Here is a 72,089-nt window from a genome sequence, read left to right on the forward strand (position 1 = left end):
TCCTGCACTTCACGTTCAGCTTTACAAGCAAGATGGAATAAACGAGTGATATTAGTATACTCCGTATAGTCTAAAATGGTCGGAATCTCTCTATTTAATCCACCCAGAAAACATGCAAGCATAGCTTCATTCTCCTCAACAATACCACATCTAATCATGCCAGTTTGTAATTCCTGATAATATTCTTCTACAGAATTTTTCCCTTGTCTTAAACGCTGCAATTTTTGAAGCAATTCACGTTGATAATATGGTGGAACCCAACGCGTACGCATAGCAGTTTTCAAAGCAGCCCAAGTAGTTGGAATAGGATATAATCTACAATGTTCAGACCACCATACACATGCAAAACTAGTGAAAGCACAAATAGCAGCAGCATGGACTTTGTTTTAGGTTTACCTCGAACAAAGAAGGGGAGGGATAGCATATTTGTTGTCGTGGATAGATTCTCGAAAATGGCACACTTTATACCATGTCATAAAAGCGATGATGCTGTTAATGTTGCTGATTTGTTCTTTCGTGAAATTATTCGCTTGCATGGTGTGCCAAATACTATTGTTTCAGATCGTGATACTAAATTTCTTAGCCACTTTTGGAGATGTTTATGGGCTAAGTTGGGGACTAAACTGCTTTTTAGTACTACTTGTCACCCCCAAACTGATGGACAAACTGAAGTAGTCAATAGAACGTTGTCTACTATGCTTAGGGCTGTTTTGAAGAATAATAAGAAAATGTGGGAGGAATGCTTGCCTCATATTGAATTTGCTTATAATCGTTCATTGCATTCTACTACTAAGATGTGCCCTTTTGAAGTTGTGTATGGTTTCCTACCTCGTGCACCTATTGATTTGTTGCCTCTTCCATCTTCGGAGAAGGTTAATTTTGATGCTAAACAACGTGCTGAATTGATTTAAAAAATGCATGAGTTAACTAAGGAAAACATTGAGCGTATGAATGCTAAATATAAACTTGCTGGAGATAAGGGTAGAAAACATGTTGTGTTTGCACCTGGAGATCTTGTTTGGTTACATTTGCGTAAGGATAGATTTCCTGATTTGCGCAAATCAAAGCTAAAGCCACGTGCTGATGGTCCCTTTAAGGTGTTAGAGAAAATAAATGATAATGCATATAAACTTGAGCTACCTGCAGATTTTGGGGTTAGTCCCACTTTTAACATTGCAGATTTGAAGCCTTATTTGGGTGAGGAAGATGAACTTCCGTCGAGGACGACTTCATTTCAAGAAGGGGAGGATGATGAGGACATCAATCCAATTGTTACACCCACAGCCCCTGCTGCTATACATACTGGACCAATTACTAGAGCTCGTGCACGCCAACTAAATTACCAGGTACTTTCGTTTCTTGGTAATGATTCTAATGTTCATGAGAATATGATGCTGCCTAAATTGGATACATTTGTTTTGCTTACAAATGAAGGGCCTAGCTTGGAGAAGGATGAACATTGGAGCAAGAACAAGCATGGAGATGATGGCATGCGCAAGGGGAACAAGAACGGAGTTACAAGTGATGATTTCAGGACTTTGAAGCCACCATAATGGGTGCATGAAGCCTTGGACGAAATATACAAGATGCCACTTCATAAATTTCGTCCCGAGGCTATTTTAGGTGCTGCGTCACCTTATTATTGGGCCAGGCCCATGTAATTTCGAAATACATAAGTATAGGCTATTTTTAGAGTCCATATGTGTGGGGAAACAAGAGATAGGGTTGATTTCGGACTGCTCCACCAAGGGCCACGAAATTCCCCCCTCTTCCTCCATATATACAGCCCTTAGGGCATCGTTTAGACTTTGGGTTTTGTTTAGATTAAAAGTTCGCCATAGCTGCAACTTCGCGTACTTCGTTTGTGTTCAACGACCAGACAAAGGCGTCACAGAACCCCACCTTGATCAATAAAGCTTTCATCTTATATTCGCAATATCCAGATTGCAATCTTAGTTTCTTGCTTGTTCTTCGTTTGCTCGCAGGAAACAGACCCTCGTGGTCAGGTTGATCGTGCTCCGGCGTGGTCAATAACCTCTCGGAGTTGGTTTAGCGATTGCTAAGGCGCGACGTCCTCGCACGTTCGTAGTCGGATCGTCAAAGTCGACTTCCACCAAAGCGATATCCATCATCTCATCGAAAGATCGGGACCCTCGCCTCTATCAATTATCATTTATTTTCTCTAACACCTTAAAGGGACCATCAGCACGTGGCATTAACTTTGATTTGCGCAAATCAGGAAATCTATCCTTACGCAAATGTAACCAAACAAGATCTCCAGGTGCAAACACAACATGTTTTCTACCCTTATCTCCAGCAAGTTTATATTTAGCATTCATACGCTCAATGTTTTCCTTAGTTAACTCATGCATTTTTAAAATCAATTCAGCACGTTGTTTAGCATCAAAATTAACCTTCTCCGAAGATGGAAGAGGCAACAAATCAATAGGTGCACGAGGTAGGAAACCATACACAACTTCAAAAGGGCACATCTTAGTAGTAGAATGCAATGAACGATTATAAGCAAATTCAATATGAGGCAAGCATTCCTCCCACATTTTCTTATTATTCTTCAAAACAGCCCTACGCATAGTAGACAACGTTCTATTGACTACTTCAGTTTGTCCATCAGTTTGGGGGTGACAAGTAGTACTAAAAAGCAGTTTAGTCCCCAACTTAGCCCATAAACATCTCCAAAAGTGGCTAAGAAATTTAGTATCACGATCTGAAACAATAGTATTTGGCACACCATGCAAGCGAATAATTTCACGAAAGAACAAATCAGCAACATTAACAGCATCATCGCTTTTATGACATGGTATAAAGTGTGCCATTTTCGAGAATCTATCCACGACAACAAATATGCTATCCCTCCCCTTCTTTGTTCGAGGTAAACCTAAAACAAAGTGATAGAGGCAAAGGTGTCCCGTCTTTCGATGAGATGATGGATATCGCTTTGGTGGAAGTCGACTTTGACGATCCGACTACGAACGTGCGAGGACGTCGCGCCTTAGCAATCGCTAAACCAACTCCGAGAGGTTATTGACCACGCCGGAGCACGATCAACCTGACCACGAGGGTCTGTTTCCTGCGAGCAAACGAAGAACAAGCAAGAAAGTAAGATTGCAATCTGGATATTGCGAATATAAGATGAAAGCTTTATTGATCAAGGTGGGGTTCTGTGACGCCTTTGTCTGGTCGTTGAACACAAACGAAGTACGCGAAGTTGCAGCTATGGCGAACTTTTAATCTAAACAAAACCCAAAGTCTAAACGATGCCCTAAGGGCTGTATATATGGAGGAAGAGGGGCGAATTTCGTGGCCCTTGGTGGAGGGGTCCGAAATCAACCCTATCTCTTGTTTCCCCACACATACGGACTCTAAAAATAGCCTATACTTATGTATTTCGAAATTACATGGGCCTGGCCCAATAATAAGGTGACGCAGCACCTAAAATAGCCTCGGGACGAAATTTATGAAGTGGCATCTTGTATATTTCGTCCAAGGCTTCATGCACACATTATGGTGGCTTCAAAGTCCTGAAATCATCACTTGTAACTCCGTTCTTGTTCTTGCTCCAATGTTCATCCTTCTCCAAGCTAGGCCCTTCATTTGTAAGCAAAACAAATGTATCCAATTTAGGCAGCATCATATTCTCATGAACATTAGAATCATTACCAAGAAACGAAAGTACCTGGTAATTTAGTTGGCGTGCACGAGCTCTAGTAATTGGTCCAGTATGTATAGCAGCAGGGGCTGTGGGTGTAACAATTGTATTGATGTCCTCATCATCAATCCTCATGGTTTATATATGCCTTTGCCTGTACCTAGTGTTCCTTGGGAGGATATATCTATGGACTTTGTTTTAGGTTTACCTCGAACAAAGAAGGGGAGGGATAGCATATTTGTTGTCGTGGATAGATTCTCGAAAATGGCACACTTTATACCATGTCATAAAAGCGATGATGCTGTTAATGTTGCTGATTTGTTCTTTCGTGAAATTATTCGCTTGCATGGTGTGCCAAATACTATTGTTTCAGATCGTGATACTAAATTTCTTAGCCACTTTTGGAGATGTTTATGGGCTAAGTTGGGGACTAAACTGCTTTTTAGTACTACTTGTCACCCCCAAACTGATGGACAAACTGAAGTAGTCAATAGAACGTTGTCTACTATGCGTAGGGCTGTTTTGAAGAATAATAAGAAAATGTGGGAGGAATGCTTGCCTCATATTGAATTTGCTTATAATCGTTCATTGCATTCTACTACTAAGATGTGCCCTTTTGAAGTTGTGTATGGTTTCCTACCTCGTGCACCTATTGATTTGTTGCCTCTTCCATCTTCGGAGAAGGTTAATTTTGATGCTAAACAACGTGCTGAATTGATTTTAAAAATGCATGAGTTAACTAAGGAAAACATTGAGCGTATGAATGCTAAATATAAACTTGCTGGAGATAAGGGTAGAAAACATGTTGTGTTTGCACCTGGAGATCTTGTTTGGTTACATTTGCGTAAGGATAGATTTCCTGATTTGCGCAAATCAAAGCTAATGCCACGTGCTGATGGTCCCTTTAAGGTGTTAGAGAAAATAAATGATAATGCATATAAACTTGAGCTGCCTGCAGATTTTGGGGTTAGTCCCAGTTTTAACATTGCAGATTTGAAGCCTTATTTGGGTGAGCAAGATGAACTTCCGTCGAGGACGACTTCATTTCAAGAAGGGGAGGATGATGAGGACATCAATACAATTGTTACACCCACAGCCCCTGCTGCTATACATACTGGACCAATTACTAGAGCTCGTGCACGCCAACTAAATTACCAGGTACTTTCGTTTCTTGGTAATGATTCTAATGTTCATGAGAATATGATGCTGCCTAAATTGGATACATTTGTTTTGCTTACAAATGAAGGGCCTAGCTTGGAGAAGGATGAACATTGGAGCAAGAACAAGCATGGAGATGATGGCATGCGCAAGGGGAACAAGAACGGAGTTACAAGTGATGATTTCAGGACTTTGAAGCCACCATAATGGGTGCATGAAGCCTTGGACGAAATATACAAGATGCCACTTCATAAATTTCGTCCGGAGGCTATTTTAGGTGCTGCGTCACCTTATTATTGGGCCAGGCCCATGTAATTTCGAAATACATAAGTATAGGCTATTTTTAGAGTCCGTATGTGTGGGGAAACAAGAGATAAGGGTTGATTTCGGACCCCTCCACCAAGGGCCACGAAATTCCCCCCTCTTCCTCCATATATACAGCCCTTAGGGCATCGTTTAGACTTTGGGTTTTGTTTAGATTAAAAGTTCGCCATAGCTGCAACTTCGCGTACTTCGTTTGTGTTCAACGACCAGACAAAGGCGTCACAGAACCCCACCTTGATCAATAAAGCTTTCATCTTATATTCGCAATATCCAGATTGCAATCTTAGTTTCTTGCTTGTTCTTCGTTTGCTCGCAGGAAACAGACCCTCGTGGTCAGGTTGATCGTGCTCCGGCGTGGTCAATAACCTCTCGGAGTTGGTCTAGCGATTGCTAAGGCGCGACGTCCTCGCACGTTCGTAGTCGGATCGTCAAAGTCGACTTCCACCAAAGCGAAATCCACCATCTCATCGAAAGACGGGACACCTTTGCCTCTATCATCTCTCCTCAGGATATTGTAAACATGTAAATCGTTGTTCAGTTTCTAACTCCCAAGTAAGATATATATCAGGAACATATCTACCCTCAAATGGTGGAATATTCAATTTCAGTTTAGGAATATGGAAATCATCGCGTACCTGAGGTGGTGGTGCAGGCCTACCATGACGAATATATACCTGAGGTCGACCTGCTGGTGGTGGTGCTGGTGGCTGCTCGTAGATCTGATTTTGATCAACCTCATCCTCATAATCACCCGCATACTCATCATCCTCCTGGGTACCAGCAGGAGCAGTAGCAGGAGCCAAAGAAGCACCAACAGCAATAGCAGCGGCACCAGAAGTTTGTCCTGGCTCAATAGGAACACGCTGTGCTCGTCCATACTGATTCGGAAGGGGGCGTAGTTGTCGTTGTTGCAGAGGTGCGACAGGTGCAGCCGGTGGTGGAAGACGCGCAAGCAGTTCATTAAATCTGTTATCGAGCTTTGTTTCGAACGTCTTCTCAAGGCCAGTGATCTTCTCCATGGCCTCTTCAAAATTGTTCAGCACATCTTGTACCTGTTCAGTCATCAGTTGCTGAAACTTATCATGAAGCTCCTTGTTCGATAAGTTCTCCCAGTCAATCTCGTCGGCTTGTGATCCTGGCATGGTTAGCAGCAATAGAAACACACAAGAATATGATCCTACAGACTACTAAGAAGTGGTGGTGGTGTATCACAAATCCGTCAAGCAAATCTCAAATTCTTACCAGTTCTTACCCAGCAGCAGGCGGTGATCGGCAACCGTTGTAGTCAAAAACTCTCAAAGCTTGGATAGAGCGATTACCAGGGAGAGTCGAACACACGACGTAGATGTATGTGGAGCTGGGAAGGCTTATAGTATGGTAGCAAAAAGGGTCAGCAATAATCAATTCAGAGATGCAAAGTTGAATAAATGCTCAACGACGGTACTGTGCTGGTCCTAGGCTAGACTGTGCTAGAGACGCGAGCCTAGAACACCAACAAAATCACGGCGCGACACGTAAACAAGGGAACAACACACTCTGAATTTTTTTTTTCGCTCTCTTTTTTTTTTGCAAAAAATCACTATAATGGCGAGTGTCTCAAAACTCTTCCTAGCTCAAACTGAGAGGATGGGCACGAAATTTTTTCGACCAATTTTTTTTTTTCCGACTGCCCGGACCCAAAAACTGGAAACGGGTCAAAAAAAACTTCCTATAATGGCACCTGTCTCAAAACACTCAGAAACACCTAAAAATAGGATAGCCAGAAATTTTTTCGAAAAATGCGTTTTCGAAAATTTTTGGGCCTAAACGGAGCGTGGCTACCCGACTCTTTTTTTTTTCCGAAACCTACTCCGGCAAGGAAACACGAATCAGAATCTAGATGGATCCCGAAAACAAACCTAATAAGCAAAGAACTCGGATTGGTGGTGGATATATGGTGGTGGTATATGGCAGCGGTGGTGGTAGCGGTGGTAGTATATGGATATGGATCGGTGGTGGTATATGGACACGGATTGGTGGTGGTATATGGATACGGATTCGGAGCGGTGGTGGTAGATGGCAGGGGCGATGATGATGGTGCGGCGGCGGCGTGACAACTTATGACCAGAACTCGAAACTCTAAAAGACTAGACTCTAAGACCAGCAACTAGAAACGACGATGCAACCGCAAATTCAACAAAGCAAAACCCTAAAAAGATTATGCAAAGGCTCAGATTGGTTCGGATATGATGAACTAACCCTAATTTTTTTTGTGGCTTTTTCGTGGACTATAGGTATGAAGACAGACTCGATCTAAACTACGAAAAACTGTAAAATCTCACCGAGCAACCTGGAAATCTGATACCACTTGATAGAGGCAAAGGTGTCCCGTCTTTCGATGAGATGATGGATATCGCTTTGGTGGAAGTCAACTTTGATGATTCGACTACGAACGTGCGAGGACGTCGCGCCTTAGCAATCGCTAAACCAACTCCGAGAGGTTATTGACCACGCCGGAGCACGATCAACCTGACCACGAGGGTCTGTTTCCTGCGAGCAAACGAAGAACAAGCAAGAAACTGAGATTGCAATCTGGATATTGCGAATATAAGATGAGAGCTTTATTGATCAAGGTGGGGTTCTGTGACGCCTTTGTCTGGTCGTTGAACACAAACGAAGTACGCGAAGTTGCAGCTATGGCGAACTTTTAATCTAAACAAAACCCAAAGTCTAAACGATGCCCTAAGGGCTGTATATATGGAGGAAGAGGGGGGAATTTCGTGGCCCTTGGTGGAGGGGTCCGAAATCAACCCTATCTCTTGTTTCCCCACACATACGGACTCTAAAAATAGCCTATACTTATGTATTTCGAAATTACATGGGCCTGGCCCAATAATAAGGTGACGCAGCACCTAAAATAGCCTCGGGACGAAATTTATGAAGTGGCATCTTGTATATTTCGTCCAAGGCTTCATGCACCCATTATGGTGGCTTCAAAGTCCTGAAATCATCACTTGTAACTCCGTTCTTGTTCCCCTTGCGCATGCCATCATCTCCATGCTTGTTCTTGCTCCAATGTTCATCCTTCTCCAAGCTAGGCCCTTCATTTGTAAGCAAAACAAATGTATCCAATTTAGGCAGCATCATATTCTCATGAACATTAAAATCATTACCAAGAAACGAAAGTACCTGGTAATTTAGTTGGCGTGCACGAGCTCTAGTAATTGGTCCAGTATGTATAGCAGCAGGGGTTGTGGGTGTAACAATTGTATTGATGTCCTCATCACGCGGTAGCAATCATCACACGCGGAGATTTGCATTCCCTCGCATAATGACCTCCTCCCTTACAACGACGACAAATAATATTACTTGTGTGCCCTGTTGATGCCATGGAAGAAGACGAACGCTGTGCAGGCCCCGCAGGTGCGCTCTTGGCAGATAATGGTGGTTGTGCCTGTTTTCTTGTATCACGGCTAGAGGTGGCACCGGATGGAGGGGCTAGTGTAGTTGAAGTAGAAGATGCACGTGGTGTCCATGATGAAGGTCGGCCTGCAGAAAAGTTAGTTCGCCCCAATGCTTGTCGATCCTGCACTTCACGTTCAGCTTTACAAGCAAGATGGAATAAACGAGTGATATTAGTATACTCCTTATAGTCTAGAATGGTCTGAATCTCTCTATTTAATCGACCCAGAAAACGTGCAAGCATAGCTTCATTCTCCTCAACAATACCACATCTAATCATGCCATTTTGTAATTCCTGATAATATTCTTCTACAGAATTTTTCCCTTGTCTTAAACGCTGCAATTTTTGAAGCAACTCACGTTGATAATATGGTGGAACCCAACGCGTAGGCATAGCAGTTTTCAAAGCAGCCCAAGTAGTTGGAATAGGATATAATCTACAATGTTCAGACCACCATACACATGCAAAACTAGTGAAAGCACAAACAGCAGCAGCAACTCGTCTCTCCTCAGGATATTGTAAACATGTAAATCGTTGTTCAGTTTCTAACTCCCAAGTAAGATATATATCAGGAACATATCTACCCTCAAATGGTGGAATATTCAATTTCAGTTTAGGAATATGGACATCACCTCGTACCTGAGGTGGTGGTGCAGGCCTACCATTACGAATATATACCTGAGGTCGACCTGCTGGTGGTGGTGCTGGTGGCTGCTCGTAGATCTGATTTTGATCAACCTCATCCTCATAATCACCCGCATACTCATCATCCTCCTGGGTACCAGCAGCAGCAGTAGCAGGAGCCAAAGAAACACCAACAGCAGTAGTAGCGGCACCAGAATTTTGTCCTGGCTCAATAGGAACACGTTGTGCTCGTCCATACTGATTCGGAAGGGGGCGTAGTTGTTGTTGTTGCAGAGGTGCGACAGGTGCAGCCGGTGGTGGAAGACGCGCAAGCAGTTCATTAAATCTGTTATCGAGCTTTGTTTCGAACGTCTTCTCAAGGCCAGTGATCTTCTCCATGGCCTCTTCAAAATTGTTCAGCACATCTTGTACCTGTTCAGTCATCATTTGCTGAAACTTATCATGAAGCTCCTTGTTCGATAAGTTGTCCCAGTCAATCTCGTCGGCTTGTGATCCTGGCATGGTTAGCAGCAATGGAAACACACAAGAATATGATCCTACAGACTACTAAGAAGTGGTGGTGGTGTATCACAAATCCGTCAAGCAAATCTCAAATTCTTACCAGTTCTTACCCAGCAGCAGGCGGTGATCGGCAACCGTTGTAGTCAAAAACTCTCAAAGCTTGGATAGAGCGATTACCAGGGAGAGTCAAACACACGACGTAGATGTATGTGGAGCTGGGAAGGCTTATAGTATGGTAGCAAAAAGGGTCAGCAATAATCAATTCAGAGATGCAAAGTTGAATAAACGCTCAACGACGGTACTGTGCTGGTCCTAGGCTAGACTGTGCTAGAGACGCGAGCCTAGAACACCAACAAAATCACGGCGCGGCACGTAAACAAGGGAAAAGCACACTCTGAATTTTTATTTCGCTCTTTTTTTTTGCGCTCTTTTTTTTGTGCTGCTTTTTTTTTGCGAAAAATCACTATAATGGCGAGTGTCTCAAAACTCTTCCTAACTCAAACGGACAGGATGGGTACGAAATTTTTTCGACCAATTTTTTTTTTCGACTGCCCGGACCCAAAAACTGGAAACGGGTCAAAAAAAACTTCCTATAATGGCACCTGTCTCAAAACACTCAGAAACACCTAAAAATAGGATAGCCAGAAATTTTTTCGAAAAATGCGTTTTCGAAAAATTTTGGGCCTAAACGGAGCGTGGCCACCCGGCAAGGAAACACGAATCGGAATCTAGATGGATCTCGAAAACAAACCTAATATGCAATGAACTCGGATTGGTGGTGGATATATGGTGGTGGTATATGGCAGCGGTGGTGGTAGCGGTGGTAGTATATGGATATGGATCGGTGGTGGTATATGGACACGGATTGGTGGTGGTATATGGATACGGATTCGGAGCGGTGGCGAATAAGCGGTGGTGGTAGATGGCAGGGGCGATGATGATGGTGCGGCGGCGGCGTGACAACTTATGACCAGAACTCGAAACTCTAAAAGACTAGACTCTAAGACCAGCAACTAGACACGACGATGCAACCGCAAATTCAACAAAGCAAAACACTAAAAAGATTATGCAAAGGCTCAGATTGGTTCGGATATGATGAACTAACCCTAATTTTTTTTGTGGCTTTTTGGTGGACTGTAGGTATGAAGAACAGACTCGATCTAAACTACGAAAAACTGTAAAATCTCACCGAGCAACATGGAAATATGATACCACTTGATAGAGGCGGAGGTGTCCCGTCTTTCGATGAGATGGTGGATTTCGCTTTGGTGGAAGTCGACTTTGACGATCCGACTACGAACGTGCGAGGACGTCGCGCCTTAGCAATCGCTAAACCAACTCCGAGAGGTTATTGACCACGCCGGAGCACGATCAACCTGACCACGAGGGTCTGTTTCCTGCGAGCAAACGAAGAACAAGCAAGAAACTAAGATTGCAATCTGGATATTGCGAATATAAGATGAAAGCTTTATTGATCAAGGTGGGGTTCTGTGACGCCTTTGTCTGGTCGTTGAACACAAACGAAGTACGCGAAGTTGCAGCTATGGCGAACTTTTAATCTAAACAAAACCCAAAGTCTAAACGATGCCCTAAGGGCTGTATATATGGAGGAAGAGGGGGGAATTTCGTGGCCCTTGGTGGAGGGGTCCGAAATCAACCCTATCTCTTGTTTCCCCACACATACGGACTCTAAAAATAGCCTATACTTATGTATTTCGAAATTACATGGGCCTGGCCCAATAATAAGGTGACGGAGCACCTAAAATAGCCTCGGGACAAAATTTATGAAGTGGCATCTTGTATATTTCGTCCAAGGCTTCATGCACCCATTATGGTGGCTTCAAAGTCCTGAAATCATCACTTGTAACTCCGTTCTTGTTCCCCTTGCGCATGCCATCATCTCCATGCTTGTTCTTGCTCCAATGTTCATCCTTCTCCAAGCTAGGCCCTTCATTTGTAAGCAAAACAAATGTATCCAATTTAGGCAGCATCATATTCTCATGAACATTAGAATCATTACCAAGAAATGAAAGTACCTGGTAATTTAGTTGGCATGCACGAGCTCTAGTAATTGGTCCAGTATGTATAGAAGCAGGGGCTGTGGGTGTAACAATTGTATTGATGTCCTCATCACGTACCTAGTGTTCCTTGGGAGGATATATCTATGGACTTTGTTTTAGGTTTACCTCGAACAAAGAAGGGGAGGGATAGCATATTTGTTGTCGTGGATAGATTCTCGAAAATGGCACACTTTATACCATGTCATAAAAGCGATGATGCTGTTAATGTTGCTGATTTGTTCTTTCGTGAAATTATTCGCTTGCATGGTGTGCCAAATACTATTGTTTCAGATCGTGATACTAAATTTCTTAGCCACTTTTGAAGATGTTTATGGGCTAAGTTGGGGACTAAACTGCTTTTTAGTACTACTTGTCACCCCCAAACTGATGGACAAACTGAAGTAGTCAATAGAACGTTGTCTACTATGCTTAGGGCTGTTTTGAAGAATAATAAGAAAATGTGGGAGGAATGCTTGCCTCATATTGAATTTGCTTATAATCGTTCATTGCATTCTACTACTAAGATGTGCCCTTTTGAAGTTGTGTATGGTTTCCTACCTCATGCACCTATTGATTTGTTGCCTCTTCCATCTTCGGAGAAGGTTAATTTTGATGCTAAAAAACGTGCTGAATTGATTTTAAAAATGCATGAGTTAACTAAGGAAAACATTGAGCGCATGAATGCTAAATATAAACTTGCTGGAGATAAGGGTAGAAAACATGTTGTGTTTGCACCTGGAGATCTTGTTTGGTTACATTTGCGTAAGGATAGATTTCCTGATTTGCGCAAATCAAAGTTAATGCCACGTGCTGATGGTCCCTTTAAGGTGTTAGAGAAAATAAATGATAATGCATATAAACTTGAGCTGCCTGCAGATTTTGGGGTTAGTCCCACTTTTAACATTGCAGATTTGAAGCCTTATTTGGGTGAGGAAGATGAACTTCCGTCGAGGACGACTTCATTTCAAGAAGGGGAGGATGATGAGGACATCAATACAATTGTTACACCCACAGCCCCTGCTGCTATACATACTGGACCAATTACTAGAGCTCGTGCACGCCAACTAAATTACCAGGGCCTAGCTTGGAGAAGGATGAACATTGGAGCAAGAACAAGCATGGAGATGATGGCATGCGCAAGGGGAACAATAACGGAGTTACAAGTGATGATTTCAGGACTTTGAAGCCACCATAATGGGTGCATGAAGCCTTGGACGAAATATACAAGATGCCACTTCATAAATTTCGTCCCGAGGCTATTTTAGGTGCTGCGTCACCTTATTATTGGGCCAGGCCCATGTAATTTCGAAATACATAAGTATAGGCTATTTTTAGAGTCCGTATGTGTGGGGAAACAAGAGATAGGGTTGATTTCGGACCCCTCCACCAAGGGCCACGAAATTCCCCCCTCTTCCTCCATATATACAGCCCTTAGGGCATCGTTTAGACTTTGGGTTTTGTTTAGATTAAAAGTTCGCCATAGCTGCAACTTCGCGTACTTCGTTTGTGTTCAACGACCAGACAAAGGCGTCACAGAACGCCACCTTGATCAATAAAGCTTTCATCTTATATTCGCAATATCCAGATTGCAATCTTAGTTTCTTGCTTGTTCTTCGTTTGCTCGCAGGAAACAGACCCTCGTGGTCAGGTTGATCGTGCTCCGGCGTGGTCAATAACCTCTCGGAGTTGGTTTAGCGATTGCTAAGGCGCGACGTCCTCGCACGTTCGTAGTCGGATCGTCAAAGTCGACTTCCACCAAAGCGAAATCCACCATCTCATCGAAAGACGGGACACCTTTTCCCCTATCATTATACCATGTCATAAAAGCGATGATGCTGTTAATGTTGCTGATTTGTTCTTTCGTGAAATTATTCGCTTGCATGGTGTGCCAAATACTATTGTTTCAGATCGTGGTACTAAATTTCTTAGCCACTTTTGGAGATGTTTATGGGCTAAGTTGGGGACTAAACTGCTTTTTAGTACTACTTGTCACCCCCAAACTGATGGACAAACTGAAGTAGTCAATAGAACGTTGTCTACTATGCTTAGGGCTGTTTTGAAGAATAATAAGAAAATGTGGGAGGAATGCTTGCCTCATATTGAATTTGCTTATAATCGTTCATTGCATTCTACTACTAAGATGTGCCCTTTTGAAGTTGTGTATGGTTTCCTACCTCGTGCACCTATTGATTTGTTGCCTCTTCCATCTTCGGAGAAGGTTAATTTTGATGCTAAACAACGTGCTGAATTGATTTTAAAAATGCATGAGTTAACTAAGGAAAACATTGAGCGTATGAATGCTAAATATAAACTTGCTGGAGATAAGGGTAGAAAACATGTTGTGTTTGCACCTGGAGATCTTGTTTGGTTACATTTGCGTAAGGATAGATTTCCTGATTTTTGCAAATCAAAGCTAATGCCACGTGCTGATGGTCCCTTTAAGGTGTTAGAGAAAATAAATGATAATGCATATAAACTTGAGCTGCCTGCAGATTTTGGGGTTAGTCCCACTTTTAACATTGCAGATTTGAAGCCTTATTTGGGTGAGGAAGTTGAGTTTCCGTCAAGGACGACTTCATTTCAAGAAGGGGAGGATGATGAGGACATCAATACCATCGTTACACCCACAGCCCCTACTGCTACACATACGGGACCAATTACTAGAGCTCGCGCACGCCAATTAAATTATCCGGTACTTTCGTTTCTTGGTAATGATTCTAATGTTCATGAGAATATGATGCTGCCTAAATTGGATACATTTGTTTTGCTTACAAATGAAGGGCCTAGCTTGGAGAAGGATGAACATTGGAGCAAGAACAAGCATGGAGATGATGCCATGCGCAAGGGGAACAAGAACGGAGTTACAAGTGATGATTTCAAGACTTTGAAGCCACCATAATGGGTGCATGAAGCCATGGACGAAATATACAAGATGCCACTTCATAAATTTCGTCCCGAGGCTATTATAGGTGCTGCGTCACCTTTTTATTGGGCCAGGCCCATGTAATTTCGAAATACATAAGTATAGGCTATTTTTAGAGTCCGTATGTGTGGGGAAACAAGAGATAGGGTTGATTTCGGACCCCTCCACCAAGGGCCACGAAATTCCCCCTCTCTTCCTCCATATATACACCTTGTGATGAGGACATGACTACCTTGGATATGACCAAAAATATTGCATATATGCATATTTGTCAGGTGATTTCTAGTGCAAACTATTCAATAATTTATTTATGTTATCCAGAACAAAAATACTTCACACACTTTTGTGTTTTGTCTAATTGCAGGTGTATGGGACATTTGTACAATCCACATATGAAGATAAGGAAGAAAGAGATGTTTATTTGCTGTCCAAAAAGTTCTCTCACGTCACTTTTGGCCCAAGAGAAGATAGAGTCCAAGTCTCTCAGGTTCTGGATTCAGATTCGGACTGCACAGACACACCTGACTCAAAACGCACACAAGTTTTTCATACGGACTCCGAATTGGGTGATTCTTTTTTTGTTGGAAACTAGATTTCGTGCACTTTCCAACCCAATTGGAATCACCTTCAAATTCCTCCGGAGCGTTGAGTTGTGGACGAAACAATCTGATGCTGCAGCAGAATCCGAGTCAAACTACAAGTCCAATGGTGTTACATCAACTCCACTTGGGCCCATTGGCCTTGTACGACCTAGATTTAGTTTTAGGCTGCCTTGGGACGTCCTCCCACCTCCTTGGCCGCCACCCCTTGCTCCTAAATAAGTAGATCCATCTAGTAGCTTTTCCTTGGGATTTGTTTAGTTAAAAGTTAGCCATTGCAACTTCGTGTACTTCGTTTGTGTCCAACGACCAGACCAAGACCGCTTCCGGATCCCCACCATTATCAATACCTCATATATATTTGCAATATTCAGATTGCTTTATCATATTCTTGCTCGTTCTTCGATTGCTTGCAGGAATAGACCTTCGTGGTCAGGCTGACCGTGCTTCCGGCCTCGTCAGTAACCTCAGGAGATTGGTTTAGCGATTGCTAAGGCGCAACGTCGTGCACGTTTGTAGTCGGATCGTCAAAGTCATCTCCACCAAATCGATAGTTATCATCTCATCGAAAGATCGGGACACCCCCGCCTCTATCAAGTGGTATCAGTTTTCAGGTTGCTCGGTGAGAATTTCCAGTTTTTCCTAGATTAGATTTATTTTCTTACCTATTGTCCAAGAAAAAGCCACAAAACAAAAGTTAGATCTATTCATCCTTTGTCCTAGCCAGACTGAGCCTTTGCAATTTTCTTTTCATTGTTTGCATTATTGAATTATCGGTTGCATCGCCGTGTCGAGTTGCTGGTCTTAGTGTCTAGTTCCTTTAGAGTTTCGAGTTCTGTTCACATTAGTCACGCAGCCGCTGCATCATTATCCCATCCGCTGTCCACCATCCCGTCCACCAATTTCCACCATGTGCTACACACTATTTATTGTCATAATCATAGTTGAGGTCACTCACATCTTCGCCTGATCGAATCTGCATCTTATCTAGTTTGTCTTGGGAAGAGGGAGAAAAAGAAGATAAAAAAAAGAGAGAAAAAAGGAAAGAAAAAAAAAGAAAAAGAGAGAGAAGAAAAAGAAAAAAAAGCGTGAGGAAAAAAAGAGAGAAGAAAAAAAAATTGGATCTATCTAGAATCAATCTCGTACCTGAATTCGGATTGGAATCTGTTTTGCGCACTGTTCAGTAAAACAGGTGTATCTTCCTCATACGAAGTCAGTTTTGGCTCCATGAGTACTCAAATTGAAGATAGCGACGAGCCGCATCTAAATAGTTAAAGAAGCTAGTTCAATATTTGACACCTCACAATCGGCTCCTAAATAGGTCTTTTTGCCCTCCGAAGTTCGTGAACACAACTTGTTCCAATTTTTCAGGCCAGTTTTAGAATTCTTCGACTCCTCATATCAACTCGGAATTGAGTGATTCTTCTTGCATTGGAAAGCTTGAGTTAGTAGCATTCTTTGAAAGAATTTATCAGAAAATTGTCTCAAACTTTTCAAGAGGAAAGTTGGAGAGAGAGTTGTTGTATATCCTGCTTGGCAGTTGTTTTTCATCATTATCTTCACTGCCGTTGTGATCTTCACTTATATCTTGCTGTCAAGAGCTACTTAGTATCCTTCATTGATGCTAGTTGTGCAACGCCGTGACCTCATTAGTGTTATAGGCTCGCGTCTCTAGTCCGGTCTAGCCTAGGACCAGCACAGTACCGTCGTTGAGCGTTTATTCAACATTGCATCTTTGAATTGATTATTGCTAATCTTTTGCTACCATATATATCCAACCCAGCTCCACATATTTCTACACCGTGTATACGTACGCTCCCCTGGCAATCGCTTTACTCAATATTCGGAGTTACTTGACACCGCTGGTTGCCGATCACCGCCTGCTGCATGGTAAGAACTTGTAAGACATTGATATTTGCTTTACTGTGAGCGTTTTACCACCACATCCTAGTAGTTATAGGAACATTATTTTTGGGTTTTGTTTCTTGTTCTACTAATCATGACAGGATCCAGAGTCAATTCATGGGCTTTGTCGATTGCGGGAGACGTGCCACCACCTTTGCAAATACCACAACCGTCACGAGAGGTGCACAAACATCCAAATGCACATGATCAGGTTAATGTATCTATACCACCATTTAATGGCCGTTTTAAACCTGCTTTATATATTGAATGGGAGTTCGACATAAAAAATATATTTGCTTCCCATAATTTCGATGAACATAAAAAGGTTAAGGTTGCGGTTGGTTCTTTCACTGGTTATGCTTTGGTTTGGTGGAGTGAATATTGTCGGTTACACCCTGATTATATACCTACTACTTGGGATGATTTGAAACTTGCCATGCGACATACTTTCGTCCCTGCTTATTATACTCGTGACATGATTAAGTAGTTGCAACACTTAAAACAAGGTAGTGAAACTGTAACAAAATATTATGATGATTTACAAACTACCTTGTTGCATTCCTCTTTAGAAGAAAGTGAAGATGATTTTATGGATAGATTTTGGGGAGGATTAAACCGTGATATTCAAGAGATACTAATTCATGAAGAGTGTTATCCTATGGACCATTTGTTTCATCTTGCTTGCAAAGCTGAACAGGAAATAAAACAACGTGTTGGCCACGAGAAGAACAAGCGCACGGTGCACATTCCAAGAGTTGATATGATTGTTCCTTCAACTACTAGGCATACTATGACAACCACATCCACCATGTGACACATCGCCCCCGAGAGTGGCTACATCATCTGAGTTGATCATAAGAGGTAATGACAAAGGTACTGATCTTCCATCTCTACATGAGAATGATGAATGCCTTGTCAATTTGAATGCACCATCTGATGAGCTACCCACTACTTTGATCACACCACCTATTTTAGAGGACTACGTTGATAATTTGACTTTGCCATGTGATCAAACAACTGAAATACCAACAATTTTGAGTGCACCCATTGAATTAACTATTGATGCAAAAGAACCAATGTTTAATCATTTTGATATGACCTCTAATCTTGGTGATGATTTTGTGTTGAATGACTTATTGCATGTTTGCTTATTTAAGCATGTTGTAGCATGTAAATTTGATGCAAGTAAGGTTTATTCACCAATGTTGGGATGGTTTAATGATGAACATTGTCAATCTTTTGAAATGAATAAGAGCTTCACTTATATGTGCAAACTGAGTTGCAATATTTTCATGCCTTCTACTTCTTGTGCTAATTTTTTGGCTTTAGATTTTATGAACTATGCAAGTTACTCATCTATTCATGTGTCATATATGCAAAAATCAAGTGAAGTAAAAATGGATGACATATACATATACAACATGTACACCTTGTCTCTTTTGTTAGCCACATTTCAGATTAAGCAACGCCGAGGACGGCTTTATTTTCAAGAAGGGGAGGATGATGAGGACATGACTACCTTGGATATGACCAAAAATATTGCATATATGCATATTTGTCAGGTGATTTCTAGTGCAAACTATTCAATAATCTATTTATGTTATCCAGAACAAAAATACTTCACACACTTTTGTGTTTTGTCTAATTGCAGGTGTATGGGACATTTGTACAATTCACATATGAAGATAAGGAAGAAAGAGATGTTTATTTGCTGTCCAAAAAGTTCTCTCACGTCACTTTTGGCCCAAGAGAAGATAGAGTCCAAGTCTCTCACGTTCTGGATTCAGATTCGGACTGCACAGACACACCTGACTCAAAACGCACACAAGTTTTTCATACGGACTCCGAATTGGGTGATTCTTTTTTTGTTGGAAACTAGATTTCGTGCACTTTCCAACCCAATTGGAATCACCTTCAAATTCCTCCGGAGCGTTGAGTTGTGGACGAAACAATCTGATGCTGCAGCAGAATCCGAGTCAAACTACAAGTCCAAAGGTGTTACATCAACTCCACTTGGGCCCATTGGCCTTGTACGACCTAGATTTAGTTTTAGGCTGCCTTGGGACGTCCTCCCACCTCCTTGGCCGCCACCCCTTGCTCCTAAATAAGTAGATCCATCTAGTAGCTTTTCCTTGGGATTTGTTTAGTTAAAAGTTAGCCATTGCAATTTTGTGTACTTCGTTTGTGTCCAACGACCAGACCAAGACCGCTTCCGGATCCCCACCATTATCAATACCTCATATATATTTGCAATATTCAGATTGCTTTATCATATTCTTGCTCGTTCTTCGATTGCTTGCAGGAATAGACCTTCGTGGTCAGGCTGACCGTGCTTCCGGCCTCGTCAGTAACATCAGGAGATTGGTTTAGCGATTGCTAAGGCGCAACGTCGTGCACGTTTGTAGTCGGATCGTCAAAGTCGTCTCCACCAAATCGATAGTTATCATCTCATCGAAAGATCGGGACACCCCCGCCTCTATCACCTTGATCAATAAAGCTTTCATCTTATATTCGCAATATCCAGATTGCAATCTTAGTTTCTTGGTTGTTCTTCGTTTGCTCGCAGGAAACAGACCCTCGTGGTCAGGTTGATCGTTCTCCGGCGTGGTCAATAACCTCTCGGAGTTGGTTTAGCGATTGCTAAGGCGCGACGTCCTCGCACGTTCGTAGTCGGCTCGTCAAAGTCGACTTCCACCAAAACGATATCCATCATCTCATCGAAAGACGGGACACCTTTGCCTCTATCACCATGGTAGAAACAATCACTATACTCTTGTTCATAAGGATAAAAATATTACTTTGCTTCCTATGACTCCTGATTCCATTTTGAAAGATGATATTAATAGAGCTAATAAAGCAAAACAGGAGAAGAATAAGAGTGAAAATCAGATTGTGGCAAAAGAATTTGAGCAACAAATGAAGCCTAATAATAAACCATCTAGTTTTGCTTCTGAAATTAAATTGAAAAGTGCATGTTTATTTGCCACCAAATCTGATATTGATGAGCTAGATTTCAGCAAATCTGTTTGCTATGCTTTTGTGTGCAAAGAGGCATTATTTTCATTCGAGGACGTGCCTTCCTCTTTGCCTCCTGCTGTCACTAACACTTTGCAGGAGTTCGCTGACGTTTTTCCATAAGACGTGCCACCGGGATTACCGCCTATTCGAGGGATTGAGCATCAGATTGACTTAATTCCCGGTGCTTCACTGCCAAACCGTGCACCATACCGTACCAATCCAGAGGAGACGAAGGAGATTATGCGTCAAGTACAAGAGCTTCTCGACAAAGGTTATATACGCGAATCCCTTAGTCCTTGTGCTGTTCCTATTATTCTAGTGCCGAAAAAGGATGGTACATCACGTATGTGTGTTGATTGTAGAGGCATTAATAATATTACTATTCGTTATCGTCATCCTATTCCTAGGCTAGATGATATGCTTGATGAATTGAGTGGCTCTATAATATTCTCCAAAGTTGATTTGCGTAGTGGATACCATCAAATTCGTATGAAATTGGGAGATGAATGGAAAACAGCATTTAAAACTAAGTTTGGATTATATGAGTGGTTAGTCATGCCTTTTGGGTTAACTAATGCGCCTAGTACTTTCATGAGACTAATGAACGAAGTTTTACGTGCTTTCATTGGACGATTTGTGGTAGTCTATTTTGATGATATACTGATTTATAGCAGATCTTTGGAAGAACATTTGGAACATTTACGTGCTGTTTTTATTGCTCTACGTGATGCACGTTTGTTTGGTAACCTTGGGAAGTGCACCTTTTGCACCGACCGAGTATCTTTTCTTGGCTATGTTGTTACTCCACAGGGAATTGAAGTTGACAAAGCCAAGATTGAAGCTATTGAGAGTTGGCCGCAGCCCAAAACGGTCACACAAGTGAGGAGTTTTCTTGGCCTCGCTGGATTCTATAGGCGTTTTGTTAGAGATTTCAGCACCATTGCTGCACCTCTCAACGAGCTTACAAAGAAGTATGTGCCTTTTGTTTGGGGTACCGCACAGGAAGAAGCCTTCACGGTATTGAAAGATAAGTTGACACATGCTCCTTTACTCCAACTTCCTGATTTTAATAAGACTTTTGAGCTTGAATGTGATGCTAGTGGAATTGGATTAGGCGGTGTGTTATTACAAGATGGCAAACCTGTTGCATACTTTTCTGAAAAATTGAGTGGGCCTAGTCTGAATTATTCTACTTATGATAAAGAATTATATGCTCTTGTTCGGACTTTAGAAACATGGCAATATTATTTATGGCCCAAAGAATTTGTTATACATTCTGATCATGAATCTTTGAAACATATTAAAAGTCAAGCTAAACTGAATCGTAGACATGCTAAATGGGTTGAATTCATTGAGACTTTTCCTTATGTCATTAAACACAAGAAGGGAAAAGAAAATGTTATTGCTGATGCATTGTCTCGCCGCTATACTATGCTTTCACAACTTGACTTCAAAATATTGGGTTTGGAGACCATCAAAGATCAATATGTGCATGATGCTGATTTTAAAGATGTAATGCAGAATTGTAAAGAAGGAAGAATGTGGAACAAGTTCGTCGTTAACGATGGATTTGTGTTTCGTGCTAACAAGCTATGCATTCCAGCTAGCTCCGTTCGTCTTTTGTTGTTGCGGGAGGCGCATGGAGGAGGATTAATGGGACACTTTGGCGTGAAGAAGACGGAGGACGTACTTGCTACACATTTCTTTTGGCCAAAGATGAGACGGGATGTTGAGCGTTTTATTGCTCGATGCACTACATGTCAAAAAGCTAAGTCACGACTCAATCCTCATGGTTTATATATGCCTTTGCCTGTACCTAGTGTTCCTTGGGAGGATATATCTATGGACTTTGTTTTAGCTTTACCTCGAACAAAGAAGGGGAGGGATAGCATATTTGTTGTCGTGGATAGATTCTCGAAAATGGCACACTTTATACCATGTCATAAAAGCGATGATGCTGTTAATGTTGCTGATTTGTTCTTTCGTGAAATTATTCGCTTGCATGGTGTGCCAAATACTATTGTTTCAGATCGTGATACTAAATTTCTTAGCCACTTTTGGAGATGTTTATGGGCTAAGTTGGGGACTAAACTGCTTTTTAGTACTACTTGTCACCCCCAAACTGATGGACAAACTGAAGTAGTCAATAGAACGTTATCTACTATGCTTAGGGCTGTTTTGAAGAATAATAAGAAAATGTGGGAGGAATGCTTGCCTCATATTGAATTTGCTTATAATCGTTCATTGCATTCTACTACTAAGATGTGCCCTTTTGAAGTTGTGTATGGTTTCCTACCTCGTGCACCTATTGATTTGTTGCCTCTTCCATCTTCGGAGAAGGTTAATTTTGATGCTAAACAACGTGCTGAATTGATTTTAAAAATGCATGAGTTAACTAAGGAAAACATTGAGCGTAAGGATAGATTTCCTGATTTGCGCAAATCAAAGTTAATGCCACGTGCTGATGGTCCCTTTAAGGTGTTAGAGAAAATAAATGATAATGCATATAAACTTGAGCTGCCTGCAAATTTTGGGGTTAGTCCCACTTTTAACATTGCAGATTTGAAGCCTTATTTGGGTGAGGAAGATGAACTTCCGTCGAGGACGACTTCATTTCAAGAAGGGGAGGATGATGAGGACATCAATACAATTGTTACACCCACAGCCCCTGCTGCTATACATACTGGACCAATTACTAGAGCTCGTGCACGCCAACTAAATTACCAGGTACTTTCGTTTCTTGGTAATGATTCTAATGTTCATGAGAATATGATGCTGCCTAAATTGGATACATTTGTTTTGCTTACAAATGAAGGGCCTAGCTTGGAGAAGGATGAACATTGGAGCAAGAACAAGCATGGAGATAATGGCATGCGCAAGGGGAACAAGAACGGAGTTACAAGTGATGATTTCAGGACTTTGAAGCCACCATAATGGGTGCATGAAGCCTTGGACGAAATATACAAGATGCCACTTCATAAATTTCGTCCCGAGGCTATTTTAGGTGCTGCGTCACCTTATTATTGGGCCAGGCCCATGTAATTTTGAAATACATAAGTATAGGCTATTTTTAGAGTCCGTATGTGTGGGGAAACAAGAGATAGGGTTGATTTCGGACCCCTCCACCAAGGGCCACGAAATTCCCCCCTCTTCCTCCATATATACAGCCCTTAGGGCATCGTTTAGACTTTGGGTTTTGTTTAGATTAAAAGTTCGCCATAGCTGCAACTTCGCGTACTTCGTTTGTGTTCAACGACCAGACAAAGGCGTCACAGAACCCCACCTTGATCAATAAAGCTTTCATCTTATATTCGCAATATCCAGATTGCAATCTTAGTTTCTTGGTTGTTCTTCGTTTGCTCGCAGGAAACAGACCCTCGTGGTCAGGTTGATCGTGCTCCGGCGTGGTCAATAACCTCTCGGAGTTGGTTTAGCGATTGCTAAGGCGCGACGTCCTCGCACGTTCGTAGTCGGATCGTCAAAGTCGACTTCCACCAAAGCGAAATCCACCATCTCATCGAAAGACGGGACACCTTTGCCTCTATCACTCTTTGCCTCCTGCTGTCACTAACATTTTGCAGGAGTTCGCTGACGTTTTTCCACAAGACGTGCCACCGGGATTACCGCCTATTCGAGGGATTGAGCATCAGATTGACTTAATTCCCGGTGCTTCACTGCCAAACCGTGCACCATACCATACCAATCCAGAGGAGACGAAGGAGATTATGCGTCAAGTACAAGAGCTTCTCGACAAAGGTTATATACGCGAATCCCTTAGTCCTTGTGCTGTTCCTATTATTCTAGTGCCGAAAAAGGATGGTACATCACGTATGTGTGTTGATTGTAGAGGCATTAATAATATTACTATTCGTTATCGTCATCCTATTCCTAGGCTAGATGATATGCTTGATGAATTGAGTGGCTCTACAATATTCTCCAAAGTTGATTTGCGTAGTGGCTACCATCAAATTCGTATGAAATTGGGAGATGAATGGAAAACAGCATTTAAAACTAAGTTTGGATTATATGAGTGGTTAGTCATGCCTTTTGGGTTAACTAATGCACCTAGTACTTTCATGAGATTAATGAACGAAGTTTTACGTGCTTTCATTAGACGATTTGTGGTAGTTTACTTTGATGACATATTGATTTATAGCAGATCTTTGGAAGAACATTTGGAACATTTACGTGTTGTTTTTATTGCTCTACGTGATGCACGTTTGTTTGGTAACCTTGGGAAGTGCACCTTTTGCACCGACCGAGTATCTTTTCTTGGCTATGTTGTTACTCCACAGGGAATTGAAGTTGATAAAGCCAAGATTGAAGCTATTGAGAGTTGGCCGCAGCCCAAAACGGTCACAAAAGTGAGGAGTTTTCTTGGCCTCGCTGGATTCTATAGGCGTTTCGTGAGAGATTTCAGCACCATTGCTGCACCTCTCAATGAGCTTACAAAGAAAGATGTGCCTTTTCTTTGGGGTACCGCACAGGAAGAAGCCTTCACGGTATTGAAAGAGAAGTTGACACATGCTCCTTTAGTCCAACTTCCTGATTTTAATAAGACTTTTGAGCTTGAATGTGATGCTAGTGGAATTGGATTAGGAGGTGTGTTATTACAAGATGGCAAACCTGTTGCATACTTTTCTGAAAAATTGAGTGGGCCTAGTCTGAATTATTCTACTTATGATAAAGAATTATATGCTCTTGTTCGGACTTTAGAAACATGGCAACATTATTTATGGCCCAAAGAATTTGTTATACATTCTGATCATGAATCTTTGAAACATACTAAGAGTCAAGCTAAACTGAATCGTAGACATGCTAAATGGGTTGAATTCATTGAGACTTTCCCTTATGTCATTAAACACAAGAAGGGAAAAGAAAATGTTATTGCTGATGCATTGACTCGTCGCTATACTATGCTTTCACAACTTGACTTCAAAATATTTGGTTTGGAGACCATCAAAGATCAATATGTGCATGATGCTGATTTTAAAGATGTAATGCAGAATTGTAAAGAAGGAAGAATGTGGAACCAGTTTGTTGTTAACGATGGATTTGTGTTTCGTGCTAACAAGCTATGCATTCTAGCTAACTCCGTTCATCTTTTGTTGTTGCAGGAGGCGCATGGAGGAGGATTAATGGGACACTTTGGCGTGAAGAAGACGGAGGACGTACTTGCTACACATTTCTTTTGGCCAAAGATGAGACGGGATGTTGAGCATTTTATTGCTCGCTGCACTACATGTCAAAAAGCTAAGTCACGACTCAATCCTCATGGTTTATATATGCCTTTGCCTGTACCTAGTGTTCCTTGGGAGGATATATCTATGGACTTTGTTTTAGGTTTACCTCGAACAAAGAAGGGGAGGGATAGCATATTTGTTGTCGTGGATAGATTCTCGAAAATGGCACACTTTATACCATGTCATAAAAGCGATGATGCTGTTAATGTTCTTTCGTGAAATTATTCGCTTGCATGGTGTGCCAAATACTATTTTCAGAAAAGTATGCAACAGGTTTGCCATCTTGTAATAACACACCTCCTAATCCAATTCCACTAGCATCACATTCAAGCTCAAAAGTCTTATTAAAATCAGGAAGTTGGAGTAAAGGAGCATGTGTCAACTTCTCTTTCAATACCGTGAAGGCTTCTTCCTGTGCGGTACCCCAAAGAAAAGGCACATCTTTCTTTGTAAGCTCATTGAGAGGTGCAGCAATGGTGCTGAAATCTCTCACAAAACGCCTATAGAATCCAGCGAGGCCAAGAAAACTCCTCACTTGTGTGACTGTTTTGGGCTGCGGCCAACTCTCAATAGCTTCAATCTTGGCTTTATCAACTTCAATTCCCTGTGGAGTAACAACATAGCCAAGAAAAGATACTCGGTCGGTGCAAAAGGTGCACTTCCCAAGGTTACCAAACAAACATGCATCACGTAGGGCAATAAAAACATCACGTAAATGTTCCAAATGTTCTTCCAAAGATCTGCTATAAATCAATATGTCATCAAAGTAAACTACCACAAATCGTCCAATGAAAGCACGTAAAACTTCGTTCATTAATCTCATGAAAGTACTAGGTGCATTAGTTAACCCAAAAGGCATGACTAACCACTCATATAATCCAAACTTAGTTTCAAATGCTGTTTTCCATTCATCTCCCAATTTCATACGAATTTGATGGTAGCCACTACGCAAATCAACTTTGGAGAATATTGTAGAGCCACTCAATTCATCAAGCATATCATCTAGCCTAGGAATAGGATGACGATAACGAATAGTAATATTATTAATGCCTCTACAATCAACACACATACGTGATGTACCATCCTTTTTCGGCACTAGAATAATAGGAACAACACAAGGACTAAGGGATTCGCGTATATAACCTTTGTCGAGAAGCTCTTGTACTTGACGCATAATCTCCTTCGCCTCCTCTCGATTGGTACGATATGGTGCACGGTTTGGCAGTGAAGCACCGGGAATTAAGTCAATCTGACGCTCAATCCCTCGAATAGGCGGTAATCCTGGTGGCACGTCTTGTGGAAAAACGTCAGCGAACTCCTGCAAAATGTTAGTGACAGCAGGAGGCAAAGAGGAAGGCACGTCCTCGAATGAAAATAATGCCTCTTTGCACACAAAAGCATAGCAAACAGATTTGCTGAAATCTAGCTCATCAATATCAGATTTGGTGGCAAATAAACATGCACTTTTCAATTTAATTTCAGAAGCAACACTAGATGGTTTATTATTAGGCTTCATTTGTTGCTCAAATTCTTTTGCCACAATCTGATTTTCACTCTTATTCTTCTCCTGTTTTGCTTTATTAGCTCTATTAATATCATCTTTCAAAATGGAATCAGGAGTCATAGGAAGCAAAGTAATATTATTATCCTTATGAACAAGAGTATAGTGATTGTTTTACCATGGTGTACAGAATTTTTATCAAATTGCCATGGTCTACCAAGTAATAAGGAACATGCTTGCATAGGTACCACATCACAATCAACATAATCAGCATATGTAGAGATACTAAAATGCACACGAACAGTACGTGTTACCTTAACCTTGCCGCTGTGGTTGAACCATTAGATGTAGTAAGGATGTGGATGTGGTCTTGTGGTGAGAGAAAGCTTCTCCACCATCTTCATGCTAGTCAAGTTGTCGCAGCTCCCTCCGTCTATTATGACGCGCACAGAACGTTCCTTCACAACTCCCTTGGTATAAAACAAATTGTGCCTCTGATTTTGCTCAGCTTGTGTGACCTGCACACTCAAAACACTTTGAGCAACTAAACATTCATACCTGTCAGCGTCTTCAGGAGCCATGTATTGCGTCTCATGATCAGAATCATCTCCACCATGTTCTTCACGTGTAATAACAGCCAATGTCTCCTCATCATAGTCACTAGCGGACTCATATCCACCACCCTCGGTAGCAATCATCACACGCGGAGATTTGCATTCTCTCACATAATGACCTCCTCCCTTACAACGACGACAAATAATATCACTTGTGTGCCCTGTTGATGCCCTGGAAGAAGAAGAACTCTGTGCAGGCCCGGCAGGTGCGCTCTTGGCAGATAATGGTGGTTGTGCCTGTTTTCTTGTATCACGGCTGTAGGAGGCACCTGATTGAGGTGCTGGTGCAGTTGAAGTAGAAGATGCACGCGGTGTCCATGATGAAGGTCGGCCTGCAGAAAAGTTAGTTCGCGCCAATGCTTGTCGATCCTGCACTTCACGTTCAGCTTTACAAGCAAGATGGAATAAACGAGTGATATTAGTATACTCCTTATAGTCTAGAATGGTCTGTATCTCTCTATTTAATCCACCCAGAAAGCGTGCAAGCATAGCTTCATTCTCCTCAACAATACCACATCGAATCATGCCAGTTTGTAATTCCTGATAATATTCTTCTACAAAAAAATTTCCTTGTCTTAAACGCTGCAATTTTTGAAGCAATTCACGTTGATAATATGGTGGAACCCAACGCGTACGCATAGCAGTTTTCAAAGCAGCCCAAGTAGTTGGAATAGGATATAATCTACAATGTTCAAACCACCAGACACATGCAAAACTAGTAAAAGCACAAACAGCAGCAGCAACCCGTCTCTCCTCGGTATATTGTAAACATGTAAAACGTTGTTCAGTTTCTAACTCCCAAGTAAGATATATATCAGGAACATATCTACCCTCAAATGGTGGAATATTCAATTTCAGTTTAGGAATATGGACATCATCTCGTACCTGAGGTGGTGGTGCAGGCCTACCATTACGAATATATACCTGAGGTCGACTTGCTGGTGGTGGTGCTGGTGGTTGCACGTAGTTCTGATTTTAAGCAACCTCATCCTCGTAATCTCCCACATAATCATCCTCCTCCGCATCAGCAGCAGGAGCCACAGAAGTATCAACAGCAGCACCAACAGTTTGGCCAAACGCAAGAGGAACACGGCTCGCTCGGCGGAGGTCTATTTCGCGACGTGGAGGTAGTCGTTGTTGTTGTTGTTGGAGAGGTGCGTTAGGTGCAGCGGGTGGTGGTGGTGGAAGACGCGCGAGCAATTCATTAAACTTGTTATCGAGCTTTGTTTCGAACGTCTTCTCCATGCCATCTATCTTCTCCATGGCCTCTTCAAATCTGTTTAGCACGTCTTGCACCTGTCCACTCATCATTTGCTGAAATTTATCATGCAAATCCTTATTCGTCATGTTCTCCCAGTCAGTCTCGTCGGCTTGTGATCCTGGCATGGTTAGCAGCAATAGAAACACACAAGAATATGATCCTACAGACTACTAACAAGAGGTGGTGGTGGGTGTCACAAATCCGTCAAGCAAATCTCAAATTCTTACCAGTTCTTACCCAACAGCAGGCGGTGTTCGGCAACCGTTGTAGTCAAAAACTCTCAAAGCTTGGATAGAGCAATTACCAGGGAGAGTCAAACGCACGACGTAGATGTATGTGGAGCTGGGAAGGCTTATAATATGGTAGCAAAAAGGGTCAGCAATAATCAATTCAGAGATGCAAAGTTGAATAAACGCTCAACGACGGTACTGTGCTGGTCCTAGGCTAGACTGTGCTAGAGACGCGAGCCTAGAACACCAACAAAATCACGGCGCGACACGTAAACAAGGGAAAAGCACACTCTGGAATTTTTTTTTTCGCTCTTTTTTTCTACGCTTTTTTTTGCGCTGCTTTTTTTTGCGAAAAATCACTATAATGGCGAATGTCTCAAAACTCTTCCTAGCTCAAACTGACAGGATGGGCACGAAATTTTTTCGACCAATTTTTTTTTTCGACTGCTCGAACCCAAAAATTGGAAACGGGTCAAAAAAACTTCCTATAATGGCACCTGTCTCAAAACACTCAGAAACACCTAAAATTAGGATAGCCAGAAATTTTTTCGAAAAATGCGTTTTCGAAAAATTTTGGGCCTAAACGGAGCGTGGTTTCCGGACTCTTTTTTTTTCGAAACCTACTCCGGCAAGGAAACACGAATCGGAATCTAGATGGATCTCAAAAACAAACCTAATATGACAAGAACTCGGATTGGTGGTGGATATATGGTGGTAGATGGCAGCGGTGGTGGTATATGACAGTTGTGGTGGTATATGGATACGGATTCGAAGCGATGGCGGATAAGCGGTGGTGGTAGATGGCAGGGGTGATGATGATGGTGCGGCGGCGGCGTGACAACTTATGACCAGAACTCGAAACTCTAAAAGACTAGACTCTAAGACCAGCAACTAGACACGACGATGCAACCGCAAATTCAACAAAGCAAAACCCTAAAAAGATTATGCAAAGGCTCAGATTGGTTCGGATATGATGAACTAACCCTAATTTTTTTGTGGCTTTTTCGTGGACTATAGGTATGAAGAACAGACTCGATCTAAACTACGAAAAACTGTAAAATCTCACCGAGCAACCTGGAAATCTGATACCACTTGATAGAGGCAAAGGTGTCCCGTCTTTCGATGAGATGATGGATATCGCTTTGGCGGCAGTCGACTATGACGATCCGACTACGAACGTGCGAGGACGTCGCGCCTTAGCAATCGCTAAACCAACTCCGAGAGGTTATTGACCACGCCGGAGCACGATCAACCTGACCATGAGGGTCTATTTCCTGCGAGCAAACGAAGAACAAGCAAGAAACTGAGATTGCAATCTGGATATTGCGAATATAAGATGAAAGCTTTATTGATCAAGGTGGGGTTCTGTGACGCCTTTGTCTGGTCATTGAACACAAATGAAGTATGCGAAGTTGCAGCTATGGCGAACTTTTAATCTAAACAAAACCCCAAAGTCTAAACGATGCCCTAAGGGCTGTATATATGGAGGAAGAGGGGGGAATTTCGTGGCCCTTGGTGGAGGGGTCCGAAATCAACCCTATCTCTTGTTTCCCCACACATACAGACTCTAAAAATAGCCTATACTTATGTATTTCGAAATTACATGGGCCTAGCCCAATAATAAGGTGACGCAGCACCTAACATAGCCTCGGGACGAAATTTATGAAGTGGCATCTTGTATATTTCGTCCAAGGCTTCATGCACCCATTATGGTGGCTTCAAAGTCCTGAAATCATCACTTGTAACTCCGTTCTTGTTCCAATGTTCATCCTTCTCCAAGCTAGGCCCTTCATTTGTGAGCAAAACAAATGTATCCAATTTAGGCAGCATCATATTCTCATGAACATTAGAATCATTACCAAGAAACGAAAGTACCTGGTAATTTAGTTGGCGTGCACAAGCTCTAGTAATTGGTCAAGTATGTATAGCAGCAGGGGCTGTGGGTGTAACAATTGTATTGATGTCCTCATCATATGACAAAGAATTGTATGCTTTAGTGCGTGTGCTACATGTTTGGGAACATTATCTTAGACGTCATGAGTTTGTCATCCATACCGATCATGAAACGCTTAAGTACCTAAAAGGTCAAACTAAGTTGAACAAGCGTCATGCCAAGTGGAGTGAATTCATTGAATCTTTTCCTTATGTGATCAAGTACATTAAGGGTAAAGAAAATGTAGTTGCGGATGCACTTTCACGCATATGCATGCTTGTCACTCAACTTGAGTTGAATGTTATTGGTTTTGAGCATATAAAAGACTTGTATGAGCATGATTGATGTAGGGCAAAACCCTAGTTGGTCGATCTTTCACGTTTGGAGGGATCCCATGGGAGAAGCACGAAGAACACGCGGAAGCACAAAGGGGAAATCACGGGGTGGACGAGAGAGAATCACGAAACCGACAAAGAATAGATCACACGAGTGCTAGATCACCGAACACAAAGAGATGCATATGATCCACAATCAACAAAGGTAAGGATACAAAGGACAGTTCATCTCCTAACGGAGGCCTTGATGGTCTTCCCTCTAAAGGGGTCTTGAATCCGCTTGGGGGATCTTCTACGAAGAGGTCCTAAACTCCGAGGAGAAGTATCCAAGTGAATGAGCAAAGGCTCTCTCACAAATATGAGCTAATCCAATGCTCCCTAGCTTCTTCACGGTGAAGTCCTTGGTACATGAGTATGCATAGTGTTTCCGTTTGAGGTAGTAACCATGTCTCATGTGAATCGAAAGGGAATTGAGAGAGGAGAGATGTCACCTCGGTTCCGAGAGCTCTTGCACGTGCTCGAGTCATAGGTCCTTTTGGAGCTTGGTGAGGCGACGGAAGGTCCATGGGGATGATCGAAGGATGCTCCACATCATCTCCCCCCCCCTTGTGAGAGATCTAACCTCGGATCGAAATCCTCATCACCATGGTACGGGGAGAGATCGGAGACGTTGAAGATGTTGCTCACGTTGTACTTGTCTTGTGGGAGATCGATCTTGTAAGCATTGTTGTTGTAGCGTGCTAGCACTTTGAAGGGTCCGTCGGCTCGAGGGAGAAGCTTGGACTTGTGTTCGTTGGGGAAGCGGTCCTTGCGAAGGTGTAGCCACACTAGGTCTCCAATGTTGAATGTCTTGGGTTGCTTGTTGACGTTGAGCTTGGATGCTAGTCGTTGTACTTGGCGCTCGATGATGTGCCTTGTATCCTCATGCATCTTCTTGATGTAGCTTGCCCGTGCACTCGCATCCATGTTGGTGCGCTCTTGTAGAGGTAGAGGTAAAATGTCCAATGGGGACAACGGGTTGAAGCCGTAGACGACCTCAAAGGGGGACTTGCCGGTAGTCGAGTGTCTTGCATGGTTGTAGGCGTACTCGGCGATGGGTAGACACGCCTCCCACTCCTTGATGTTCTTCTTGATCAGCACGCGAAGTAGAGTGGATAGCGTCCGGTTCGTCACCTCCGTTTGGCCGTCGGTTTGAGGATGGTATGCGGATGAGAACAAGAGCTTGATTCCGAGCTTGGCGCATAGGGTCTTCCAAAAGTAACTCAAGAACTTGACGTCGCGGTCGGAGACGATTGTCTTTGGTACTCCATGAAGGCGCAAGATTTCCCTACAAAAGAGATTTGCAATATGTGAAGCATCGTCTACCTTGTTGCAAGGAATGAAATGTGCCATCTTAGAAAATCGATCCACAACAACAAACACGGAATCCTTTCCATTGTGAGTTCTAGGCAAACCAAGTACAAAATCCATGCTAATGTCTTCCCAAGGTTGATAAGGAATAGGAAGAGGCATGTAAAGACCATGAGATTGAGCTTTTGACTTAGCTTTGCGGCATGTAGAGCATCGGGTGGTGAAGCGTGAGACATCTCGAAACATCTTTGGCCAAAAGTAGTTCTTGGAGAGCGTGGCGAAGGTCTTGTCGCGTCCAAAATGTCCCATGAGTCCGCCTCCGTGGGCCTCTTGCAAAATGAGCAAACGAAGAGAAGACTCGGGAATGCATAGTTTGTTAGCTCTCATAAGATAACCATCCTTGAGGTAATATTGTTCCCAAGATGTATGCGTCAAACATTTAGCATAATGATGTGCAAAAGATGGATCATTAGCATACAAATCTTTTATGTGCTCAAAGCCAATAACATTCAACTCAAGTTGGGTGACAAGCATGCATATGCGTGAAAGTGCATCAGCAACTACATTTTCCTTACCCTTAATGTACTTGATCACATATGGAAAAGATTCAATGAATTCACTCCATTTGGCATGACGCTTGTTCAATTTAGTTTGACCTTTTAAGTATTTAAGCGTTTCATGATCGATATGGTTGACAAACTCATGAGGTCTAAGATAATGTTCCCAAACATGTAGCACAAGCACTAAAGCATACAATTCTTTGTCATATATGGGATAATTAAGTTGAGCACGGGAGAGTTTTTCACTAAAATAAGAAATGGCTCGTTTTTCTTGCATCAAAACTCCGCCAATTCCGGTACCACTTGCATCACAATGAACCTCAAAAGTTTTTTCAAAATTGGGCAAAGCAAGAATCGGAGCATGAGTAAGCAAAGACTTGAGCTCATCAAAAGTGGTGGATTGCAAAGATCCCCAAACAAAAGGAGCATTCTTCTTACTCAAGGCATGCAAAGGAGCGGCAATTGTGCTAAAGTTTTTCACAAATCGGCGATAAAATCCTACAAGGCCAAGGAAACTACGCACTTGTTGCAAATTGGTTGGTTGGGGCCAAGTTTTAATTGCCTCAATTTTAGTTTCGTCAACATGAACACGTTTTGAAGAGACAACAAATCCCAAGAAAACCACTTTGTCAACACCAAACGTGCATTTTTTCAAATTTGCATAAAGGCTTTCCTTGCGAAGGGTTTGCAAAACAGATTTAACATGATTAATATGGTCTTTCATTGTTTTGCTAAACACAAGAATGTCATCAAAGTAAACCACAACAAAGACTCCAATATAAGGTCTAAGCACATGATGCATAAGATGCACGAAAGTACGGGAGCTTCCGATAGACCCATAGGCATGACTAGCCACTCATACAAGCCAAATTTAGTTTTGAAAGCAGTTTTCCATTCATCACCTTCTTGAATGCGAATTTGATAATAGCCACTTTTAAGATCTATTTTTGAGAAAAAGTTGGCTCCACTAAGTTCATCAAGCATATAATCTAAGCGAGGAATGGGATGCCTATAGCGAACGGTAATAGCATTTATAGGTCTACAATCGGAACACAAGCGGAAACTTCCATCTGGCTTAGGCACAAGTATAACGGGAACGGCACAAGGGCTTAAGCTTTCACGTACATGACCGTTGTCGATGAGTTGTTGTACTTGCCGTTGAATCTCCCTTGTCTCTTCGGGATTGACACGGTATGGAGCTTTGTTTGGAAGTGGCACTCCGGGGATGAGGTCAATTCAATGCTCAATGCCTCGAAGTGGAGGTAGACCCGGAGGTAGCTCATCGGGGAAAACATCTTGGAATTCCTGCAAAAGAGATTGAAACACCAAAGGTAGCTCGTGAATGGTGTTAGTTTTCGGTTCTCCATCCTTGCACACAAGGACAAAGTGCATCACACTCGATGGGTTCTCACACACTTCTCTCATCTCACTTTTGGTGGCAAATAGGATGAGGTTTTTCTCTCTAGGCGAAGAGGCGCTCAAGTTTGGCTTGTGGCTCTCACTCACTTTTGGGTGGGTCACTTTCTCACTCTTCTCTCCATGGTGGGTGGCTTTCTTGTCGGCTATCACTTGACTAGGAGACATAGGTCGTAGCACATACTCCTTCCCTTTCATCTTGAAGCTATAGTGATTGGTTCACCCATTGTGGATGACACCACGGTCGAATTGCCATGGTTGACCAAGAAGGAGGTGGCAAACGGTCATTGGGACCACATCACACTCCAAAGTGTCCTCATATGCACCGATTTTGAAAGAGACTTGGACCGTATGCTCGACTCATATAGTGCCTGAGTCACTTAGCCATTGAACCTTGTAGGGGTGCGGGTGCTTCCTCTTGACCAATTGAAGCTTGGAGCATAGTTCTTCGCTTGCCAAGTTGTGGCAACTACCTCCATCGATGATGACCTTGACGGACCTTCCATTGATGCCGGCCTTTGTGTTGAAGATGTGGCATCATTGGTCTTCTTCTTGTTGATGTTGAAGAGTTAAGACCATGGAGACAACGAGAGCGGGGCTCGTATCTTCATCACAAAAGACTTGATCATCTTCATCCTCGTTCACACGCCGGTGCATGGCCACTTGCTCAATAGCTTCCATTTCATCTTCACTCATTGAGTCGTATGTGCCATCGTCGTTGAGGATCATGGTGCGCTTGTTGGTGCATTCATAGGACTTGTGGCCTCGGCCGCCGCAAGTGAAACACTTAAAGGAGCTTGTCTTGACGGTCTCATCGGTTGGAGTAGATGATGAAGCACGCGGCTTGAAGTTGCTTGTATTAGGAGGAAGACGACTTGAACTTGTGGAAGTTTTCTTGTAACTTGACTTGTTGTCGTTGCTTGGAGAAGGCTTGGTTGATGTCGAAGTTGGAGTAGTTGTTGAAGCTTGGTTGTTGGGGAAGCCGTGTGTCTTGTAGGAGTACTTGGCGTACTTGAGGTCATCTTGTACTTGACGTTCCGCCTTTGTAGCTTGATGCACGAGCTCAATGAGGTTGGAGTAGGGTTGGAAGTCGACGATCTTCTTGATGGGATGATTGAGTCCATTCAAGAATCGTGCCATTGTTTGCTCATCTTCCATGACATTGGCTCGAATCATGGCAATCTCCATTTCCTTGTAGTATTCTTCAACACTCTTTGTTCCTTGCTTGAGGAGTTGTAGCTTCTTGAAGAGATCGCGGTTGTAGTAGGTTGGCACAAAACGTGCTCGCATGACATCCTTCATTTGAGCCCAAGTGGTGATTGGAGGTTCACCTCTTGCTTCTCGGCGTTCAAGGACTTGTTCCCACCATATGAGCACATAGTCTTGGAACTCAAGTGATGCCATAGCGATCTTCTTCTCTTCCTCATAGTTGTGCAAACGAAAGATTTTGTCGACCTTCAATGCCCATGAGAGGTACTCTTCTGGATCATTGCTTCCTTTGAACTTGGGCATTGTGAACTTGAGCTTGCCATAGCGTTGCTCTTCATTGTGTTGTTGGCGATGGTGATGATGACGTCCTTGGCGTGGAGGGTAGTCATCCTCATGTTGCTCTTGGCGCGGAGGAAGTCCATGATCAACTTGCTCTTGTTGAACTTGAGGTTGAAGGGGAGCTGATGAGGACATCAATACAATTGTTACACCCACAGCCCCTGCTGCTATACATACTGGACCAATTACTAGAGCTCGTGCACGCCAACTAAATTACCAGGTACTTTCGTTTCTTGGTAATGATTCTAATGTTCATGAGAATATGATGCTGCCTAAATTGGATACATTTGTTTTGCTTACAAATGAAGGGCCTAGCTTGGAGAAGGATGAACATTGGAGCAAGAACAAGCATGGAGATGATGGCATGCGCAAGGGGAACAAGAACGGAGTTACAGGTGATGATTTCAGGACTTTGAAGCCAACATAATGGGTGCATGAAGCCTTGGACGAAATATACAAGATGCCACTTCATTAATTTCGTCCCGAGGCTATTTTAGGTGCTGCGTCACCTTATTATTGGGCCAGGCCCATGTAATTTCGAAATACATAAGTATAGGCTATTTTTAGAGTCCGTATGTGTGGGGAAACAAGAGATAGGGTTGATTTCGGACTCCTCCACCAAGGGCCACGAAATTCCCCCCTCTTCCTCCATATATACAGCCCTTAGGGCATCGTTTAGACTTTGGGTTTTGTTTAGATTAAAAGTTCGCCATAGCTGCAACTTCGGTACTTCGTTTGTGTTCAACGACCAGACAAAGGCGTCACAGAACCCCACCTTGATCAATAAAGCTTTCATCTTATATTCGCAATATCCAGATTGTAATCTCAGTTTCTTGCTTGTTCTTCGTTTGCTCGCAGGAAACAGACCCTCGTGGTCAGGTTGATCGTGCTCTGGCGTGGTCAATAACCTCTCGGAGTTGGTTTAGCGATTGCTAAGGCGCGACGTCCTCGCACGTTCGTAGTCGGATCGTCAAAGTCGACTTCCACCAAAGCGAAATCCATCATCTCATCGAAAGACGGGACACCTCCGCCTCTATCAGGAGCTTGACGAGCTTGAGGAGGGGCTTGTGGAGCTTAACGTTGCACACGCGGTAGGTAGTTCCTCTCTTGGATTTCTTCTCGAAGAGCTTCCTCTTGATTGCGCCGTTCGCGATTGCGGTTGGCGATGGCTCGACTTGATTCTTGAAGGGCACGTTGCGCCTCAAGCGCTTGCGCTTCTCGTTGTTGTTGTTGAAGACATTGAGCCTCGGCGTCTTGTTCTTCTTGGTGTAGACGCGCTCGTTCTTCTTCTTGGCGCCGTAGTCGTTGCCTTTCTTGAGCTTGAGCAAGAGCCACTTGGTTCGATTGAGGGCGAGGGGCTTGCTCATCGACTTGCTCTTGTGAATGCTTGTCATGTAGCGGGTTGCGAGATGCATGACGGTCTTGACGCGCGGCTCGTCGAAGAATGGTCGATGACGGTGTACTTGAGCCGGAGAAGGTGTCGTCGGAGTGTCGACTTGAGCGGCTCCGTCTTGAGGAGGAAGAAGTGGAATTATGCCGGTTCCTCATCAAGGCGCGGATCTCGTCCATTCTTGCATCATTTTCTTGCTTGTGAGAGTCGAACTTGTCGTCGAAGTAGTCTCTTGTGCGTTGTTCGGAGAGTCGCAAGTCGGTGGCGAGGTTGTCGATGCGGTCGCTCATAGCTTGTTGCTCTTGGTGTAACGCCCTTTGAGCACCAAAGAGGTGGCTCTTTGTGACGAATGATGACATGTCGTCGCCGTTCTCGATGAGAGGTGGAGTGGTAGAAGAACTTGGCCTATCCATCATACCAAGCAAAATGTAAGTGGTAGAAGGAAAAGAACGTGTACCAAATGTACCTTGACCGATGTTGAAGATGAATCAAGTTCACTCAAATGCGGACAATGAAATAGCACTTTTGGTACCAATTCTTGTCGGTTCTCACACCTACACAAGTAAAAGCTTATGGTGGAGCTTGGTTAGGATGGTGGCACAAAATTGATTGCAATTGTTAGCTTGATTCAAAAATGTTGAAAAGGATTCGCAAATTCACAAATGTAACAAGTAGACCAAGCAAGTAGTGGTACACGGAAACACACACGCAAATAGATAAATGGGATTGTGCAAACCAAAAGTGAGCCAAAATGTGGAATGCATGAAAATGCTCTTGTTGCACAATACTAGAGAGACGCTAGCACGATTGCACAATGGGCGGATACGGAGCTTGTGCACAACCTACTAGGCAAAAATGCAACGATCTCTATCCCAAGTATGCTATATGTATGGTATTTCGGTGCTATGATCCAAGATGATCGGATATGACAATCTTAATGTTGTATGATGCTATGCTTCTTGTTCATAAGCTCTTTTCTTATCTTTCCTCTTTGCTTAAAAGCTTGAGTGGCTCTTTCTCTTTTGAGCTCTTGTCTTATGCAAACTTCACGAACCAAGATAGCAATTGTGTATGCGATGACAACTTTGTGACACACAAGTTGATTCCGAGATATGCACCACGGTGGTATGTATGATATGGAGTATGCTACTAATGTGCATAAGTCACGTTGCCGGCAATACTCAATGGCTAGTCTCGATGGGTAAGCAACGCAAAAGATGGTCTATGATGATTATCAATGCAATTGCAAGGTATGACAAAGATGTCATCGAAGTTACCGTCCGTATCGAAGATGAGTAGTCGACCAAAATGAGCGTTTGTTGTTGATGCTGTGATAGAGGCGGGGGTGTCCCGATCTTTCGATGAGATGATAACTATCGATTTGGTGGAGACGACTTTGACGATTCGACTACAAACATGCACGACGTTGTGCCTTAGCAATCGCTAAACCAACTCCGAGAGGTTATTGACCATGCCAGAGCACAATCAACCTGACCACGAAGGTCTACTCCTGCAAGCAATCGAAGAACAAGCAAGAATATGATAAAGCAATCTGAATATTGCGAATATAGATGAAGTATTGATAAAGGTGGGGATCCGTAAACGGTCTTGGTCTGGTCGTTGGACACAAACAAAGTACACGAAGTTGCAATGGCTAACTTTTAACTAAACAAATCCCAAAGTCTAAACGATGCCCTAAGGGCTGTATATATGGAGGAAGAGGGGGGAATTTCGTGGCCCTTGGTGGAGGGATCCGAAATCAACCCTATCTCTTGTTTCCCCACACATACGGACTCTAAAAATAGCCTATACTTATGTATTTCGAAATTACATGGGCCTGGCCCAATAAAAAGGTGACGCAGCACCTAAAATAGCCTCGGGACGAAATTTATGAAGTGGCATCTTGTATATTTCGTCCAAGGCTTCATGCACCCATTATGGTGGCTTCAAAGTCCTGAAATCATCACTTGTAACTCCTTTCTTGTTTCCCTTGCGCATGCCATCATCTCCATGCTTGTTCTTGCTCCAATGTTCATCCTTCTCCAAGCTAGGCCCTTCATTTGTAAGCAAAACAAATGTATCCAATTTAGGCAGCATCATATTCTCATGAACATTAGAATCATTACCAAGAAACGAAAGTACCTGGTAATTTAGTTGGCGTGCACGAGCTCTAGTAATTGGTCCAGTATGTATAGCAGCAGGGGCTGTGGGTGTAACAATTGTATTGATGTCCTCATCATCCTCCCCTTCTTGAAATGAAGTCGTCCTCGACGGAAGTTCATCTTCCTCACCCAAATAAGGCTTCAAATCTGCAATGTTAAAAGTGGGACTAACCCCAAAATCTGCAGGCAGCTCAAGTTTATATGCATTATCATTTATTTTCTCTAACACCTTAAAGGGACCATCAGCACGTGGCATTAGCTTTGATTTGCGCAAATCAGGAAATGATAGAGGCAAAGGTGTCCCGTCTTTCGATGAGATGGAGGATTTCGCTTTGGTGGAAGTCGACTTTGACGATCCGACTACGAACGTGCGAGGACGTCGCGCCTTAGCAATCGCTAAACCAACTCCGAGAGGTTATTGACCACGCCGGAGCACGATCAACCTGACCACGAAGGTCTGTTTCCTGCGAGCAAACGAAGAACAAGCAAGAAACTAAGATTGCAATCTGGATATTGCGAATATAAGATGAAAGCTTTATTGATCAAGGTGGGGTTCTGTGACGCCTTTGTCTGGTCGTTGAACACAAACGAAGTACGCGAAGTTGCAGCTATGGCGAACTTTTAATCTAAACAAAACCCAAAGTCTAAACGATGCCCTAAGGGCTGTATATATGGAGGAAGAGGGGGGAATTTCGTGGCCCTTGGTGGAGGGGTCCGAAATCAACCCTATCTCCTGTTTCCCCACACATACGGACTCTAAAAATAGCCTATACTTATGTATTTCGAAATTACATGGGCCTGGCCCAATAATAAGGTGACGCAGCACCTAAAATAGCCTCGGGACGAAATTTATGAAGTGGCATCTTGTATATTTCGTCCAAGGCTTCATGCACCCATTATGGTGGCTTCAAAGTCCTGAAATCATCACTTGTAACTCCGTTATTGTTTCCCTTGCGCATGCCATCATCTCCATGCTTGTTCTTGCTCCAATGTTCATCCTTCTCCAAGCTAGGCCCTTCATTTGTAAGCAAAACAAATGTATCCAATTTAGGCAGCATCATATTCTCATGAACATTAGAATCATTACCAAGAAACGAAAGTACCTGGTAATTTAGTTGGCGTGCACGAGCTCTAGTAATTGGTCCAGTATGTATAGCAGCAGGGGCTGTGGGTGTAACAATTGTATTGATGTCCTTATCAACGTACTTGCTACACATTTCTTTTGGCCAAAGATGAGACGGGATGTTGAGCGTTTTATTGCTCGATGCACTACATGTCAAAAAGCTAAGTCACGACTCAATCCTCATGGTTTATATATGCCTTTGCCTGTACCTAGTGTTCCTTGGGAGGATATATCTATGGACTTTGTTTTAGGTTTACCTCGAACAAAGAAGGGGAGGGATAGCATATTTGTTGTCGTGGATAGATTCTCGAAAATGGCACACTTTATACCATGTCATAAAAGCGATGATGCTGTTAATGTTGCTGATTTGTTCTTTCGTGAAATTATTCGCTTGCATGGTGTGCCAAATACTATTGTTTCAGATCGTGATACTAAATTTCTTAGCCACTTTTGGAGATGTTTATGGGCTAAGTTGGGGACTAAACTGCTTTTTAGTACTACTTGTCACCCCCAAACTGATGGACAAACTGAAGTAGTCAATAGAACGTTGTCTGCTATGCTTAGGGCTGTTTTGAAGAATAATAAGAAAATGTGGGAGGAATGCTTGCCTCATATTGAATTTGCTTATAATCGTTCATTGCATTCTACTACTAAGATGTGCCCTTTTGAAGTTGTGTATGGTTTCCTACCTCGTGCACCTATTGATTTGTTGCCTCTTCCATTTTCGGAGAAGGTTAATTTTGATGCTAAACAACGTGCTGAATTGATTTTAAAAATGCATGAATTAACTAAGGAAAACATTGAGCGCATGAATGCTAAATATAAACTTGCTGGAGATAAGGGTAGAAAACATGTTGTGTTTGCACCTGGAGATCTTGTTTGGTTACATTTCCGTAAGGATAGATTTCCTGATTTGCGGAAATCAAAGTTAATGCCACGTGCTGATGGTCCCTTTAAGGTGTTAGAGAAAATAAATGATAATGCATATAAACTTGAGTTGCCTGCAGATTTTGGGGTTAGTCCCACTTTTAACATTGCAGATTTGAAGCCTTATTTGGGTGAGGAAGATGAACTTCCGTCGAGGACGACTTCATTTCAAGAAGGGGAGGATGATGAGGACATCAATACAATTGTTACACCCACAGCCCCTGCTGCTATACATACTGGACCAATTACTAGAGCTCGTGCACGCCAACTAAATTACCAGGTACTTTCGTTTCTTGGTAATGATTCTAATGTTCATGAGAATATGATGCTGCCTAAATTGGATACATTTGTTTTGCTTACAAATGAAGGGCCTAGCTTGGAGAAGGATGAACATTGGAGCAAGAACAAGCATGGAGATGATGGCATGCGCAAGGGAAACAAGAACGGAGTTACAAGTGATGATTTCAGGAATTTGAAGCCACCATAATGGGTGCATGAAGCCTTGGACGAAATATACAAGACGCCACTTCATAAATTTCGTCCCGAGGCTATTTTAGGTGCTGCGTCACCTTATTATTGGGCCAGGCCCATGTAATTTCGAAATACATAAGTATAGGCTATTTTTAGAGTCCGTATGTGTGGGGAAACAAGAGATAGGGTTGATTTCGGACCCCTCCACCAAGGGCCACGAAATTCTCCCCCTCTTCCTCCATATATACAGCCCTTAGGGCGTCGTTTAGACTTTGGGTTTTGTTTAGATTAAAAGTTCGCCATAGCTGCAACTTCGCGTACTTCGTTTGTGTTCAACGACCAGACAAAGGCGTCACAGAACCCCACCTTGATCAATAAAGCTTTCATCTTATATTCGCAATATCCAGATTGCAATCTTAGTTTCTTGCTTGTTCTTCGTTTGCTCGCAGGAAACAGACCCTCGTGGTCAGGTTGATCGTGCTCCGGCGTGGTCAATAACCTCTCGGAGTTGGTTTAGCGATTGCTAAGGCGCGACGTCCTCGCACGTTCGTAGTCGGATCGTCAAAGTCGACTTCCACCAAAGCGAAATCCACCATCTCATCGAAAGACGGGACACCTTTGCCCTTATCACATGAACATTAGAATCATTACCAAGAAACGAAAGTACCTGGTAATTTAGTTGGCGTGCACGAGCTCTAGTAATTGGTCCAGTATGTATAGCAGCAGGGGCTGTGGGTGTAACAATTGTATTGATGTCCTCATCATCCTCCCCTTCTTGAAATGAAGTCGTCCTCGACGGAAGTTCATCTTCCTCACCCAAATAAGGCTTCAAATCTGCAATGTTAAAAGTGGGACTAACCCCAAAATCTGCAGGCAGCTCAAGTTTATATGCATTATCATTTATTTTCTCTAACACCTTAAAGGGACCATCAGCACGTGGCATTAACTTTGATTTGCGCAAATCAGGAAATCTATCCTTACGCAAATGTAACCAAACAAGATCTCCAGGTGCAAACACAACATGTTTTCTACCCTTATCTCCAGCAAGTTTATATTTAGCATTCATGCGCTCAATGTTTTCCTTAGTTAACTCATGCATTTTTAAAATCAATTCAGCACGGTGTTTAGCATCAAAATTAACCTTCTCCGAAGATGGAAGAGGCAACAAATCAATAGGTGCACGAGGTAGGAAACCATACACAACTTCAAAAGGGCACATCTTAGTAGTAGAATGCAATGAACGATTATAAGCAAATTCAATATGAGGCAAGCATTCCTCCCACATTTTCTTATTATTCTTCAAAACAGCCCTAAGCATAGTAGACAACGTTCTATTGACTACTTCAGTTTGTCCATCAGTTTGGGGGTGACAAGTAGTACTAAAAAGTAGTTTAGTCCCCAACTTAGCCCATAAACATCTCCAAAAGTGGCTAAGAAATTTAGTATCACGATCTGAAACAATAGTATTTGGCACACCATGCAAGCGAATAATTTCATGAAAGAACAAATCAGCAACATTAACAGCATCATCGCTTTTATGACATGGTATAAAGTGTGCCATTTTCGAGAATCTATCCACGACAACAAATATGCTATCCCTCCCCTTCTTTGTTCGAGGTAAACCTAAAACAAAGTCCATAGATATATCCTCCCAAGGAACACTAGGTACAGGCAAAGGCATATATAAACCATGAGGATTGAGTCGTGACTTAGCTTTTTGACATGTAGTGCATCGACCAATAAAACGCTCAACATCCCGTCTCATCTTTGGCCAAAAGAAATGTGTAGCAAGTACGTCCTCCGTCTTCTTCACGCCAAAGTGTCCCACTAATCCTCCTCCATGCGCCTCCTGCAACAACAAAAGACGAACGGAGCTAGCTGGAATGCATAGCTTGTTAGCACGAAACACAAATCCATCGATAACGACAAACTTGTTCCACATTCTTCCTTCTTTACAATTCTGCATTACATCTTTAAAATCAGCATCATGCACATATTGATCTTTGATGGTCTCCAAACCAAATATTTTGAAGTCAAGTTGTGAAAGCATAGTATAGCGACGAGACAATGCATCAGCAATAACATTTTCTTTTCCTTCTTGTGTTTAATGACATAAGGGAAAGTCTCAATGAATTCAACCCATTTAGCATGTCTACGATTCAGTTTAGCTTGACTTTTAATATGTTTCAAAGATTCATGATCAGAATGTATAACAAATTCTTTGGGCCATAAATAATGTTGCCATGTTTCTAAAGTCCGAACAAGAGCATATAATTCTTTATCATAAGTAGAATAATTCAGACTAGGCCCACTCAATTTTTCAGAAAAGTATGCAACAGGTTTGCCATCTTGTAATAACACACCTCCTAATCCAATTCCACTAGCATCACATTCAAGCTCAAAAGTCTTATTAAAATCAGGAAGTTGGAGTAAAGGAGCATGTGTCAACTTATCTTTCAATACCGTGAAGGCTTCTTCCTGTGCGGTACCCCAAACAAAAGGCACATCCTTCTTTGTAAGCTCGTTGAGAGGTGCAGCAATGGTGCTGAAATCTCTCACAAAACGCCTATAGAATCCAGCGAGGCCAAGAAAACTCCTCACTTGTGTGACCGTTTTGGGCTGCGGCCAACTATCAATAGCTTCAATCTTGGCTTTATCAACTTAAATTCCCTGTGGAGTAACAACATAGCCAAGAAAAGATACTCGGTCGGTGCAAAAGGTGCACTTCCCAAGGTTACCAAACAAACGTGCATCACGTAGAGCAATAAAAACAGCACGTAAATGTTCCAAATGTTCTTCCAAAGATCTGCTATAAATCAATATGTCATCAAAGTAAACTACCACAAATCGTCCAATGAAAGCACGTAAAACTTCGTTCATTAATCTCATGAAAGTACTAGGTGCATTAGTTAACCCAAAAGGCATGACTAACCACTCATATAATCCAAACTTAGTTTTAAATGCTGTTTTCCATTCATCTCCCAATTTCATACGAATTTGATGGTAGCCACTACGCAAATCAACTTTGGAGAATATTGTAGAGCCACTCAATTCATCAAGCATATCATCTAGCCTAGGAATAGGATGACGATAACGAATAGTAATATTATTAATGCCTCTACAATCAACACACATACATGATGTACCATCCTTTTTCGGCACTAGAATAATAGGAACAACACAAGGACTAAGGGATTCGCGTATATAACCTTTGTCGAGAAGCTCTTGTACTTGATGCATAATCTCCTTCGTCTCCTCTGGATTGGTACGGTATGGTGCACGGTTTGGCAGTGAAGCACCGGGAATTAAGTCAATCTGATGCTCAATCCCTCGAATAGGCGGTAATCCCGGTGGTACGTCTTGTGGAAAGACGTCAGCGAACTCCTGCAAAATGTTAGTGACAGCAGGAGGCAAAGAGGAAGGCACGTCCTCGAATGAAAATAATGCCTCTTTGCACACAAAAGCATAGCAAACAGATTTGCTGAAATCTAGCTCATCAATATCAGATTTGGTGGCAAATAAACATGCACTTTTCAATTTAATTTCAGAAGCAACACTAGATGGTTTATTATTAGGCTTCATTTGTTGCTCAAATTCTTTTGCCACAATCTGATTTTCACTCTTATTCGTCTCCTGTTTTGCTTTATTAGCTCTATTAATATCATCTTTCAAAATGGAATCAGGAGTCATAGGAAGCAAAGTAATATTTTTGTCCTTATGAACAAGAGTATAGTGATTGTTTCTACCATGGTGTACAGAATTTTTGTCAAATTGCCATGGTCTACCAAGTAATAAGGAACATGCTTGCATAGGTACCACATCACAATCAACATAATCAGCATATGTAGATATACTAAAATGCACACGAACAGTACGTGTTACCTTAACCTTGCCGCTGTTGTTGAACCATTGGATGTAGTAAGGATGTGGATGTGGTCTTGTGGTGAGAGAAAGCTTCTCGACCATCTCCATGCTAGCCAAGTTGTTGCAGCTCCCTCCATCTATGATGACGCGCACAGAACGTTCCTTCACAACTCCCTTGGTATGGAACAAATTGTGCCTCTGATTTTGCTCAGCTTGTGTGATCTGCACACTCAAAACACGTTGAGCAACTAAACATTCATACCTGTCAGCGTCTTCAGGAGCCATGTATTGCGTCTCATTATCAGAATCATCTCCACCATGTTCTTCACGTGTAATAAGAGCCAAAGTCTCCTCATCATAGTCACTAGCGGACTCATATCCACCATCCGCGGTAGCAATCATCACACGCGGAGATTTGCATTCTCTCGCATAATGACCTCCTCCCTTACAACGACGACAAATAATATCACTTGTGTGCCCTGTTGATGCTATGGAAGAAGAAGAACGCTGTGTAGGCCCCGCAGGTGCGCTCTTGGCAGATAATGGTGGTTGTGCCTGTTTTCTTGTATCACGGCTGGAGGTGGCACCTGATGGAGGTGCTGGTGCAGTCGAAGTAGAAGATGCACGTGGTGTCCATGATGAAGGTCGGCCTGCAGAAAAGTTAGTTCGCCCCAATGCTTGTCGATCCTGCACTTCACGTTCAGCTTTACAAGCAAGATGGAATAAACGAGTGATATTAGTATACTCCTTATAGTCTAGAATGGTCTGAATCTCTCTATTTAATCCACCCAGAAAACGTGCAAGCATAGCTTCATTCTCCTCAACAATACCACATCTAATCATGCCAGTTTGTAATTCCTGATAATATTCTTCTACAGAATTTTTTCCTTGTCTTAAACGCTGCAATTTTTGAAGCAATTCACGTTGATAATATGGTGGAACCCAACGTGTACGCATAGCAGTTTTCAAAGCAGCCCAAGTAGTTGGAATACGATATAATCTACAATGTTCAGACCACCATACACATGCAAAACTAGTGAAAGCACAAACAGCAGCAGCAACTCGTCTCTCCTCAGGATATTGTAAACATGTAAATCGTTGTTCAGTTTCTAACTCCCAAGTAAGATATATATCAGGAACATATCTACCCTCAAATGGTGGAATATTCAATTTCAGTTTAGGAATATGGACATCATCTCGTACCTGAGGTAGTGGTGCAGGCCTACCATTACGAATATATACCTGAGGTCGACCTGCTGGTGGTGGTGCTGGTGGCTGCTCGTAGATCTGATTTTGATCAACCTCATCCTCATAATCACCCGCATACTCATCATCCTCCTGGGTACCAGCAACAGCAGTAGCAGGAGCCACAGAAGTATCAACAGCAGCACCAACAGTTTGGCCAAACGCAAGAGGAACACGGCTCGCTCGGCGAAGGTCTATTTCCCGACGTGGAGGTAGTCGTTGTTGTTGTTGTTGGAGAGGTGCGTTAGGTGCAGCGGGTGGTGGTGGTGGAAGACGCGCGAGCAATTCATTAAATCTGTTATCGAGCTTTGTTTCGAACGTCTTCTCAAGGCCAGTGATCTTCTCCATGGCCTCTTCAAAATTGTTCAGCACATCTTGCACCTGTTCAGTCATCATTTGCTGAAACTTATCATGAAGCTCCTTGTTCGATAAATTCTCCCAGTCAATCTCGTCGGCTTGTGATCCTGGCATGGTTAGCAGCAATAGAAACACACAAGAATATGATCCTACAGACTACGAACAAGTGGTGGTGGTGGGTGTCACAAATCCGTCAAGCAAAACTCAAATTCTTACCAGTTCTTACCCAGCAACAGGCGGTGATCGGCAACCGTTGTAGTCACAACTCTCAAAGCTTGGATAGAGCGATTACCAGGGAGAGTCAAACGCACGACGTAGATGTGTGTGGAGCTGGGAAGGCTTATACTATGGTAGCAAAAAGGGTCAGCAATAATCAATTCAGAGATGCAAAGTTGAATAAACGCTCAACGACGGTACTGTGCTGGTCCTAGGCTAGACTGTGCTAGAGACGCGAGCCTAGAACACCAACAAAATCAAGGCGCGGCACGTAAACAAGGGAAAAGCACACTCTGAATTATTTTTTTCGCTCTTTTTTTTGCGCTGCTTTTTTTTTGCGAAAAATCACTATAATGGCGAGTATCTCAAAACTCTGCCTAGCTCAAACTGACAGGATGGGCATGAAATTTTTCGACCAATTTTTTTTTTTCGACTGCCCGGACCCAAAAACTAGAAACGGGTCAAAAAAAACTTCCTATAATGGCACCTGTCTCAAAACACTCAGAAACACCTAAAAATAGGATAGCCAGAATTTTTTTCGAAAAATGCGTTTTCGAAAAATTTTGGGCCTAAACGGAGCGTGGCTACCCGACTCTTTTTTTTTCCGAAACCTACTCCGGCAAGGAAACACGAATCGGAATCTAGATGGATCCCGAAAACAAACCTAATAAGCAAGGAACTCGGATTGGTGGTGGATATATGGTGGTGGTATATGGCAGCGGTGGTGGTAGCGGTGGTAGTATATGGATATGGATCGGTGGTGGTATATGGGCACGGATTGGTGGTGGTATATGGATACGAATTCGGAGCGGTGGTGGTAGATGGCAGGGGCGATGATGATGGTGCGGCGGCGGCGTGACAACTTATGACCAGAACTCGAAACTCTAAAAGACTAGACTCTAAGACCAGCAACGAGACCGACGATGCAACCGCAAATTCAACAAAGCAAAACCCTAAAAAGATTATGCAAAGGCTCAGATTGGTTCGGATATGATGAACTAACCCTAATTTTTTTTGTGTGGCTTTTTCGTGGACTGTAGGTATGAAGAACAGACTCGATCTAAACTACGAAAAACTGTAAAATCTCACCGAGCAACCTGGAAATCTGATACCACTTGATAGAGGCGGGGGTGTCCCGATCTTTCGATGAGATGATAACTATCGATTTGGTGGAGACGACTTTGACGATTCGACTACAAACTAGCACGACGTTGCGCCTTAGCAATCGCTAAACCAACTCTGAGAGGTTATTGACCACGCCAGAGCACAATCAACCTGAGCACGAAGGTCTATTCCTGCAAGCAATCGAAGAACAAGCAAGAATATGATAAAGCAATCTGAATATTGCGAATATAGATGAAGTATTGATAAAGGTGGGGATCCGTAAACGGTCTTGGTCTGGTCGTTGGACACAAACAAAGTACACGAAGTTGCAATGGCTAACTTTGTACTAAACAAATCCCAAAGTCTAAACGATGCCCTAAGGGCTGTATATGTGGAGGAAGAGGGGGGAATTTCGTGGCCCTTGGTGGAGGGGTCCGAAATCAACCCTATCTCTTGTTTCCCCACACATACGGACTCTAAAAATAGCCTATACTTATGTATTTCGAAATTACATGGGCCTGGCCCAATAAAAAGGTGACGCATCACCTAAAATAGCCTCGGGACGAAATTTATGAAGTGGCATCTTGTATATTTCGTCCAAGGCTTCATGCACCCATTATGGTGGCTTCAAAGTCCTGAAATCATCACTTGTAACTCTGTTCTTGTTTCCCTTGCGCATGCCATCATCTCCATGCTTGTTCTTGCTCCAATGTTCATCATTCTCCAAGCTAGGCCCTTCATTTGTAAGCAAAACAAATGTATCCAATTTAGGCAGCATCATATTCTCATGAACATTAGAATCATTACCAAGAAACGAAAGTACCTGGTAATTTAGTTGGCGTGCACGAGCTCTAGTAATTGGTCCAGTATGTATAGCAGCAGGGGCTGTGGGTGTAACAATTGTATTGATGTCCTCATCATGTTGCACCGCGCCTAAATAGCCGAAACACAAAAGGACACGGAAATCTCACTCAAATTCTCGAACCCAAAGTCGAATGGTAGAACGGAGGTTGTGTTGCTGGGGTTTGGCAGGTGGAAGTGGTGGTGGTTGGGGTGGGGAAGTAGGTGGACGTAGGTGGTGGTGGTGGAGGATTGCAAAAATGCAGTTTCGGTAGAGGAAGCCGGATGATCCGGGCCAGGAGCCGGATGATCCGGGCTCGTCCGGATGATCCGGGCCAGGGTCCGGATGATCCGGGCAGGTCAAACGCGGTCGGGAACTGCTCGGGACGAACTCGAAAACGGCGAGAAATTCGTCGATTCTGCGGATTTTGGATGGATTTCGAGGGGAAGAAGGTGGGGAAAAGCAAGATCCACGAGTTACACACCGAATCCACGGATCAAAATCAACAAAACATCATCAAAACTAACAAATCACAAAAAAATTTGGGGTTATTTTTGGTGGGGATTTTCGGATTTAGGACGAAAACAACAAAATCAAGCTAGAAAACACGGGGTAGGGGCTCCAAAACGTGATCAACGTGGCTCATGTGATAGAGGCGGGGTGTCCCGATCTTTCGATGAGATGATAACTATCAATTTGGTGGAGACGACTTTGACGATCCGACTACAAACGTGCAACGACGTTGTGCCTTAGCAATCGCTAAACCAACTCCGAGAGGTTATTGACCACGCCGGAGCACGATCAACCTGACCACGAAGGTCTATTCCTGCAAGCAATCGAAGAACAAGCAAGAATATGATAAAAGCAATCTGAATATCGCGAATATGTATGAAGTATTGATAATGGTGGGGATCCGAAAAGTGGTCTTGGTCTGGTCGTTGGACACAAACGAAGCACACGAAGTTGCAATGGCTAACTTTTAACTAAACAAGTCCCTAGGAAAAGCTACTAGATGGATCTACTTATATAGGAGCAAGGGGTGGCGGCCAAGGAGGTGGGAGGACATCCCAAGGCAGCCTAAAACTAAATCTAGGTCGTACAAGGCCAATGGGCCCAAGTGGAGGTGATGTAACACCTTTGGACTTGTAGTTTGACTCGGATTCTGCTGCAGCATCAGATTGTTTCGTCCACAACTCAACGCTCCGGACGAATTTGAAGGTGATTCCAATTGGGTTGGAAAGTGCACGAAATCTAGTTTCCAACAAAAAAAGAATCACCCAATTCGGAGTCCGTATGAAAAACTTGTGTGCGTTTTGAGTCAGGTATGTCTGTGCAGTCCGAATCTGAATCCAGAACGTGAGAGACTTGGACTCTATCTTCTCTTGGGCCAAAAGTGACGTGAGAGAACTTTTTGGACAGCAAATAAACATCTCTTTCTTCCTTATCTTCATATGTGGATTGTACAAATGTCCCATACACCTGCAATTAGACAAAACACAAAAATGTGTGAAGTATTTTTGTTCTGGATAACATAAATAGATTATTGAATAGTTTGCACTAGAAATCACCTGACAAATATGCATATATGCAATATTTTTGGTCATATCCAAGGTAGTCATGTCCTCATCATCATGATACCAAGATGATGTAGGGCAAAACCCTAGTTGGTCGATCTTTCACGTTTGGAGGGATCCCACGGGAGAAACACGAAGAACACGCGGAAGCACAAAGGGGAAATCACGGGGAGGACGAGAGAGAATCACGAAACCGACAAAGAATAGATCACACGAGTGCTAGATCACCGAACACAAAGAGATGCATATGATCCACAATCAACAAAGGTAAGGATACAAAGGACAGTTCATCTCCTAACGGAGGCCTTGATGGTCTTCCCTCAAAAGGGGTCTTGAATCCACTTGGGGGATCTTCTCCGAAGAGGTCCTGAACTCCGAGGAGAAGTATCCAAGTGGATGAGCAAAGGCTCTCTCACAAATATGAGCTAATCCAATGCTCCCTAGCTTCTTCATGGTGAGGTCCTTGGTACCTGAGTATGCATAGCGTTTCCGTTTGAGGTAGTAACCATGTCTCATGTGAATCGAAAGGGAATTGAGAGAGGAGAGATGTCACCTCGGTTTCGAGAGCTCTTGCACGTGCTCGAGTCATAGGTCCTTTTGGAGCTTGGTGAGGCGACGGAAGGTCCATGGGGATGATCGAAGGATGCTCCGCATCAATGATCCTTCTTTTGCTACTCCTTACGCTAAGTGTTTGACACACACGTCTTGGGAACGATACTACATAAAGGATGATTATCTTATGAGAGCTAACAAACTTTGCATTCCCGAGTCTTCTCTTCGTTTGCTCCTTTTGCAAGAGGCTCATGGAGGCGGACTCATGGGACACTTCGGACGCGACAAGACTTTCGCCACGCTCTCCAAGAACTACTTTTGGCCCAAGATGTTTCGTGATGTCTCACGCTTCACCAACCGTTGCTCTACATGTCGCAAAGCTAAGTCAAAAGCTCAATCCCATGGTCTTTACATGCCACTTCCTATTCCTTATCAACTTTGGGAAGACATTAGCATGGATTTTATACTTGGTTTGCCTAGAACTCAAAATGTCAAGGATTCCGTCTTTGTTGTTGTGGACAGATTTTCTAAGATGGCACATTTCATTCCTTGCAACAAGATAGACGATGCTTCACATATTGCAAATCTCTTTTGTAGGGACATCTTGCGACTTCATGGATTGCCAAAGACGATCATCTCCGACCGTGACGTCAAGTACTTGAGTTACTTTTGGAAGACGCTATGCGCCAAGCTCGGAATCAAGCTCTTGTTATCATCCGCATACCATCCTCAAACCGACGGCCAAACAGAGGTGACGAACCGGACACTATCCACTCTACTTCGCGTGTTGATCAAGAAGAACATCAAGGAGTGGGAGGCGTGTCTACCCATCACCGAGTATGCCTACAACCGTGCAAGACATTCGACTACCGGCAAGTCCCCTTTCGAGGTCGTCTACGGCTTCAACCCGTTGTCACCATTGGACATTCTACCTCTTCCTCTACAAGAGCGCACCAACATGGATGCAAGTGCACGGGCAAGCTACATCAAGAAGATGCATGAGGATACAAGACACACCATAGAGCGCCAAGTACAACGACTAGCGACCAAGCTCAACATCAACAAGCAACCCATGGTATTCAACGTTGGTGATCTCGTGTGGCTACACCTTCGCAAGGACCGCTTCCCCAACGAACGCAAGTCTAAGCTTCTCCCTCGAGCCGACGGACCCTTCAAGGTGCTAGCACTCTACAACGACAACGCCTACAAGATCGACCTCCCACGAGACAAGTACACCGTGAGCGACATCTTCAACATCAAAGACCTATCGCCTTTCCATGGTGATGCAGATTTTGATCCAAGGTCGGATCTTTCCCAAGGGAGGGGAGATGATGCGGAGCATCCTTCCATCATCCCCATGGACTCTACTTCGACCACACTTGCTCCAAGAGGACCCATGACAAGAGCCCGAGCATGTGCCATCCAATCCGAGGTTAACTCTCTCCTTGTTGAATTTCCCTTTGACCCATTTGAGACATGGCTACTACCTCAAACGGAGACACTTTGTGTGCTCAGGTACCATGAAAGCAGCCAAGGAGAAGGAGTGGTGCAAGATGGACATCAAGATCAAGGAGGCATTCCACCCAGCCTGGGAGGACCGGTACAACCGCCCAACCACTACCCGGGCGGAACAACCGGCCAGCCACCGCCCAACTACCGGCCGCTATTCTGTGAGCAAGCGGTGCAAGGCCGGTACAGCACCGGTTCTACCGGTTTCTGCCCGAAGACCGAAACAACCGCCCAACCTCCGGTACAACCGCTGGCTCCTTCGACGCCCACATCCAGAAGCCAGCGCCTGACCCCAGCGGTAGTACCGCCTTCCTCGACCGGAACTACCGCCCCTCATGAGCTCTCAGCAGTACTACCGGCCCCCTGACCGGTACTACCGTCCTGCCTGCGCGCAGTGCACTTACCCCTTCGTGGCTTATCACTATATATACTCATCTCCTAGCTTCGTATTAGGTTTAGCATAGGTTTAGCTCATATTTTGTGTGAGAGCCTTGCTCATCCACTTGGATACTTCTCCTCGGAGCTCAGGACGTCTTCGGAGAAGATCCCCCAAGCGGATTCAAGACCCCTTTCTAGGGAAGACCATCAAGGCCTCCGTATGGAGAAGAACTGTCCTTTGTATCCTTACCTTTGTTGATTGTGGATCATATGTTACTCTATGTTGTCGGTGATCTAGCACTCGTGTGATTGATTACTTGTCGGTTGAGTGTTTCTCTTGTTCTTCCTGTGTTTTCCCTCTAGTTCTTCCGCGTGTTCTTCGTGATTCCCCGTATGATGAGGACATCAATACAATTGTTACACCCACAGCCCCTGCTGCTATACATACTGGACCAATTACTAGAGCTCGTGCACGCCAACTAAATTGCCAGGTACTTTCGTTTCTTGGTAATGATTCTAATATTCATGAGAATATGATGCTGCCTAAATTGGATACATTTGTTTTGCTTACAAATGAAGGGCCTAGCTTGGAGAAGGATGAACATTGGAGCAAGAACAAGCATGGAGATGATGGCATGCGCAAGGGGAACAAGAACGGAGTTACAAGTGATGATTTCAGGACTTTGAAGCCACCATAATGGGTGCATGAAGCCTTGGACGAAATATACAAGATGCCACTTCATAAATTTCGTCCCGAGGCTATTTTAGGTGCTGCGTCACCTTATTATTGGGCCAGGCCCATGTAATTTCGAAATACATAAGTATAGGCTATTTTTAGAGTCCGTATGTGTGGGGAAACAAGAGATAGGGTTGATTTCGGACTCCTCCACCAAGGGCCACGAAATTCCCCCCCTCTTCCTCCATATATACAGCCCTTAGGGCATCGTTTAGACTTTGGGATTTGTTTAGTTAAAAGTTAGCCATTGCAACTTCGTGTACTTCGTTTGTGTCCAACGACCAGACCAAGACCGCTTCCGGATCCCCACCATTATCAATACTTCATATATATTTGCAATATTCAGATTGCTTTATCATATTCTTGCTCGTTCTTCGATTGCTTGCAGGAATAGACCTTCGTGGTCAGGCTGACCGTGCTTCCAGCATCGTCAGTAACCTCAGGAGATCGGTTTAGCGATTGCTAAGGTGCAACGTCGTGCACATTTGTAGTCGGATCGTGAAAGTCGTCTCCATCAAATCGATAGTTATCATCTCATCGAAAGATCGGGACCCTCGTCTCTATCAAGTAGTACTTGACGCATAATCTCCTTCGTCTCCTCTGGATTGGTACGGTATGGTGCACGGTTTGGCAGTGAAGCACCGGGAATTAAGTCAATTTGATGCTCAATCCCTCGAATAGGCGGTAATCCCGGTGGCACGTCTTGTGGAAAGACGTCAGCGAACTCCTGCAAAATGTTAGTGACAGCAGGAGGCAAAGAGGAAGGCACGTCCTCGAATGAAAATAATGCCTCTTTGCACACAAAAGCATAGCAAACAGATTTGCTGAAATCTAGCTCATCAATATCAGATTTGGTGGCAAATAAACATGCACTTTTCAATTTAATTTCAGAAGCAACACTAGATGGTTTATTATTAGGCTTCATTTGTTGCTCAAATTCTTTTGCCACAATCTGATTTTCACTCTTATTCTTCTCCTGTTGTGCTTTATTAGCTCTATTAATATCATCTTTCAAAATGGAATCAGGGGTCATAGGAAGCAAAGTAATATTTTTATCCTTATGAACAAGAGTATAGTGATTGTTTCTACCATGGTGTACAGAATTTTTATCAAATTGCCATGGTCTACCAAGTAATAAGGAACATGCTTGCATAGGTACCACATCACAATCGACATAATCAGCATATGTAGAGATACTAAAATGCACACGAACAGTACGTGTTACCTTAACCTTGCCGCTGTTGTTGAACCATTGGATGTAGTAAGGATGTGGATGTGGTCTTGTGGTGAGAGAAAGCTTCTCCACCATCTCCATGCTAGCCAAGTTGTTGCAGCTCCCTCCGTCTATGATGACGCGCACAGAACGTTCCTTCACAACTCCCTTGGTATGGAACAAATTGTGCCTCTGATTTTGCTCAGCTTGTGTGACCTGCACACTCAAAACACGTTGAGCAACTAAACATTCAAACCTGTCAGCGTCTTCAGGAGCCATGTATTGCGTCTCATGATCAGAATCATCTCCACCATGTTCTTCACGTGTAATAAGAGCCAAAGTCTCCTCATCATAGTCACTAGCGGACTCATATCCACCATCCGCGGTAGCAATCATCACACGCGGAGATTTGCATTCTCTCGCATAATGACCTCCTCCCTTACAACGACGACAAATAATATCACTTGTGTGCCCTGTTGATGCCATGGAAGAAGAAGAATGCTGTGCAGGCCCCGCAGGTGCGCTCTTGGCAGATAATGGTGGTTGTGCCTGTTTTCTTGTATCACGGCTGGAGGTGGCACCGGATGGAGGTGCTGGTGCAGTTGAAGTAGAAGATGCACGTGGTGTCCATGATGAAGGTCGGCCTGCAGAAAAGTTAGTTCGCCCCAATGCTTGTCGATCCTGCAATTCACGTTCAGCTTTACAAGCAAGATGGAATAAACGAGTGATATTAGTATACTCCTTATAGTCTAGAATGGTCTGAATCTCTCTATTTAATCCACCCAGAAAACGTGCAAGCATAGCTTCATTCTCCTCAACAATACCACATCTAATCATGCCAGTTTGTAATTCCTGATAATATTCTTCTACAGAATTTTTCCCTTGTCTTAAACGCTGCAATTTTTGAAGCAATTCACGTTGATAATATGGTGGAACCCAACGCGTACGCATAGCAGTTTTCAAAGCAGCCCAAGTAGTTGGAATAGGATATAATCTACAATGTTCAGACCACCATACACATGCAAAACTAGTGAAAGCACAAACGGCAGCAGCAACTCGTCTCTCCTCAGGATATTGTAAACATGTAAATCGTTGTTCAGTTTCTAACTCCCAAGTAAGATATATATCAGGAACATATCTACCCTCAAATGGTGGAATATTCAATTTCAGTTTAGGAATATGGACATCATCTCGTATCTGAGGTGGTGGTGCAGGCCTACCATTACGAATATATACCTGAGGTCGACCTGCTGGTGGTGGTACAGGTGGCTGCACGTAGTGTTGATTTTGATCAACCTCATCCTCATAATCTCCCACATAATCATCCTCCTCCGCATCAGCAGCAGGAGCCACAGAAGTATCAACAGCAGCACCAACAGTTTGGCCAAACGCAAGAGGAACACGGCTTGCTCGGCGGAGGTCTGCTTCGCGACGTGGAGGTAGTCGTTGTTGTTGTTGTTGTTGGAGAGGTGCGTTAGCTGCAGCGGGTGGTGGTGGTGGAAGACGCGCGAGCAATTCATTAAACTTGTTATCGAGCTTTGTTTCGAACGTCTTCTCAAAGCCAGTGATCTTCTCCAAGGCTTCTTCAAAATTGTTCAGCACATCTTGCACCTGTTCAGTCATCATTTGCTGAAACTTATCATGAAGCTCCTTGTTCGATAAATTCTCCCAGTCAATCTCGTCGGCTTGTGATCCTGGCATGGTTAACAGCAATAGAAACACACAAGAATATGATCCTACAGACTACGAACAAGTGGTGGTGGTGGGTGTCACAAATCCGTCAAGCAAATCTCAAATTCTTACCAGTTCTTACCCAGCAGCAGGCGGTGATCGGCAACCGTTGTAGTCAAAAACTCTCAAAGCTTGGATAGAGCGATTACCAGGGAGAGTCAAACACACGACGTAGATGTATGTGGAGCTGGGAAGGCTTATAATATGGTAGCAAAAAGGGTCAGCAATAATCAATTCAGAGATGCAAAGTTGAATAAACGCTCAACGACGATACTGTGCTGGTCCTAGGCTAGACTGTGCTAGAGACGCGAGCCTAGAACACTAACAAAATCACGGCGCGGCACGTAAACAAGGGAAAAGCACACTCTGGATTTTTTTTTTTGCGCTCTTTTTTTTTTGCGCTGCTTTTTTTTTTGCGAAAAATCACTATAATGGCGAGTGTCTCAAAACTCTTCTTAGCTCAAACTGACAGGATGGGCACGAAATTTTTTGACCAATTTTTTTTTTTTGACTGCCCGGACCCAAAAACTGGAAACGGGTCAAAAAAAACTTCCTATAATGGCACCTGTCTCAAAACACTCAGAAACACCTAAAAATAGGATAGCCAGAAATTTTTTCGAAAAATGCGTTTTCGAAAAATTTTGGGCCTAAACGGAGCGTGGCTACCCGACTCTTTTTTTTTCCCGAAACCTACTCCGGCAAGGAAACACGAATCGGAATCTAGATTGATCCCGAAAACAAACCTAATAAGCAAGGAACTCGGATTGGTGGTGGATATATGGTGGTGGTATATGGCAGCGGATTGGTGGTGGTATATGGATACGGATTCGGAGCGGTGGTGGTAGATGGCAGGGGCGATGATGATGGTGCGGCGACGGCGTGACAACTTGTGAACAGAACTCGAAACTCTAAAAGACTAGACGCTAAGACCAGCAACTGAACACGACGATGCAACCGCAAATTCAACAAAGCAAATACAGAAAAGATTATGCAAGGCTCAGATTGGTTCGGATGGGATGAACTAACCCTAATTTTTTTTGGCTTTTTCGTGGACTATAGGTATGAAGAACAGACTCGATCTAAACTACGAAAAACTGTAAAATCTCACCGAGCAACCTGGAAATCTGATACCACTTGATAGAGGCGAGGGTCCCGATCTTTCGATGAGATGATGGATATCGCTTTGGTGGAAGTCGACTTTGACGATCCGACTACGAACGTGCGAGGACGTCGCGCCTTAGCAATCGCTAAACCAACTCCGAGAGGTTATTGACCACGCCGGAGCACGATCAACCTGACCACGAGGGTCTATTTCCTGCGAGCAAACGAAGAACAAGCAAGAAACTAAGATTGCAATCTGGATATTGCGAATATAAGATGAAAGCTTTATTGATCAAGGTGGGGTTCTGTGACGCCTTTGTCTGGTCGTTGAACACAAACGAAGTACGCGAAGTTGCAGCTATGGCGAACTTTTAATCTAAACAAAACCCAAAGTCTAAACGATGCCCTCAGGGCTGTATATATGGAGGAAGAGGGGGGAATTTCGTGGCCCTTGGTGGAGGGGTCCGAAATCAACCCTATCTCTTGTTTCCCCACACATACGGACTCTAAAAATAGCCTATACTTATGTATTTCGAAATTACATGGGCCTGGCCCAATAATAAGGTGACGCAGCACCTAAAATAGCCTCGGGACGAAATTTATGAAGTGGCATCTTGTATATTTCGTCCAAGGCTTCATGCACCCATTATGGTGGCTTCAAAGTCCTGAAATCATCACTTGTAACTCCGTTCTTGTTCCCCTTGCGCATGCCATCATCTCCATGCTTGTTCTTGCTCCAATGTTCATCCTTCTCCAAGCTAGGCCCTTCATTTGTAAGCAAAACAAATGTATCCAATTTAGGCAGCATCATATTCTCATGAACATTAGAATCATTACCAAGAAACGAAAGTACCTGGTAATTTAGTTGGCGTGCACGAGCTCTAGTAATTGGTCCAGTATGTATAGCAGCAGGGGCTATGGGTGTAACAATTGTATTGATGTCCTCATCAAGATATGTTCCTGATATATATCTTACTTGGGAGTTAGAAACTGAACAACGATTTACATGTTTACAATATCCTGAGGAGAGACGAGTTGCTGCTGCTGTTTGTGCTTTCACTAGTTTTGCATGTGTATGGTGGTCTGAACATTGTAGATTATATCCTATTCCAACTACTTGGGCTGCTTTGAAAACTGCTATGCGTACGCGTTGGGTTCCACCATATTATCAACGTGAATTGCTTCAAAAATTGCAGCGTTTAAGACAAGGGAAAAATTCTGTAGAAGAATATTATCAGGAATTACAAACTGGCATGATTAGATGTGGTATTGTTGAGGAGAATGAAGCTATGCTTGCACGTTTTCTGGGTGGATTAAATAGAGAGATTCAGACCATTCTAGACTATAAGGAGTATACTAATATCACTCGTTTATTCCATCTTGCTTGTAAAGCTGAACGTGAATTGCAGGATCGACAAGCATTGGGGCGAACTAACTTTTCTGCAGGCCGACCTTCATCATGGACACCACGTGCATCTTCTACTTCAACTGCACCAGCACCTCCATCCGGTGCCACCTCCAGCCGTGATACAAGAAAACAGGCACAACCACCATTATCTGCCAAGAGCGCACCTGCGGGGCCTGCACAGCATTCTTCTTCTTCCATGGCATCAACAGGGCACACAAGTGATATTATTTGTCGTCGTTGTAAGGGAGGAGGTCATTATGCGAGAGAATGCAAATCTCCGCGTGTGATGATTGCTACCGCGGATGGTGGATATGAGTCCGCTAGTGACTATGATGAGGAGACTTTGGCTCTTATTACACGTGAAGAACATGGTGGAGATGATTCTGATCATGAGACGCAATACATGGCTCCTGAAGACGCTGACAGGTTTGAATGTTTAGTTGCTCAACGTGTTTTGAGTGTGCAGGTCACACAAGCTGAGCAAAATCAGAGGCACAATTTGTTCCATACCAAGGGAGTTGTGAAGGAACGTTCTGTGCGCGTCATCATAGACGGAGGGAGCTGCAACAACTTGGCTAGCATGGAGATGGTGGAGAAGCTTTCTCTCACCACAAGACCACATCCACATCCTTACTACATCCAATGGTTCAACAACAGCGGCAAGGTTAAGGTAACACGTACTGTTCGTGTGCATTTTAGTATCTCTACATATGCTGATTATGTCGATTGTGATGTGGTACCTATGCAAGCATGTTCCTTATTACTTGGTAGACCATGGCAATTTGATAAAAATTCTGTACACCATGGTAGAAACAATCACTATACTCTTGTTCATAAGGATAAAAATATTACTTTGCTTCCTATGACCCCTGATTCCATTTTGAAAGATGATATTAATAGAGCTAATAAAGCACAACAGGAGAAGAATAAGAGTGAAAATCAGATTGTGGCAAAAGAATTTGAGCAACAAATGAAGCCTAATAATAAACCATCTAGTGTTGCTTCTGAAATTAAATTGAAAAGTGCATGTTTATTTGCCACCAAATCTGATATTGATGAGCTAGATTTCAGCAAATCTGTTTGCTATGCTTTTGTGTGCAAAGAGGCATTATTTTCATTCGAGGACGTGCCTTCCTCTTTGCCTCCTGCTGTCACTAACATTTTGCAGGAGTTCGCTGACGTCTTTCCACAAGACGTGCCACCGGAATTACCGCCTATTCGAGGGATTGAGCATCAGATTGACTTAATTCCCGGTGCTTCACTGCCAAACCGTGCACCATACCGTACCAATCCAGAGGAGACGAAGGAGATTATGCGTCAAGTACAAGAGCTTCTCGACAAAGGTTATATACGCGAATCCCTTTGTCCTTGTGCTGTTCCTATTATTCTAGTGCCGAAAAAGGATGGTACATCACGTATGTGTGTTGATTGTAGAGGCATTAATAATATTACTATTCGTTATCGTCATCCTATTCCTAGGCTAGATGATATGCTTGATGAATTGAGTGGCTCTACAATATTCTCCAAAGTTGATTTGCGTAGTGGCTACCATCAAATTCGTATGAAATTGGGAGATGAATGGAAAACAACATTTAAAACTAAGTTTGGATTATATGAGTGGTTAGTCATGCCTTTTGGGTTAACTAATGCACCTAGTACTTTCATGAGATTAATGAACGAAGTTTTACGTGCTTTCATTGGACGATTTGTGGTAGTTTACTTTGATGACATATTGATTTATAGCAGATCTTTGGAAGAACATTTGGAACATTTACGTGCTGTTTTATTGCTCTACGTGATGCACGTTTGTTTGGTAACCTTGGGAGGTGCACCTTTTGCACCGACCGAGTATCTTTTCTTGGCTATGTTGTTACTCCACAGGGAATTGAAGTTGATAAAGCCAAGATTGAAGCTATTGAGAGTTGGCCGCAGCCCAAAACGGTCACACACGTGAGGAGTTTTCTTGGCCTCGCTGGATTCTATAGGCGTTTTGTGAGAGATTTCAGCACCATTGCTGCACCTCTCAATGAGCTTACAAAGAAAGATGTGCCTTTTCTTTGGGGTACCGCACAGGAAGAAGCCTCCTCCGTATTGAAAGATAAGTTGACACATGCTCCTTTACTCCAACTTCCTGATTTTAATAAGACTTTTGAGCTTGAATGTGATGCTAGTGGAATTGGATTAGGAGGTGTGTTATTACAAGATGGCAAACCTGTTGCATACTTTTCTGAAAAATTGAGTGGGCCTAGTCTGAATTATTCTACTTATGATAAAGAATTATATGCTCTTGTTCGGACTTTAGAAACATGGCAACATTATTTATGGCCCAAAGAATTTGTTATACATTCTGATCATGAATCTTTGAAACATATTAAAAGTCAAGCTAAACTGAATCGTAGACATGCTAAATGGGTTGAATTCATTGAGACTTTCCCTTATGTCATTAAACACAAGAAGGGAAAAGAAAATGTTATTGATGATGCATTGTCTCGTCGCTATACTATGCTTTCACAACTTGACTTCAAAATATTTGGTTTGGAGACCATCAAGGATCAATATGTGCATGATGCTGATTTTAAAGATGTAATGCAGAATTGTAAAGAAGGAAGAATGTGGAACAAGTTCATCGTTAACGATGGATTTGTGTTTCGTGCTAACAAGCTATGCATTCCAGCTAGCTCCGTTCGTCTTTTGTTGTTGCAGGAGGCGCATGGAGGAGGATTAATGGGACACTTTGGCGTGAAGAAGACGGAGAACGTACTTGCTACACATTTCTTTTGGCCAAAGATGAGACGGGATGTTGAGCGTTTTATTGCTCGCTGCACTACATGTCAAAAAGCTAAGTCACGACTCAATCCTCATGGTTTATATATGCCTTTGCCTGTACCTAGTGTTCCTTGGGAGGATATATCTATGGACTTTGTTTTAGGTTTACCTCGAACAAAGAAGGGGAGGGATAGCATATTTGTTGTCGTGGATAGATTCTCGAAAATGGCACACTTTATACCATGTCATAAAAGCGATGATGCTGTTAATGTTGCTGATTTGTTCTTTCGTGAAATTATTCGCTTGCATGGTGTGCCAAATACTATTGTTTCAGATCGTGATACTAAATTTCTTAGCCACTTTTGGAGATGTTTATGGGCTAAGTTGGGGACTAAACTGCTTTTTAGTACTACTTGCCACCCCCAAACTGATGGACAAACTGAAGTAGTCAATAGAACGTTGTCTACTATGCTTAGGGCTGTTTTGAAGAATCATAAGAAAATGTGGGAGGAATGCTTGCCTCATATTGAATTTGCTTATAATCGTTCATTACATTCTACTACTAAGATGTGCCCTTTTGAAGTTGTGTATGGTTTCCTACCTCGTGCACCTATTGATTTGTTGCCTCTTCCATCTTCGGAGAAGGTTAATTTTGATGCTAAACAACGTGCTGAATTGATTTTAAAAATGCATGAGTTAACTAAGGAAAACATTGAGCGTATGAATGCTAAATATAAACTTGCTGGAGATAAGGGTAGAAAACATGTTGTGTTTGCACCTGGAGATCTTGTTTGGTTACATTTGCGTAAGGATAGATTTCCTGATTTGCGCAAATCAAAGTTAATGCCACGTGCTGATGGTCCCTTTAAGGTGTTAGAGAAAATAAATGATAATGCATATAAACTTGAGTTGCCTGCAGATTTTGGGGTTAGTCCCACTTTTAACATTGCAGATTTGAAGCCTTATTTGGGTGAGGAAGATGAACTTCCGTCGAGGACGACTTCATTTCAAGAAGGGGAGGATGATGAGGACATCAATACAATTGTTACACCCACAGCCCCTGCTGCTATACATACTGGACCAATTACTAGAGCTCGTGCACGCCAACTAAATTGCTAGGTACTTTCGTTTCTTGGTAATGATTCTAATATTCATGAGAATATGATGCTGCCTAAATTGGATACATTTGTTTTGCTTACAAATGAAGGGCCTAGCTTGGAGAAGGATGAACATTGGAGCAAGAACAAGCATGGAGATGATGGCATGCGCAAGGGGAACAAGAACGGAGTTACAAGTGATGATTTCAGGACTTTGAAGCCACCATAATGGGTGCATGAAGCCTTGGACGAAATATACAAGATGCCACTTCATAAATTTCGTCCCGAGGCTATTTTAGGTGCTGCGTCACCTTATTATTGGGCCAGGCCCATGTAATTTCGAAATACATAAGTATAGGCTATTTTTAGAGTCCGTATGTGTGGGGAAACAAGAGATAGGGTTGATTTCGGATCCCTCCACCAAGGGCCACGAAATTCCCCCCCCTCTTCCTCCATATATACAGCCCTTAGGGCATCGTTTAGACTTTGGGTTTTGTTTAGATTAAAAGTTCGCCATAGCTGCAACTTCGCGTACTTCGTTTGTGTTCAACGACCAGACAAAGGCGTCTCAGAACCCCACCTTGATCAATAAAGCTTTCATCTTATATTCGCAATATCCAGATTGCAATCTTAGTTTCTTGCTTGTTCTTCGTTTGCTCGCAGGAAACAGACCCTCGTGGTCAGGTTGATCGTGCTCCGGCGTGGTCAATAACCTCTCGGAGTTGGTTTAGCGATTGCTAAGGCGCGACGTCCTCGCACGTTCGTAGTCGGATCGTCAAAGTCGACTTCCACCAAAGCGATATCCATCATCTCATCGAAAGATCGGGACCCTCGCCTTTATCACCGTAGGATCCCTCCAAACATGAAAGATCGACCACTTAGGGTTCTGCCCTACATCACACATCCTAGTAGTTCATAGGAACACTATTCTCGAATTTTGTTTCTTGTTTCTACTAATCATGACAGGTTCCGGAGATAGATGCTCTTGGACGACGGACACATCTTCACCATCACGAGAGTTGGGACAACACACACAGGCACATGGTCAGGTTATCTCTTTACCGTCATTTGAGGGTAGATTTAATCCTGCTATTTATCTAGCTTGGGAGTTTGAAGTAGAACAAGTTTTTAGTAACCATGACTTTTCTGAACTTGAGCGACTACGAGCTGCCACTAGAGCATTTACTGGCTTTGCTTCTGTTTGGTGGAGTGTGCATCGTAAGAAAAACATTGATAACCAACCCACAACTTGGAAAGTTTTGAAAGCTGTAATGAGACAACAACTTTTTTCCTCTTTACTATCGTCGTGAATTGCTTCGCAAATTTGAACAATTTAAACAAGGCAATAACACTGTTCATGCTTACTACCAAGAGTTCAAATCTTATATGCATCATTGTGACATAGAAGAATCTGAGGATGATACAATGAATAGATTTTTTGGTGGTTTGAACCATGATATTCAGGCAAGATTTAGGTATATTCCTCGTTGCATTACTCGTATGTATGTTCGTGTGATAGAGGCAAAGGTGTCCCGTCTTTCGATGAGATGATGGATATTGCTTTGGTGGAAGTCGACTTTGACGATCCGACTACGAACGTGCGAGGACGTCGCGCCTTAGCAATCGCTAAACCAACTCCGAGAGGTTATTGACCACACCGGAGCACGATCAACCTGACCACGAGGGTCTGTTTCCTGCAAGCAAACGAAGAACAAGCAAGAAACTGAGATTGCAATCTGGATATTGCGAATATAAGATGAAAGCTTTATTGATCAAGGTGGGGTTCTGTGACGCCTTTCTCTGGTCGTTGAACACAAACGAAGTACGCGAAGTTGCAGCTATGGCGAACTTTAATCTAAACAAAACCCAAAATCTAAACGGTGCCCTAAGGGCTGTATATATGGAAGAAGAGAGGGGAATTTCGTGGCCCTTGGTGGAGGGGTCCGAAATCAACCCTATCTCTTGTTTCCCCACACATACGGACTCTAAAAATAGCCTATACTTATGTACTTCGAAATTACATGGGCCTGGCCCAATAAAAAGGTGACGCAGCACCTATAATAGCCTCAGGACGAAATTTATGAAGTGGCATCTTGTATATTTCGTCCAAGGCTTCATGCACCCATTATGGTGGCTTCAAAGTCCTGAAATCATCACTTGTAACTCCGTTCTTGTTCCCCTTGCGCATGGCATCATCTCCATGCTTGTTCTTGCTCCAATGTTCATCCTTCTCCAAGCTAGGCCCTTCATTTGTAAGCAAAAGAAATGTATCCAATTTAGGCAGCATCATATTCTCATGAACATTAGAATCATTACCAAGAAACGAAAGTACCTGAAATTTAATTGGCGTGCGCGAGCTCTAGTAATTGGTCCCGTATATGTAGCAGTAGGGGCTGTGGGTGTAACAATGGTATTGATGTCCTCATCATCCTCCCCTTCTTGAAATGAAGTCGTCCTCGACGGAAGCTCATCTTCCTCACCCAAATAAGGCTTCAAATCTGCAATGTTAAAAGTGGGACTAACCCCAAAATCTGCAGGCAGCTCAAGTTTATATGCATTATCATTTATTTTCTCTAACACCTTAAAGGGACCATCAGCACGTGGCATTAACTTTGATTTGCGCAAATCCGGAAATCTATCCTTACGCAAATGTAACCAAACAAGATCTCCAGGTGCAAACACAACATGTTTTCTACCCTTATCTCCAGCAAGTTTATATTTAGCATTCATACGCTCAATGTTTTCCTTAGTTAACTCATGCATTTTTAAAATCAATTCAGCACGTTGTTTAGCATCAAAATTAACCTTCTCCGAAGATGGAAGAGGCAACAAATCAATAGGTGCACGAGGTAGGAAACCATACACAACTTCAAAAGGGCACATCTTAGTAGTAGAATGCAATGAACGATTATAAGCAAATTCAATATGAGGCAAGCATTCCTCCCACATTTTCTTATTATTCTTCAAAACAACCCTAAGCATAGTAGACAACGTTCTATTGACTACTTCAGTTTGTCCAAAAGTTTGGGGGTGACAAGTAGTACTAAAAAGCAGTTTAGTCCCCAACTTAGCCCATAAACATCTCCAAAAGTGGCTAAGAAATTTAGTATCACGATCTGAAACAATAGTATTTGGCACACCATGCAAGCGAATAATTTCACGAAAGAACAAATCAGCAACATTAACAGCATCATCGCTTTTATGACATGGTATAAAGTGTGCCATTTTCGAGAATCTATCCACGACAACAAATATGCTATCCCTCCCCTTCTTTGTTCGAGGTAAACCTAAAACAAAGTCCATAGATATATCCTCCCAAGGAACACTAGGTACAGGCAAAGGCATATATAAACCATGAGGATTGAGTCGTGACTTAGCTTTTTGACATGTAGTGCAGCGAGCAATAAAACGCTCAACATCCCGTCTCATCTTTGGCCAAAAGAAATGTGTAGCAAGTACGTCCTCCGTCTTCTTCACGCCAAAGTGTCCCATTAATCCTCCTCCATGCGCCTCCTGCAACAACAAAAGACGAACGGAGCTAGCTGGAATGCATAGCTTGTTAGCACGAAACACAAATCCATCGTTAACGACAAACTTGTTCCACATTCTTCCTTCTTTGCAATTCTGTACATCTTTAAAATCAGCATCATGCACATATTGATCTTTGATGGTCTCCAAACCAAATATTTTGAAGTCAAGTTGTGAAAGCATAGTATAGCGACGAGACAATGCATCAGCAATAACATTTTCTTTTCCCTTCTTGTGTTTAATGACATAAGGGAAAGTCTCAATGAATTCAACCCATTTAGCATGTCTACGATTCAGTTTAGCTTGACTTTTAATATGTTTCAAAGATTCATGATCAGAATGTATAACAAATTCTTTGGGCCATAAATAATGTTGCCATGTTTCTAAAGTCCGAACAAGAGCATATAATTCTTTATCATAAGTAGAATAATTCAGACTAGGCCCACTCAATTTTTCAGAAAAGTATGCAACAGGTTTGCCATCTTGTAATAACACACCTCCTAATCCAATTCCACTAGCATCACATTTAAGCTCAAAAGTCTTATTAAAATCAGGAAGTTGGAGTAAAGGAGCATGTGTCAACTTATCTTTCAATACCGTGAAGGCTTCTTCCTGTGCGGTACCCCAAAGAAAAGGCACATCTTTCTTTGTAAGCTCATTGAGAGGTGCAGCAATGGTGCTGAAATCTCTCACAAAACGCCTATAGAATCCAGCGAGGCCAAGAAAACTCCTCACTTGTGTGACCGTTTTGGGCTGCGGCCAACTCTCAATAGCTTCAATCTTGGCTTTATCAACTTCAATTCCCTGTGGAGTAACAACATAGCCAAGAAAAGATACTCGGTCGGTGCAAAAGGTGCACTTCCCAAGGTTACCAAACAAACGTGCATCACGTAGAGCAATAAAAACAGCACGTAAATGTTCCAAATGTTCTTCCAAAGATCTGCTATAAATCAATATGTCATCAAAGTAAACTACCACAAATCGTCCAATGACAGCACTTAAAACTTTGTTCATTAATCTCATGAAAGTACTAGGTGCATTAGTTAACCCAAAAGGCATGACTAACCACTCATATAATCCAAACTTAGTTTTGAATGCTGTTTTCCATTCATCTCCCAATTTCATACGAATTTGATGGTATCCACTAAGCAAATCAACTTTGGAGAATATTGTAGAGCCACTCAATTCATCAAGCATATCATCTAGCCTAGGAATAGGATGACGATAACGAATAGTAATATTATTAATGCCTCTACAATCAACACACATATGTGATGTACCATCCTTTTTCGGCACTAGAATAATAGGAACAGCACAAGGACTAAGGGATTCGCGTATATAACCTTTGTCGAGAAGCTCTTGTACTTGACGCATAATCTTCTTCATCTCCTCTGGATTGGTACGGTATGGTGCACGGTTTGGCAGTGAAGCACCGGGAATTAAGTCAATCTGAGGCTCAATCCCTCGAATAGGCGGTAATCCCGGTGGCACGTCTTGTGGAAAGACGTCAGCGAACTCCTGCAAAATGTTAGTGACAGCAGGAGGCAAAGAGGAAGGCACGTCCTCGAATGAAAATAATGCCCCTTTGCACACAAAAGCATAGCAAACAGATTTGCTGAAATCTAGCTCATCAATATCAGATTTGGTGGCAAATAAACATGCACTTTTCAATTTAATTTCAGAAGCAACACTAGATGGTTTATTATTAGGCTTCATTTGTTGCTCAAATTCTTTTGCCACAATCTGATTTTCACTCTTACTCGTCTCCTGTTTTGCTTTATTAGCTCTATTAATATCATCTTTCAAAATGGAATCAGGAGTCATAGGAAGCAAAGTAATATTTTTATCCTTATGAACAAGAGTATAGTGATTGTTTCTACCATGGTGTACAGAATTTTTATCAAATTGCCATGGTCTACCAAGTAATAAGGAACATGCTTGCATAGGTACCACATCACAATCAACATAATCAGCATATGTAGAGATACTAAAATGCACACGAACAGTACGTGTTACCTTAACCTTGCCGCTGTTGTTGAACCATTGGATGTAGTAAGGATGTGGATGTGGTCTTGTTGTGAGAGAAAGCTTCTCCACCATCTCCATGCTAGCCAAGTTGTTGCAGCTCCCTCCGTCTATGATGACGCGCACAGAATGTTCTTTCACAACTTCCTTGGTATGGAACAAATTGTGCCTCTGATTTTGCTCAGCTTGTGTGACCTGCACACTCAAAACACGTTGAGCAACTAAACATTCATACCTGTCAGCATCTTCAGGAGCCATGTATTGCGTCTCATGATCAGAATCATCTCCACCATGTTCTTCACGTGTAATAAGAGCCAAAGTCTCCTCATCATAGTCACTAGCGGACTCATATCCACCATCCACGGTAGCAATCATCACACGCGGAGATTTGCATTCTCTCGCATAATGACCTCCTCCCTTACAACGACGACAAATAATATCACTTGTGTGCCCTGTTGATGCCATGGAAGAAGAAGAACTCTCTGCAGGCCCAGTAGGTGCGCTCTTGGCAGATAATGGTGGTTGTGCCTGTTTTCTTGTATCACGACTGGAGGTGGCACCGGATGGAGGTGCTGGTGCAGTTGAAGTAGAAGATGCACGTGGTGTCCATGATGAAGGTCGGCCTGCAGAAAAGTTAGTTCGCCCCAATGCTTGTCGATCCTGCACTTCACGTTCAGCTTTACAAGCAAGATGGAATAAACGAGTGATATTAGTATACTCCTTATAGTCTAGAATGGTCTGAATCTCTCTATTTAATCCACCCAGAAAACGTGCAAGCATAGCTTCATTCTCCTCAACAATACCACATCTAATCATGCCAGTTTGTAATTCCTGATAATATTCTTCTACAGAATTTTTCCCTTGTCTTAAACGCTGTAATTTTTGAAGCAATTCACGTTGATAATATGGTGGAACCCAACGAGTACGCATAGCAGTTTTCAAAGCAGCCCAAGTAGTTGGAATAGGATATAATCTACAATGTTCAGACCACCATACACATGCAAAACTAGTGAAAGCACAAACAGCAGCAGCAACTCGTCTCTCCTCAGGATATTGTAAACATGTAAATCGTTGTTCAGTTTCTAACTCCCAAGTAAGATATATATCAGGAACATATCTACCCTCAAATGGTGGAATAATCAATTTCAGTTTAGGAATATGGACATCATCTCGTACCTGAGGTGGTGGTGCAGGCCTACCATTACGAATATATACCTGAGGTCGACCTGCTGGTGGTGGTGCAGGTGGCTGCACGTAGTGCTGATTTTGATCAACCTCATCCTCATAATCTCCCACATAATCATCCTCCTCCGCATCAGCAGCAGGAGCCATAGAAGTATCAACAGCAGCACCAACAGTTTGGCCAAACGCAAGAGGAACACGACTCGCTCGGCGAAGGTCTGTTTCGCGATGTGGAGGTAGTCGTTGTTGTTGTTGTTGGAGAGGTGCGTTAGGTGCAGCGGATGGTGGTGGTGGAAGACACGCGAGCAATTCATTAAACTTGTTATCGAGCTTTGTTTCGAACGTCTTCTCAAGGCCAGTGATCTTCTCCATGGCCTCTTCAAAATTGTTCAGCACATCTTGCACCAGTTCAGTCATCATTTGCTGAAACTTATCATGAAGCTCCTTGTTCGATAAATTCTCCCAGTCAATCTCGTCGGCTTGTGATCCTGGCATGGTTAGCAGCAATAGAAACACACAAGAATATGATCCTACAAACTACGAACAAGTGGTGGTGGTGGGTGTCACAAATCCGTCAAGCAAAACTCAAATTCTTACCAGTTCTTACCCAGCAACAGGCGGTGATCGGCAACCGTTGTAGTCAGAACTCTCAAAGCTTGGATAGAGCGATTACCAGGGAGAGTCAAACGCACGACGTAGATGTATGTGGAGCTGGGAAGGCTTATAATATGGTTGCAAAAAGGGTCAGCAATAATCAATTCAGAGATGCAAAGTTGAATAAACGCTCAACAACGGTACTGTGCTGGTCCTAGGCTAGACTGTCCTAGAGACGCGAGCTGATAGAGGCAAACGTGTCCCGTCTTTCGATGAGATGATGGATATCGCTTTGGTGGAAGTCGACTTTGACGATCCGACTATGAACGTGCGAGGATGTAGCGCCTTAGCAATCGCTAAACCAACTCCGAGAGGTTATTGACCACGCCGGAGCACGATCAACCTGACCACGAGGGTCTGTTTCCTGCGAGCAAACGAAGAACAAGCAAGAAACTAAGATTGCAATCTGGATATTGCGAATATAAGATGAAAGCTTTATTGATCAAGGTGGGGTTCTTTGACGCCTTTGTCTGGTCGATGAACACAAACGAAGTACGCGAAGTTGCAGCTATGGCGAACTTTGAATCTAAACAAAACCCAAAGTCTAAACGATGCCCTAAGGGCTGTATATATGGAGGAAGAGAGGGGAATTTCGTGGCCCTTGGTGGAGGGGTCCGAAATCAACCCTATCTCTTGTTTCCCCACACATACGGACTCTAAAAATAGCCTATACTTATGTATTTCGAAATTACATGGGCCTGA

This window comes from Triticum aestivum, chromosome 6B, assembly GCF_018294505.1.
Source record: "Triticum aestivum cultivar Chinese Spring chromosome 6B, IWGSC CS RefSeq v2.1, whole genome shotgun sequence".
Lineage (NCBI taxonomy): Eukaryota > Viridiplantae > Streptophyta > Magnoliopsida > Poales > Poaceae > Triticum > Triticum aestivum.